A 71739-nucleotide genomic window follows, 5' to 3' on the forward strand; every position below is an offset into this window, starting at 1 on the left:
GCCAGCATTAAAATAAAGCTGTGATTACAATGCAAACCCTCGGCTACAGACGCCTCAGTTTATAAGTAATGAATTTTAGAGTTTATTCAGGATGAAAAAGCATCCATTAAAAATGGAAATCCAACACAAAGCAGCGAAGCAAATTGCTAGCAATATAGAGAAAAGATAAACAATAATAATAAATTACTTCAGCTTATAGATAAGGAAGCCATGGGAAAGTCAGAGAGACTATTCATCTGTAAACGGCACCGTGAAAGAAGATAATGGACCTAAATTCTGCTTCTGTATAACTCTCACTGACTTCTGATTATAACTCTGACCTCTCACTGATTAGGAAGGGGTTGTTTAAAAACCAGCAGAAAGGGTTCTGATTTGATCTGGAAAACGATGTGAAAGTCACCCAATGGACTCACCAGAAAAGCCTTTTGTTTTCGGCATTTATGAAATGGCAAAGGCTGCTGGTGCTGCTCTAGGAGGCTGCACCCACGGCAGCGGGGCCGGACTGAGCAGGATACGCCAGGAGCAGAGCTGCTTGCAATCTCGGGTAGCCCGATCTGCTTCGCTTCAAATCAGAAGAGGATTTGTCCCTCGTTTCCAAAGCTCAGCCTGAGATCAGAGCAAGAAGTGGTGCTCCTGGCTTATGTATCAGTGTCTGCAAAAAGGGATTTGACCATCAACTTGCCTTTGTCATTTGGGGTTTGTGCTTTTCCCTTGCACCTGGGCTTCCTCAGCTGCATTGCTTGCATTTTGCTGACAGCTTTAACTTTCGTTTGTGGTTTAGCTGTGCGTGGAGACTCAGAAGATGCACACGCATTGTAGTGCTGGCTTGATTTGTGGCCCTTCTGCAGGCACACAGGTGCTCCAGCGAGCAGTTCGGAGGTGCGGGGACCACAGAATGCAGCGGGCTCCAGGGGGACACGTGGCTGGCGATGGAGCGGCTCCAGCAGCTGCAGCGAGGAGACTTTAAATCGCCTTTCAGGTAGGATCTATCCTAATTCACCTTGGGATGTATTTTGAAGTTACATCAGGGTCACCTAAAGCGTGCAGGTAGTTTTGTACATCTGTCTGTCAGCGAGCACCTTTCTAGAAGAAGTGGCAGAGGAATTTATGGAGGGATCCTAATGTCATTCATTGCTGTGGCCGAGGCGCAACGTGACCCAGATTCCCACAGTCATAGAAGCGCGGAGTGCTCTGATCTGACACCTCCGATTCTGAGATGTTCTGCTTCAGCTCAAGCTGCCAGTTCCGCCTGCGAGCTGCTGGGTCTGGCGCCGCATCTGGGCCAGATCCGGGGCGCAACACAGGCGGCTTCTGACAGGGGACAGGTCCTTGTGGATGGGGGTCATTTGAAAGAGAGGAGCTGATCTCCCAGCACAAAAGTCTTCATAGTGCAGACTGAACACAAATGTGGGCATTCCCCCCATCCTGTTCAAAATCCCTTTAATTCTTCATCTCAGCTACACCGAAGGTGCATATATGGCAAACCGTGGGTAGCATTTAACAGCTCTGAAAAGGTGGAGGAGCAGAGCGTGTGTTCCAGCAGCTCTCACGACCATCTCCAGACACAAACCTCTGCTCTGACCTTGCACTAGAGGAGCAGCAACCGGTCCTGCCAAATCAATAACCTCCTTTTTGCTTATGCTTCGTTTTTGCCCATGGGCAGAGCTGGCCTGACCTCACTTCTCTTTGACCCACCAAATTGAATTGCTCTTCATCTTCTTCTAGACGGTCCCCAAAAGCACAGGATTGGTCCTTCACCGGTGCAAATGCAGAAGCAAGCGGATAATGCAGTTTGATCCGGTCACAGGCTGAGTTATCACTGCAGGCTACCTAGGAATCACTTTTAGTGTAAAAAATATATTCTCAAGAAATCCAACAGCTTCTAGCTGGTAATAACCTGAAATTCCGTGGGAAAACTTGTCCCAGGCAACGCGACATTTTCCTCCAACACTCAATTTACGGTTTAAAAATAATTTTCTTTGTGCATGTTCATTTCTGCGTATCGAGCACCCAATATTTTAGTGAACAACCGCTGGAACGAAGTCCATAGAAACAGCCGATAACTGGAATGGTTTCTGGAAAATGAATTTTGCAGTCATACATTCAGAACTAGCAGAGAGTTTGCTCTGTTAGGACGAGACAGGGACAGGAACAGGGACAGGGACAGGGACCATCTCCAGGTGCAGCTTGGCTGTGTTAAGGGGCCGGTGCAGTTGCTGCAATGAAGGGAGCAGGATGTCCCCTTGGATTCACAGGTGGATGCACAGACCGACCAGCAGTAACCAGGACACCCTTGGGCATCGCTCCCTTTAACGCCCCCATCGGACAGGTTCGTGTTCGGGTCAGCGCCCAAGGGCCCGGTCAGGCTGAAATCCCAGCTTCCCTCCTCCTACGCGTTTCTTGCTGTTGCTCGCATTGCAAACTCCTTCAGGCTTGTAGCTTGTACGGATGTCACGGGCTCTGCCCGGTCACGGCACCGATACCCAATATGCCCAATTCAAACAACGAGACCTATTTCTTTTTCATTATTTTTGAATCTGTGTGAATTTCCTTTGATGCTTAAATAACAGAAAAACAGCAAAACAAAACCAGGTGCTCCTCTGAATTACTCAGGAGAATACAGCAAACTATTCTAGGTTGTCATACACAGTTGCAATCAGGCGCTTTTAGTATATTATCTATTTTTATCTGTTATTTATTGTGCATCTTATATTTATTGTGTTGAACATGTTATGCCTGATATACTGGTACATCTCTTGGTACGTTGTTGTCTAGATGCTGCTGCTACACCCATTTTCGAAATCTGGAGACAAACCAATTGGATTCTGACGTTTATTTCTCTTCTTAGAGCGAATCGTTTTGTCTGGTAGGTATGTAGGGCTCCTGAGGAGATGTTACACCGCATCATGCTAATCCTCCTTAGTTCATGGATTACTGCCCTGATGCGCGGTGGCAGCCCTTTCGGAGCCTTCGTCTTGCTCTGCTTTAAGGCGCTGTCGCACGTGTGCCCGAGTGCACGACCCTGCACGCCAAACCCACCGTGAAACCCCAAAACCAAGCTGTTCTGAGCCGTTCTCAATGCCCTGTTACCCTCCAGAGCCACAAGGTCACCCCCTGGCTCCAGCCTCCCATCCCGCCCAATCACCCTGCCCGCACAGAAAACAAATACAAGGCGATCGCTCTTTGCCCTTCCCAAATATCTAGAAAATTAATATGAATCCACCACAGGTGGGTCTTGGAAAGTGAAAAAAAAGCCATGGGGTAACACGGAAATCATCCAAATTCATGGAGAGCTGTATTATCTGAGATGTTCTCTTGCCTTTGAATGCGGTGGGTATGAGAGCCATGGGAATTGGAAATGGGCTGTATAATAGAAAAAGACGTATATGAAGTGATAATACATCAGCCTAAGAAGTGAATGGGACTATGGAACAACACCTTCTCTCATTCATAATTTTAATATGTCGAAATGCCTACATTTTACTCTATCTGGCTACAAGCTTTTAAAGTATATGTTTATAAATCCCTGAGACAAAAGACCTAAAATGAAAGAAATGACAGCTTTGAATTACAGCTTTGTTGAACATTCTCCTAATAAATCCTCTCCTCGCCTAACGGAGCGATGAGGGATCCACTCCTTCTGTACCACCCCACGTTTTCCCAGGCCAAACCCGGCCGCTGGTTCCATTTGTGTTTGCTGTGGGCTGGCAGTCTGCACAGCGCAGGAACTCAGCTGGACATCGTTCAGTTACCTGCTTAAGAACGCCGTGTTTCTGGATCATTTAGGCTGGGACTTTCTGAGCTGTGCGAAGGCTTTTGCTGCCCAAGCCAGAGGAACCGATGTACAGATTCTCCGGGCAGTATGTCAAGCCATAACCTTTTAGAGGCGTTGCTCTACAGCTCGTTTCTATGCTCTAATTGCGAGACGAAGGGATGCTGAAACGCTAGTCAAAACAACGCTTTCCTAGGGAAGATCGGCCACTTTCAGCACCACGGTCATTATCAGAGTTTTAATTTACATTGATCACCAATTCCCTGCTTTAGCTGGGCTCGCTGATGCTACGAAAGGGGACGGCAATTGAAACAACTCCCTCCGAAACGCCTGGTTGGTGTGCACAGCTTTGCTCTGAGCAGCATTTCCAGTGAGAAATGAATCCATTTAGACACAATGGCTACACATTTTGCCATATCTTTATTGCACTTGTACCACGTTGCAAACAATTCCACAAAAATGCTGCAAAAGTAAGCCTAGAGCTGCCGAAAGCAGCTTCTTACCCATATATGTATATATTTACACAAAACTATCAAAAGCAAAGTTGAAAAGCAGCAGCTCAGCTATGATAGTCTAAAAAGATAAGAGCTGCCACCTCCTTCTGGACAAAGAGTACAACTCGTCATTTACATCACTTTGTAAAACCAACATTCAAGTATTCCCGTCAATGCACAATTAGTGAAATTCCCTTCCGGTAACCACTGTATTTATTATTATTATTATTATTATCATTATTATTTTTTGCCTTTAGAAGTTCGTAATGCCTCAACCCTTTAAATGCTGAGTAGCTGGGGGAAAAAAAGCATTCGATTGAAATAAGATACAGTGGATTAGAGCACTTCAAGGGTTAACACAGAATAGTAAGTGGACCGTCACCACAAATAAAGTGTGAGTCACAAAACCATGTCAACCCTCTCAGTGCAATTTGGTAGGTAGGTAGGTCTGGGGTTTCATAGATATACCATATATAAATACAAAATATTAAGTAAAGGCCTCCTTTCTATACAAAAAGGACAGGAGGTGGTTTGCTGTCAGACTGTTGTCTGTCAATGATCTGAGCATTTTCTGAGTCTTTTCATAATCTCTCTTTAGGAACTAATGAAAAGCATCACATTAGACTTATTTTTCTTAACGAACTAATCCTTTGCAGAGTCTATACTTTACCTACTTTGGGAACAATTACATCTCGTTTCTGAATTCACTGAATTCACAAAGTGGCAAACACAGTCTTTTGCAAGACTTATTTATTCCTTTGTCTTTGAGTCTTCTTTACTTGGCTGGTAAGAACGTAGTCTTGCGATTTCACTACCTCTCGGTCGTAACAGTGTTAACATCAGTGTTCAAGTCATTTTCGACCACATTGTCATAACCATCCTTTTCTATGCAGTCACCAACAGCCCTGAGGACGATCCGCAGCCGCCTGTCCATCGCCTCCAAGTGAGGCTGGTACAGAATGGGAGCTATTTTGTCCTTTAGTAAAGATTCCTTCATCAAGAGGCTGAGTTTGTACTCCTCCTTGGCTAACAGCTGTAAGCGCAGATAGGTAGACTTCCTTATTCTGAGAGGAAAAGGAGAGAAAAAACACAGATCAGTATTTGAATCGCTATTGATTTTGACAGGGCTAAAAGGCTTACGGTCAGCATGGCGAGACCAGCATAGAAACCTTATTATGTGAGCTGAAATGCTGCGAACCTGGCGCTGCCGTAGCCCTAAGGAGCAGCTGGCATTGTCACCTCTGGGAGCCCTTAGAGGGGAGAGGTTTGGAGCACAGCGCAGTCTTGGTGCTGCTGGGCTGGGTACGGCAAGGCTCAAACCCAAGATCACCCATCCTCTCGGAAACACTGCTCGTGGGCACCATGGGAAGCCATTGTGAAGCACTCGAACAAGCTACAAATTCTGCCACTTCCATGAAATGTGCATCTTCTCTTAATGAAGCTTCTCTCACAACAGCTCACAGCCACGCAGGTCCCGCTCTCAACAAAGCCCCAGCGCCAGCCTGGCTCCGGCACCCTGGGCAGGGCCATAACAGCTCCTGCTCTCCATAGGATGCAGTAAAAGATTCATTTCAACATTTCAGTCCTGTCAGGGAAACAACTGCATAACACGGAAAATGACCCCAAAGATGAAACATACCTGCAGCACTGGTTTAAAGGCACCAATATGGAAAGTTCGTCGTGGGAGTATTTTCCAAACCTATTTAAAGGAAAGACCAAGAACACGAAAAAAGGCCGTTGTAAAGACTTTTTTCTTTCTTTTTTCCCCCCAGAAAATATTATTAAAGGTATTTACCCTCTTCCATTATCCAAGTGAATAATAAACGTTTCATTCCCAAACTTCTCAAAGGTCTCGTAGTGATGTCGATCCATGTTACCTTGGGGATGAAGAGAAAAAAGACCATTCTGACTCTGAATTGCGGACTCTGAATTCTGACTCTGGGCCTGCAGGCCGGGACAGCACAAAAGCCACGATACAGAAGAAACCCCGCGCTCCCCAAACGCGACGGCTCTGCAAGGCAGAGATTCAACAAACGGGTCTGCTGGGCTCCATCACCTCTAGTGTGGAAACCCCAAGCTCCTGGAAGATGGACTGTTGTGCCTCTGAAGCTTTTCAAGGTCTTTGTAGCTTTTCCACCCATTCGACTTTGCTAATTTTCTATTAACTTTTTGAACTGCGACCAAACATTCTGGTTTTCCTCGATTAAGAACTTTGCCCAAATTTCTGGCTGCCTGGAAAGTCAAAAAGGTATTATGGCTCTAACATATGGATCAGATGCAGCTCAACAGCTCTCTTTGGGCACTCGTGGCAGGCAGACCTGTCATCTGCTTTTTAAGGTCAATGTGCACAATACTTGTGCCAAGCTATGAATTTTGTCTACATGGCGGGGACCTTGAGCCACTTATAGATGCCACGTATGGCTCCTGAGCTGTGATTTGGCCTCTCCTGCTGCAGACTCCTGCAGAAATCTCAGCGGTGCCAATGGCAGAGGATATGGCCGTGCTGGCATGTGTTTGAGGACCGAGTATGTATGGTGGCACCTTATAGGTGTATTAGCTGCAGCGGAACAGGTTTCATAGTCAGTGTAGACACTGAGTAGCTTTGGAATAGGTCGCTAATACCTGCTTGTTAATAATTATTTCATTCTGATCAGGTTACACATCTATGAGGAAGTTCTTCCTCTTTACCATAGCTTCCTTTGTGAAATTTCTATACCTCTCCCCCCTCTGACAGTTTCCAGGGCAAGCAGCACTGAATGCTACCGCAGGCTGAAAACAACGTGCCGGTAAGGAACAGTCCTTGCCAGCGTATGCAGCAGCCACACGTTACGATGGTAAAGCACTCACTAAGCAAACTGTGAAACCCTTAGCTGTTGTGAAGGAGACTGGCCCGACCTGTGCTCATCACCACTGCGCTTCTGAGCGCCTTTGTTCTTTTAATCGGCACTGATGGGAATACATAACCCTGGAAATCTGCATCTTCTCATAATCATCCAGAGCGGCACACACAGTAAATGCAGCTTCAACCTCGCTTTAGCAAAGTGCTGAGCTGTGCAGAGCGGTGCAGAAAGAAGTGGTTCTTATTCTAATTAAATGTTGCATTTAATGTTTGAAAGAGATGAAACATACCCATTAGGAAATCAAAAACTGTCATATCCATTATATCCAGAATTCTGGTCCCACTGTCATACGGGGGTGTTTGTTTAACCTCTTCACAGTAATCTGGATCAACTTCCCATCTGGAAAAGACAATATTTTGATATTTTATGTGACATACAAAGCTTACTGAGTATTAAAAAAAAAAAAAACACAGTTATTTTTCAAAGATCCAGTTGCATCCCATTCATTGAGGGCAGGGTCGGGTGGAAGGCAGCAAAGCCTTCAGGCTGCTTCCGGTAATGCAGGCAACGGATGAAGATTGTGATGGATGGAAAAGGAAGAAAATCACAAGGTTGAAAGCTATTTGGCTAATAGCTTCAAGGTTTAGGAGATCAGCTGCACCATCGCTCATACGATGAGAACATCTGAGACCTGTTTAGGGCTGCTGATAGCCGTGAGTCTTTCTCTCTCTGGTAGGACTTAGGTCTCGTTGCAGCCTGTGGTCCCATTACAGCCTGTCACAGCCACTGGGGAATCTGTCCCATGAGGGATCTATGCCATTGAAGGCCCTTTTGGGTTCAGCACCACAAGCTGGAGCTCCTTGCAAGTGTAAGTGCTCTGTCCCTTCCAGGAGCTGGACCCACTGAAGAGATGCGGATGCTCTCCTAAGCCTCGATGCTCTAGGTCAGGCAGGACCTGCAGCACTGTTTTATTGTCCTATCGCCCTTGGCAGCTGCTGAACCCTTTGCCCACCCACCACTACTCACTCTGCTTTCTTGCGCTTGTGGTAGGAACGTCGCCAGGGATTCCTCCACGTCTTCCTTTTAGCCAAAGACAAGTCAGGTAGGAAAGCAGCCAGGGACCCCTCGATCTGATCTGGTTTTCCACACAGGGCGTGCTCTGTCGAGCAGTAGTAGGAGCATTCCCCATAGAAGCAGATGTTGTTGGCTGGCAAATAAAGGAAAAGGGTTTTAAACCTACCCTTGAATTAGTGCCCAAGAATTCATTAAAATCCCTGATGTGTGTATGAGCAGAAATAAATCACAGACCCAAAATCCTGTTACCACGCATAGTTTTCTGCCACTGGAACCACTGGAAAGACACTCATTTCGGTGACTGGGATCATACCCTATGCTGAGCTCTCTGTGACTATTTCCAGTCTATTCATATTAAAAAAAAACCACAACAAATTTTAATTATTTTTAATCTTTTCCCTTCTACATTCACCTTCCCAGACCGATACATCCTTTGGGATATATTTGTTACCTCAGGCTGGAATCCAAAAATCCCATCGCTGAACAAGTGGCATGTGCCCAAAATTAAGTCACCTTTCAAAGTCTTGACTCATTTCTTTAAGAGCAGACAACAGCGTTTCATTCATTTACTTGCTGGCATGAGAAGACCCGGCAGTTTTACTAAGGAGAGTTATTTACCACAAGGACTTATGTGGGGATGTATGTGGAAGGTGGAAATAGCACAGATGCAAGTCTGCCAGCACACATCCCAAACACAGGTCTCTTCCTCCACACATCACATTACTCCAACAACCACACAAAACCCAAAACCCCCACCCTGCAGTAGGTTTTGGAGTGTGTGTTACCTTAAAACCTCCCCAAAGCTGCCACCAGGTATTTCTGCACCACCAAGAACTCCCACCTCTTTACAAGAATCCCCTTCCCACATGAATTCATGGGAGGTGGAAGAGAGCAGCTTGTCCCCAAATTCCCACCAACGCTGGACTACGAACAAGACCACGAACACACTGCTGACCTTGCTGGTGTGCTACACCTCCTTTGACATTGCTTTATGCACATAAAATGTCATTAGAGGAAGACCGTGCCCTTTCCTTATGGTAATGCATGAAGCCGAGAAGTCACATCGCATCCTAATTCCACACGAGGCCTCTAAATTCAAATATTGCTTCTGAGCTACTCTCCCCTTGGGCAGGCTCAGTGTAAATGAGGCAGGAAGGGTGGGGAGTAGAGGGGGGTGATTTTCTGCCTGCCACAGAAGACCCTGTGGCTCGGAAAGGTGAGCTGGTGGGTTTTCATGGCAGCGATGACCTGTAGGTCACCCTGACGTCCCCCCAGCCCACGGGGGGCAAAGCGGCCGGTGGAGATGGGGCAGCACTGGTGGGCAACGCAAGGGAGACGATGAGTCAAGAGGACGGGGCAATTCTGGCCCCGGTGCTACGGAGATTACAGGAGAGAAACCGAGCAAGGAGCTGCGACTGGAGGAGCAGGAGAACATGGAAAAGCAAACAAGTCTTGCCATGGTTTTGATTGCACTAATTAGCTGCGCTATCTGGGTCTGACAACTAACCATGGAATCACACCAAATAACTGGACTATGAGGTTATGTGTTACTACTTGACAGTCTGGCTCACCTCTTCATTTCCCAGCCTCCAGTGAGCCACCAGATCTCTCCATTAAGCTGTGATTACTGTACTCCGGAGGCAGACTTCTCACATCGCTCTGCTGTGACCGCTTCCTAAGGGCCACCCATCTATCTGTGCTCAGAACAGCTCCAGCCCAAACCGTGCATTTACATTCACAGCGCTGGCTCATACCCGTTAAATACATCTTGACATAGTCCAGAAACATTTACTCTGTGGTCAGAAACCTCGCTGATGATTACTGAAAGAAAAGTACTTAAGGGAAGAGAAAATAAATAATGGAAATTGAGAAAGGAAGGAAGGGAACACTCGGCATGTATGTACTTCTAGTTTTGTAATTTGCAGTGTTTTGCCAGGCAGGATATCCTTTCTTAAAGATAATTTCAAGAGCTTTTTCTTACCTGGAAGGCATACTTAGTCCCTCAACATTTTAATTAAAGGAACAGTAGTTTGAGACTCCCCGTGAGCTAAAGGTGACCACATCCCTGGCCAATAAGCCACTCAGCCTGGCTATTTCCCACGCTGAGAGTGAAGTTTTGAAACACCGTTTCACAAATTGCATGGGAAAAGAGCAATGACAGTTAGGGAAACTCAGGTTGGGACGGACTCCGGAGGGCTCCAGTCCAAGCTGCACCTTCAGGCAGCTTCTCCAGGTTAAAACAACCTGAAACCATCAGCTCCTCCTTGGACAGCAGCTCCAGGGCCATCTCAGTGGCCCTTCTTCAGACTCACTCATTTCATTAGCCTAAAACCAAGTGTAAAGTCACCATCCAGACAAACCCAGGCTAAGGCAGGCCCTGGGCGTGCTGCCCTGCGGTCTGTAACCTCTCAGCCATTTCTTTCTCAGAAGTGCTGCTGCATTACGGACTTGGCGCAGCCTTTGCGTGGCGAACACAGGTGCCTCCACTTTGCTTTTGATCATCTCGGCAAACCCAGGAGGGCTTCCTGCCTCCCTGTGAACCTCTTCCATAATTCAGGATGAAAGCGAAGAGTTGTCCAAGCCCCCATGGGCAGCGCTGCCAGCCGCAGATGGCCTGCGAATGGGGACATCATACTGGGCCGTTAGGAAGGTTGGGATACTCCCGGTCAACAGAAACTGGGGAGAAACATCTGTGATTTATACCCTTGAAAGAAACCATTGCAGACAAAATATTTCAAAGGGTTCCAGGCTGCCAACAGAGCTGATTTACAAGAAATCACATACAGATGCTGCTCGCTGCAGGTCAGCGCAGAAGAGTGAACAGACACCAAGAGGGTTTGCGTCTCACCGCGCTCCAACCCAGCTGCGGCAGCATCAGCTGCTCGGCTGGGGAGGGCGTGAATCCACGCACGTTCATCTTGATCGCCTGAGACAATTTCTCTTTGGAGGTTTCCAGGACCCGACTCCCAGTTATCTGCTCAGTTATCTGCCGTCCTAATGGCTTTGTGAGGAGCAAATGGCCCAGCAATGCCCCCACCTCGCTGCCGCTGCTGCTCACTATGTAAATCTGACCTTTCAGAAAGGAATCAAACCCAGCATTTTGCACAGCGGGAAGATAAATACGGCGTTTAACAGTTTGCTTCTGATTTTAACTTTGGGAACAATGAAACCCTTCTCCGTATTGTCAACGAAAGCAACTGGGACTGATCATTCGACAGTAATCGCACGTTTGTATCCAGATAAATCTCCAGGAAAGCTCGGGGGCTGTGCTGGCGATGGCCTTGGCTGCAGGGACACGGCTGGGACGCCGCTGTCTGTACCACATCCCTCTCCATCCTCCAGCTATTGATCTGCACACAGAGCCCCGCTGCCCGCAATGGGAGCCCAGCCCTCCCAGCCAGGGCAGGATGCATCCTGTCATTAAGACACCAAACTCGTGCTAAAACCACAAGTGTATTTCTCGGTGAGAAGTTACTTTCCGCGGCAAAGCTGCTTCTGCTGGCTCTTGTTGTCCCTGTGGGCTCAGACCTGTGGTACATAACCTCCACAGCTTCTGCCCGGATTCTGGGGTAGTGGAGGCGAAAGGATGCTGTATCTCAAGTTACCATTAAAGAAATTAACAGCTTTGATTGATACAGAATAGCCATCCTGATATGTCTACCCCAGTTCCTATATACAGGTGGTGAGACGAGGCAGCCTGAATTATCCGGGGAAACATTTTCTAAGGTTTCTTAAAAACGCAGGAAAAGAAAAAACCAACCCAAACATAGAAAAGCACCGTTCGCATTCAAGACTTCGAGGTGCAGCAAGCAAGATGCTTTGAAACCTAAGTAGGTGACCCACATTCTGCACAGCAGGCTGGGGTGAATTTCCAGCTAGAGACACGAGCCCAGTGCTTCAGCAGCAGCTCCACGCTAAGAGCAGCGTTCGGCCTTTCGAAGGCATAAATAAGAGGGATAGGGGGGCCAAGGTCTAACTGGAGTGTGGTCCTTCTCCCATTAAATTTCCCAGCCTGCATGTTCCTCTTTCACATGATACAGGTGTTTCCATATAGACCTCAATCCCCAAATACACCTCCAAAAGAAGCGACTGGCAGGAATTTGTGCTCCTGCAGAGTGGGCAGAACCAGCACCAGCGGCCGTGCTGGCAAAACAGAGGGGGAAGGATGCTCATACACTCGGAAATGTTCAAATGCTGCAGGTTTGCAACACGCAAGCTCTGGCCTTCATTAAAAACCAAAACAGTCCCCTCAAAGCACCAGAGGCAAGAGAACCCCGAGCGGTGTTGCCAATGTCTGATTGTCGTTATCTGAGGATGAATGGATACAATTCGTAATGAAATCCACCCAAAAATCATGGGCTGGTGATCGGAACTCCAACTAATTACAACAATTAAGAACCAGAGTGTCTGTGCGTCATCCTGAGAGCAGAACAACAATTCTCAAGAAGCAAAGGAACAAGCAGAGATACCCTAAAGCAAGTTGCTTGGCAGAGAAGTTCTTTAATGGAGATTTGCATGGCTGTTAATAGAGGACATTTAGCAAACTATACAGTTGGAGTACTGGAAAGAACCCTGAACATTTACTAAAGCAATGCATGAAAATATCTTTCACCTGCTCAAAATAATAGCTTATCCAGAATTGCTATTGTTTGCTGAGAGGGGAAAAAAGAATCCGTAATACCTTGGAATTGGTGAATATGAACAAAAACATAGTGCTTACTAGCTATGTAACATGGATTTCTTTAAGCTGCTGCCTCAATTACTTCCACAACGAAGGCTGACATCATTAATATGTCTCTTTTTTCCTAGCAAATTAACATTCATTTGTAAGAGGAGCAGGGCTACTGCAGCCTGCCCTGCTGCAAAGGATGTAAAATTGATTTAAATAATTACTGACCTAATTCCACTGCTCATGTGCAGTCCAAGGTGCCTGGTCGTGCACTTCTCCGCAATCTGCTTCCCTCCGCACGCCGCCCAGCGCACCAAGCGGCCCAAAGGGATGAGCCTACACCCGCCTGTGGCCTCCCGGCACCCACAGGCGCTGGGTTCCATCCCCACGGGACAAGGACGATGGCCCAGGTGTGGAAATGCAGTGAGGTTTCTTCCAACGCATCCCCACGCCGGTCCGGCAAATACTACAGTGTATTGATGAGCACCATCAGTATTTACCCTCAGCAGTCTCCCAGCCCGAGGGGAGATTTGTATAAAATCCATTACATTTAGTGCTTGTTTAATTGTAAGAGATGTATCTGGGTGCGTGGAGAGGGAAACATTGCCAGCAGACACGATGTGTCCCCAGGACCATTGTCGCTGGGCGCTGCTGGGGATGGAGACGCGGAGACACAGCCACCTCAACGGGACTCTCTGAGCGGCCTCAATAGCTTAATACAGGTGCACAGATGGCAAGTGTTGGTTCTTCCAAGTGGCTGCATGTCACACCACAATCTCGCAGCTTTTTGGCCAGTTCTCCCTCAAAACCAACTGAACGTGCTGCTCCCACTGCCAAAGGGACAAAGCAGTCCCCCTCCTCACCCCCAGACCACGCGGCTCAGCCCAGCGCCCTCCTCTTCTCCCTTTGCTACCTCCAGCTGCCGGCCAGGTTTGGGAATTTGTTTCCAAATACTTCATTTAGGACCTTTATTGCTTTTTCATAACGCATTAATTAACGCTTGCCTTTTAAGGTCAATATGAAATAAGACAGAGGTTGGGCATAGGTTAATGAGAATCCAACTAATTAAACTGGGGGCTTGTAGGGAAGAGCTCAAGTAACCAACATGATTTAAGCAAAGGGTATTGATTTAAGAAATGTAAAATTGAAAGAAAAATTAATTGCTTCAGCATTTTATTCTCCAGAAAAGCCTGATTCATAGTCATCAAACGTTTTAATTGAATTTATCTGAGGCGTCGAAATAAATTTGAATAAAGGATTATGCTTGGATCATCCCTTGGCCGTCTGGAATTTCACGGTGACAAGATAAAGATCTTGGCTCAAACCAGCAGCCTCAGCCACGCTCTGCCCGCTGTGAGCTGCCCGGTACCTGAGCGCATTCACTCTTAGGCCCCGATACATAACCCGGGAAGATTAAAAAGCAAGCAAACCTACTAATCTGTGTATTACTTGCTAAAATGGAATAAAATGGTTTGTATTTCTAAAGAGACGAAGTGCCTTGTGCACACAAACAGCCACACGATTTTTTGCCGCTTTTTGTGTGTGATTGTTTGTCTACAAAAAATCGAGCGAAATAATGTAGAGAGAGACAGAGGGAAGGGGAAAGAAAGTGAGTGAGGCACAAATGCCGAGCTGGAGCACACAGACATGTCTGCACATCAGGTTTGGTGAACACTGTCACCAGCTGCTGTCACCAGGTACTGTCACCACTGTCACCGCGACTGCACACGTAAAATTGGAGCGCTCGTAATAACACGGGGTAAGATGAAAGCCCTTGTAATTATGTAATGTATTTTACGAGTGAAGTGACGGGCATAAATAACTGTCTGCTCAACTGTGTCCTGCGGAGCTGAACATCAATACGAAGCTAAAAATGACAGCCGTAATAATGACTCCATTGCTGGTCACACAAGTGTGATAAACATTTGAAGAGAGAAAGCTCTGCAACGCCAATGCTCTGGTTTCTAGCTAACAGCAATAAATTAGTTACATCGGGAGAAACCGTAATTAAGTCTTTGGATCCTGACTTCGGGGACTGGGATAAACAGCTTCTGGCCAACGCACACAGAGCGAGGCCGAGATCTCGGGAGAGCTGTGCTCCAGATTGCCCGTTACACAAGGGTTCAGCACAGCGCATCTGCACGCAGCTCAAATAATACCCAGTAAGCTCCCTGGAACACAGCTACATGCTTTAAATCAAACGTTTCCCTATATATTCCTTCTCTAAGAACACGCTTAAGCATGGATTTTTGTGCCTTTACTCAGAGCCTGGATTTCTGCATCTCAGCATCCCAGACGCTGAACAGAGATGACGGCACCTTCTCCCACCCTTTGGACACCTTTAACTATTCCAGTTGTATATTCTGGTGAGCAGGGCAGGGTCTCACTCTGGTTTTATACCATTCACAGCTCCACACCAGATGTTGTGAAAGAGTGAAGAGTAATAGCAAGGAGAATCAGCCCTCAAAGCAAGAACAAGGGCTGGGGACAACTCGGGTCACTCTACTCCGGCCTCAGCCCACCAGAGAGCGGGAGCTGGAAGCCGGATACGTTACACATCTCTCGGATTGATTGCTTTCAAACTCCTGTTGTAATAAAAACTGAAGTACACGACTTTGAGAAAATTAGGTTTTGGTCCTCCAGTCAAAACGGAGAAATAAATGCATCAGACCAACCGAAGTGACAGATCACACCGCAGCAGAAAACAAAGCCTAAACAACTAATGGGCGAAGGAATAAGGTCTGGGGTAAAGTGAGAGCAACAGAAGAAATTGCTTTAGAAATTGCTCTACGTAAAACATTTGTTGAACGCATTGCTTTAGTGAACATAAAAGCCTGTCTCTGCGGATAATTTGTCAAGGGGAAAAGGCACTCAATTCAAAACAATAAAGTCTTCTTTGTAGGCTATGTCTCCACATTCATTTTTATTCAAAGGTCTTGAAGACAGTTCTATTATAAATATCTGAGCAATTAAGCAATCTACACGTCGTTCCCCTAAGCACGTGTTCGGCGGGACAGAAGTAATGCAGTGTTATTTCTGAGCCTACCTGGTGAGATGAAGAACGTTCTCCAGAGCTTCTTGTCCCGAGTGACGTCTCGGATTTCCCTCGTCATGTTCACCAGCCTGCCCGCCACCGGCGGCACGCGGCGGAAATCCAGGATCCTGGAGCAGGAAGAACGGAGCTCATGAGAGGGATTAAAATACAGTGATAGCGGTGGGTTTTAGGAAGGTTCATCACACTCTGAAGTTACATTTATCTGTGGTTTTTAAGGCGTAAAAAGCCCATCGACTTTAAACTGGATAATCCTTTGTATAATGTATTACAAAATATGTCCTGAATATGATCAGCTCTGACTTACATACATAGTATGGAACAGATGCAAAATACAGAAGCGTATGGGGACACATTTTTCCATAAAAAACCAAAGAGACATGCAATTCCAGAAAGAAGACGCAGCAGAAACTTAGTTTTGACCTTGTGCTACTTCAGGCTTATAACATGCATTATGTATATAGAACATGCATTTTGCTCACCAGCATTCAGGGGACTTGAGGAAGGGGATTGCAGCCTCTTTCCTCCATAAACATAATCTAACAGGTTTGCTTGCTTGTTTGTTTTTCTGACAATCTTAGTATCTGATGTATTTGCTTCTGCTTCTCGCTGTTCTAACACCCTTATACCAACCTGAACAATCTCCCTGAGACTAAAGAGCTTCCCATGGACAAGGGTGGGTAAAGAGCCTTTCTCTGCCCCAAACTCCACTGCCTTTGTAGATCATTAACAACTCCCTACGAACTATTGCCATTAGATACAGTAAAAGAGTGAAGTCCCCATACAGAGCCTCCCTATAGGTGGAATTTTTTGCCCACTACCTGCTGATATTTAACACACCTCCCTGCAGGAACTCCAGTGTAGTTTTTTCCTACAGCACCATCTGCTTCAAAGCGCATTATAAAATAGAAAGCAGACAGGATCGACACCAAGGTCAACGACAGCAAAACACAGAAGATCCTTGAAGGATCGATCAGGATGGCTCTTTAATGGCAAATCTACCCCACGCCACCAGCCGATAGGTTCCCTCATCCTAACCATCAACTACACGTACCCCAAATAATTTATGGCCCCAAAGCTTTGAGCTTTTGAAATGATGTTTCTTGGCACTTCAGGGTGTGCAAGATGCTTCGGTTCTAATTCAATCTATGAAATGCCCTGGTTTCTAGCCATACTGTTCATAATTCATCACTAGTTATCAATTCCTCATCCTAATCTGGGCAGGCTGAGAGGGCAGCCGTCCCTTCCCACTCTTGGGTATCCACCATACCCTGCACTGACTCTGCCTGGGGGCATTTCCAGCTCAGAGGAGCACGGGATGGCAACCAGCGTCCCCTCCTTCCCGCGGTTCAAATACGCTCCTGTTCTGGACAGCCTCAGCTTTTTGCTGTGGAACCAGAACCCCCTCCCCACGCCAGCGGCTCCTCCTCAATACTCGCTCGGGTTCGCACGTCCTGGAGCTGACTGGCGGAGCCAGACCCCCGTCACACGTCCGCGACACGTTCCCCGGCGATGGGTCCTCTCCATCTGCACTTCAAGATCGCAGGGGAAATTCATCCCTCAGCTTCCCTTTAATATAATTTCTCTTCCTTTTTGAGAATCAGTTATTGCCAGGTTTCCTATTCTCAGAGCGAGCCACATTTCCTAATTATTCATCTACCCTTTAATCATCTGCCATTTCATTTATTCACGGCACTTGCCCACCTTGTTCCATTTTCCCCATTTTTAAGGTAATTCAGCGGCAGGGCTGGCCCAGTGCAGAACCTTCGCACAATATTCCACTTTTCTCTCAATGCAAACCCGTTTTACTTGCCTGTCCAAATGAAACGCTGCTATTTCTGCGTTATGTCTTTCGTAGTCTGAGAAATAAAAGAAGTCAGGTGGGGTTTCTTGCTCTCTGGTTTGTCTGCAAAGCAAAATAAGGAAAGTGTTTAAATGAAGGGTTAGCATTTCCAAGCAGCACTACTCACTCATCAGCACGGTATTCAGGAGTTCAGTGTTGTTTGCTTAACGGAAGGCCTTTAAACACTTCACGTGGGCGTTCTTTGCCGTGTAGCCTTCATTTAACTTCTTTTTTTAACTACTGAATTCCAGACTTGTGCATGCGGCTGCTGCCGTGGAACTGTTCCGCTCACCTGCCGTGGAACTGTTCCGCCCACCTGCCGTGGAACTGTTCCGCCCACCTGCCGTGGAACTGTTCCGCTCACCTGCCGTGGAACTGTTCCGCTCACCTGCCGTGGAACTGTTCCGCCCACCTGCCGTGGAACTGTTCCGCTCACCTGCCGTGGAACTGTTCCGCCCACCCGCCGTGGAACTGTTCCGCTCACCTGCCGTGGAACTGTTCCACCCACCTGCCGTGAAACTGTTCCGCTCACCTGCCGTGGAACTGTTCCGCTCACCTGCCGTGGAACTGTTCCGCCCACCCGCCGTGGAACTGTTCCGCTCACCCGCCGTGGAACTGTTCCGCCCACCCGCCGTGGAACTGTTCCACTCACCTGCCGTGGAACTGTTCCGCCCACCCGCCGTGGAACTGTTCCGCCCACCTGCCGTGGAACTGTTCCGCTCACCTGCCGTGGAACTGTTCCGCTCACCCGCCGTGGAACTGTTCCGCCCACCCGCCGTGGAACTGTTCCGCCCACCCGCCGTGGAACTGTTCCGCCCACCCGCCGTGGAACTGTTCCGCTCACCCGCCGTGGAACTGTTCCGCTCACCGGCCGTGGAACTGTTCCACCCACCCGCCGTGGAACTGTTCCGCTCACCTGCCGTGGAACTGTTCCGCTCACCTGCCGTGGAACTGTTCCGCCCACCCGCCGTGGAACTGTTCCGCTCACCTGCCGTGGAACTGTTCCGCTCACCGGCCGTGGAACTGTTCCGCTCACCCGCCGTGGAACTGTTCCGCCCACCCGCCGTGGAACTGTTCCGCTCACCCGCCGTGGAACTGTTCCGCTCACCGGCCGTGGAACTGTTCCGCTCACCGGCCGTGGAACTGTTCCGCTCACCCGCCGTGGAACTGTTCCGCCCACCCGCCGTGGAACTGTTCCGCTCACCTGCCGTGGAACTGTTCCGCCCACCTGCCGTGGAACTGTTCCGCCCACCCGCCGTGGAACTGTTCCACCCACCTGCCGTGGAACTGTTCCACCCACCTGCCGTGGAACTGTTCCGCTCACCCGCCGTGGAACTGTTCCGCTCACCCGCCGTGGAACTGTTCCACTCACCGGCCGTGGAACTGTTCCGCCCACCCGCCGTGGAACTGTTCCGCCCACCTGCCGTGGAACTGTTCCACTCACCGGCCGTGGAACTGTTCCGCTCACCCGCCGTGGAACTGTTCCACTCACCGGCCGTGGAACTGTTCCGCCCACCCGCCGTGGAACTGTTCCGCCCACCTGCCGTGGAACTGTTCCACTCACCCGCCGTGGAACTGTTCCACTCACCACTCGCACTCTTTTATCACTCTCAAACATTTCACTAGCGATAGCGGTGAAGACAATGTCATTTCATTAAATTATCCTTAACTGTAATTTTGAAATTTCCAAAAGTAATAACGCTTTTCTCCCACCTTCGGCAGCCCTACGTTGCAGCTCCTACGTGCCGAGCCCTCCGCAGAAACGTACGCATCTGGGGGCCGTTAAATCAAAGCGATGGCCAGAGCTGCTCGGTGCCAGCGGCAGCGCCTCCCAGCACACACGTTCTGCACGGGCTGCAGACGGCGGGAGAGGATTTCTGGCGGCGGCTCTTGTTTTGCAAACAGTTGGAATGTGGTGAGTCCCTTTGGAGAAGGCTCTGGCAGGCACTGGCAAGGGCAGGCTGGGAGCGCTGGGCAGGGACAGATGGGGGGCTGCTGCTGCTGGTACTGCGCACACTTACAAATCACACAGCACACACTTACAAATCACACAGCGCACACTTACAAATCACACAGCACACACTTACAAATCACACAGCACACACTTACAAATCACACAGCGCACACTTACAAATCACACAGCGCACACTTACAAATCACACAGCAGCACCCGGCCAGCGACACCACGAGGAGAAGAAATCAGCACCGCAACACCAGCAGAGGAGAAATGAGAACCAAGGGGAAATCAAAGCCCAGGAAAAATTTCCCACCATGACATAAGTAGGAGAAAACGCAGGAAGAACGATTTAAACACGAAAGGGACGCGTTTGCATTGACACACGATGAGATGCAACTGTGATCTGATCTTGTGGCTAGAAAAGCAAATCACGCTTACAAATAGGAAAAATAAATCTGCTCTGATTAGCGAAGGGAGTCACGAATAAACCTGGTGAGTCAGCTCTACGGCAGTGGTTGGGACCTGTTGTGGTGTTCAGTAGTATTTGGATCAACCAACCTAGTGATTTGCGTGCAGAAATCATTGCAAAGCCTCAAGCTTTTCTTAAATCTTCCTGCAAGTATTTTTTTTGGCCAATTACTTGATCCCCAAACCCCAACGTTAGTGATTTCTTGCGGGTTTTTGCTGCCATTCTTTAACATCATCACGGCGCTCTGCAGGCTCTGCAGACTCCCTGGCATTTCAGGAACGTTACAGAAACTGAACCTTTACCATGGAAATCTATATTTAGTTTCCAAGATCCTTTACATACACCTGCCTAAACTGCCTGTATTAATACCCACCAGGGCCATGTTTTACTCGAAAGAACCCTGCCTCGATGCCAGATTTCTTCTGCCCTGGAGGGGTCCTGTTATCTGTAGAGCAGCCAAAAAGCCAGAAAACAAGGCAAAGAGCCCAATCTGAGTCGAGTGTTCTGCTGACAGGCACACGCTGTCCTGCGCGCAGCCCGGAGACGTCTCAGAGACACCTTCCGTGTCAAACCCGTGTGCTTGCCACTAATGAACGGACACGCCGCTGATTTGAAACCAGCTCCTTCTAAATGGGCTGCAGCCCTGTTCTGACACGCAATCAGGGGAATCAGCTGGAGGGATCGGGGTGATTATGGATCGCAACAACGAGCTTTGCACCGCAGGGAGGGGTTTGCCTGGGTTAGACCGTTTTGCAGACTGAGACCCTGACCCTCTCCTGCCAAGGGAAATCGGCAGCACCAAAATCCCTTGTAGACATAACAGGCCAAGGAGGCACGGTAATTGCAGGGGCAGGGCCATGAGAAACATTGATAAGAGAGTAATTCGGCTATCGGAACAGATTACCAGAGATTACCTGGGTCTACTCATAGCTATAGGTCACTATTCTTTCTCCATTGGAAAGCAGCTTGTCTCACTTCCAGTGGAGCTATTTAAGGTGTTTAAATACCTGCCCTGGAGCTGATTTGCAGGCTAATATACAGCGTTACCTAAATGATAAATATAGCTAATACAAGAAAAGGCTGCCACCCAGCAGTTTGCTGCTGTTTCCATCACTTTGTGGCCTGGGAGGGACTTGGGGACTTGTTGCATCTGCAAGCACCACAGTGGGGTCTTGCAGGCAGCCCCTGGATTCAGCAGCACCCGAAGCACAAATGCTCCATCACGTCCAGAGAGCTGTTCTTCCAACACAGACGGGCAAGAAACCTCCCCGCCCTCGCCTACGAACTTCTTCTTTGTACGGGTGGAAAAGTCAGACTGAAAGTCCAGCGTCTGCTTGCAAGATCCTCTCCCCCTCCTTGCAACCCTTATGTCAAACTGGATTGTGCAGCAGTGGGATCCTGAGTGCCCTGAGATAATCTACAGCTCATTATTCTAAGCGATGGAGGCAGCCTGTGGAAAAGAACGGTGTCTCTGAGCACCTGCAGCCCTTCGCAGGGTACTTGGATTTTGCATGCAGAGCCGGATCATCCAGGAGGGCTTTCTGTGCACTCGGCACCAGTTAGAACAGGTGGAAAAAATGCCACTTAATTTTATAACACATTTTAGTAGCTTAGTAAGTCCTTAGGAAGATGAATGATATTGCTAATGCAGCTACATCTACAGTAGCGAAGATATCTGGTGCTTATTTCTGACTCCTTATGGAGTCTTGGCAGCTGATGGCTCTGGCTTTAGCGAGGCTTTCTGCTGCAAAGAGCACTCCCAGGAACCATCCGAGCTGTTTACAAGAGCAGAACACGCTCCAGAAATGAGCGGCCAATCCAGGAATGAGAAGACATGCAATTGAAGTGGTACAGAAAGGATGTTTGGCCTGTTTCATCGCTATCATCCAAATGACAATATGGGCCTCTGCAGGATATTCAGGCTTCTCCTGCTTAACCAGCAGTTCTGCAGCTAAAAAAATAAGAGAATATTTGCTGTGGCAGAAAGACAGAAACACGCGCAGGGATGCGATAGCAATAGGAATAATGAGCAAACCGCCAAAAGGATAAATACCGAGACCGTGCCATTGCTTGCCAGCCCTGCAGCCCTTCCCTCCCGAGCAGACAGGACAGCTCGACACCAGCACACGCTCAGGGACCAGCCAGCTTCATACAAATCATCACCTTCTGATGCGGAGAATGACAGTGAACCGCCAAAAGAACATTTGTATACTTCAGTATCTCGTTACCTGGCACAGGAGGATAGCGAGGGGAAGAGGGAGAGAAAATCCACCTGGAAATAGTATATTAAGGTGGGTTTTCTTTCTGTTTCCAGTCGCACAGTCAAAGAAAAAGAGGCTCAGGAGGTCACCCAACCCATCCCCAGGCCCCAGGGCGAGACCAGCGAGACCTAAACCGTTCTTGACAGACGTCGCTAGAATGTGATCTTCAAAATGTCCTTTTGCAATCCTATGGCTACAACCCTCTCCTCCTTGCCCCCACGCCCCAGCCTTACTCTTCTGCTAATTTCCAGCCTCGCTTTTCGTCCTCACTGCACAACCAAAGCAAAACCACCACAATCAAAGCAAAACCACCACAGTAACACTGGACTGGGTCTCAGAAGGAACAGCTGTGACAAACGTGCCAGAAAAACTGGCTCCCATTCCTGAAAAGAAAGAGCATCCCCCAAGCCAAGACATGGGAACGAAGACTCAACACCTTGAGACTGCAGACTCCTTAGCTCAGAGGCCCCTTCTTTACTGAGCACAATTCATTTCTTTTAAATTCATCCAAAACCCAACCAACCCAAAGCCTTGGAATCCCACTTTAGGCTTTCCCCTTAAAACCAGCTCTGTTTCTACAAGACAATGAAGCAACCTCTGGGTGTCTGTGTCAAGGTTGTGGAAAACCAGTCCCTTGCTCAGAGCAGCACCAGTGGAAGGTTCCTGCTGGTGCATGCACAAGATGCAGCAACATATATATATATATATATAGATATATAGATATATAGATATATATATAGATATATATAGATATAGATATAGATATAGATATAGATATAGATATAGATATAGATATAGATATAGATATAGATATAGAAACGCAGATTTTCACCTGAGCAGAACATGAGTTACCACTCCTGACTACACAAGCAGATAGGATATGAAGGGATGAATAATCAGGGTAACTAATATGATCCAAGAATATGAAAGATTCATTTTATTCTCCGCTAAAACATAAAAATAATAATAAAAGCAGACGTTTTCCTCCTCTTTGGGGCTTTTCTGTTCCTTCTAGTGAGCTGGATTTGGTATTAATATCTCAGAATGCATCCTCTCCATACCGTCGCCTTCACTGACACCGTGCTGACAGTAAAGTCAAGGCATCATCTCGCCAATCATCATTTCATTGTCTATCAGGACAGAAGAATAGCTCTTTTCTTTTTCATTCATTCTTTTGTGCTTCCAGATACACAAGACACGAAGAGAATCTTTGATCAGCACAAAACGCATCAGAGTTTGATCAACTGGGAAAACTCCCTTCAGCAATTCAGAATATCACTTCCAGCTCTGCCTCGTAAGGAGCCGCCTGTCATCACGGGGAAAGCAAATGGGAAAGAAATATTAGCGTAAGCACATTTGTCGGGATGTCACCCGCGCTCTCCGGCACAATGGCCGCGGTGCCTCCTCGCTCCCTGGGGACAGATGGGCTCTGTGCGCTGGGCCGCCCTCCCCATATCTCAGACCCACAGCTTATGTTGGTTTATTATGACCAGCATTCAGCTGGCTGAAAAGAAGGCAAAGCGAGATGCTACAAACCATATATGCCCCCCAAAACCAGAGAGATGAGCTCCAGTGCTACCGAACTGTGGGGGACTACGGGGGGCTCGTGGATTCTCTGACGCATGGGAACAGAAATTAGCCTTGAAGATATGAAGGCCGACCCATGAGAAAGATGGGAGTAAAGGAGTATCCGGAGACGTTAAGGATGCGCCCATGAGAGAGAAGGGAATAGAAGAGCAACACTGATGACAGCAGAACAGCCAATGAGACGTTACTGCTGTAACTTGTAACCAACAGTGAAGAGACACATGAATTAGTAAAACTGTATAAAAATGCACTTGTGGCAATAAATGGCATCTACTGCTTGCATCCTGGAAGAACTTGGTCTATGTTGTTTGTCCGTCTCAACCACGACACCGAACTCTAGATGGACAGACGTATGTGCACTTAATGTAAAATCCACCACATACACCAACATCTAACCCCGCCTGCGGTGGTGGTGGGCATGATGTGACCAGACAAGTAGGATCATTCTTCATAATATTTGCCTGTATTTCCCCTGCACCCCGCAAACATCTCAAATCCAAGAGGCAGGCACCGTGTTGGAAAGCACGTGAGCTTAAAATACTTGGTGAGATGGGTTTTTCCAGCATGATGGGATGGGGGCTGAGCTCGGTAATGACCGGAGAGCAGCACCACTGGATGCCGGTGTACAAGAAATAAAGACGCTTTTCATGACTGCTTTAGTGAGCTGCGCACAGCGCCGCTCCCCTTGTAATGGCACACACGGCTGCTTTCTGGCCAGCAGTGGGGACTGAAAGGTGTGAAGGGTGCGATGCTGCGAATTCATCTTTGTCTCCCTCCTTTGGGATGCTGGTGGGAAGAGGGGATGTGGGACTGGCGCTAGATGGATGCTGATGCCACTGTGGCTACGGGGCAATGCCCGTTGGCTGGGAATTTTGTTCTACCATCCGGAAAAAGCAGGGCATGTGCAGGAAAACAAAGGCGTCACTGCAGAAGAGCAAGGCAAGGTCTGGGAAGGCCCTGTCACCAATTTACTTTGCAGACAAAAATATTCTTAGCCCAGAAATGAGGTTTGATTCATCTTTGAGATAGAAACCTGACCTGACAGAAAGGAATCGAAAGATTAAGAGGTACGTGACAGCGCAAGAAAGGAGTTCCCAGTGCCAACATTGACATGGTCGATGCTGTTGTCACAGCAGGGCGAAAAAAGCCTCGTAGCAATTAAAGAAGCAGAAGACATCATTAATGAGGTGCTACAATGATATTTTGTGCCTTTCTTTAAGGTATCTTCATTAAGAAACTATATCGCTACCATTATTTTCTGCCTCTCTCCGACTCGGATTCCTTTGTGCTCTTAAACAAGTGGCGTGAGCATTTTTGTCACACCAAGCCCGCGGTGCCTGTCCTCCTCCCCCTGGGTTCGTCCCTTCGAGGCTCTGTCGCACATCACCTGCTAACCATGAACTGCAAACGTGGATGCAGCTGCACAAACCGCCTCTGAAAAGCAGGTCGTGCCAACAGAGCTCAGTGTGAGCCGGGTACTTCAGCCTTTCTTCAGGAAAAAGACTCCAGAACGCCTTCCACAGAGATTTTTCAATATATAACATTTGTAGAGCTCTGAGAGTGCAGGAAGAAAAATACGGGTAAAATTAGAAGTCTGAAGCATTTATTCAGCCCTCAGAATGTTATTTAACGTGTCTGGGGTCATTAAGGGTAGGGATTTAACGGAACAATAACATTAAACATTAGAAGCACAGCAGAGCTCAAATTCCGTTCAGCTCGTTGGATTTTTTCTTGTTGCTGTACGTGATGTATGTGCCATTGAAATGGGAAGGTTCACAACAGGTTCCAGTTCAAAACAGGCTGGAAAAAGCAATTCCTGCGAATCTGATGTATTGATGCATGACGACTCCCTTTTTATTCATGAGTTTCCCTCCCATCACGACGAGAACCTCAACATCTCCCAGGAGCAGGAAAACATGAGCCCTGTTTTTCAGCAGAGGCTGCAAACCACGGAGCTGTTAAGGATTCAGCTCTGCCCTGAGCGAGCCACTCCAGCCGGCCTCATTAAGCACACGCTTAACTTTGGGCACACAGAGCCAGTGAACTATGTGTGTCCTTGAGAGACAAGCACAGATTTAATACTTCCTTGGAGCACTTTTGTGCTCAGCATTTTGCAAGAACAAGCCGGTGATAAGCAGCGGATCCCCATGGCAGCTCACCCCGTCCGCTTCCACGCTCACCCCGTCTGCTTCCACGCTCACCCCGTCCGCTTCCACGCTCACCCCGTCCGCTTCCACGCTCACCCCGTCCACTTCCACACTCACCCCGTCCGCTTCCACGCTCACCCCGTCCGCTTCCACACTCACCCTTCTTTGCTTTCTGCTTCTTCCACCCACAACAACTACTTGGGGGAAAAACTGTGTCATTCTGCCACCCGTACAAGTCAGGTTGGCCATGGGCGTGGGTAGATCCCAGATGTCACCCTCCAGGTTGACACTGAGGGCTGCAGGTCCTAGATGTGCTCAAGACTCCTCGTACCTGAATAACTGCAGCATGCAAAGCACGGCAACTCCTCTGGACTAAACAAATAACCACTTGTCTTACTTCTATTGCCAGACTAACCAGAAATAAGACTCAAATTCTGGCTTTCCCACAAAGGGAAACCATCACCAGGAGAAACACGAGTCTTGCTTTTCAAGCTCGTCTCGATCCCACATCCTAAGAATCTTCCATAACACGGCACTGAGGACGGCAGGCGCGTGGTCACTGCGAGACAAGTGCTCCCCAGGCTGGGTGTTTCCAGCTCCTCCGAGGGGCGATTGCCCAATAAAGCACTCGCCCCCGAACCCTCCTTACCGCTGCCATTAACAATCCTTAACCCGGCAAAGGGGGCTGTGCCTCTCCCAGCTGGGAAGAAGGCACCATTGCCTGTTCCGGGCTATTTTGTGGTTACAAAAGAAACGGGAATTGCTTTGATATGGTGTGGTCTTCCATTGCTCTAACAAAGCAAACTAAGTAACCTCTGTCCTTTTTTATTGTATTTTCACTCCTGTCCCATTACTACTCCTCCAGTCTAACCTATTCTCTGCCATAAGCTGGTTATGCAGTTTGAGGGTAAACTTCAATTTTTTAACGTGTTTTCTTCCCAACCAGAACTCTGCGTAAACCAGGAATGCAGAGCAGCCCTCGGTTGCTCACTGCTCCTGGGTGTGCACGGGCACCGGCCCCGGCCCGCTGCAAAAATCCCTGATTAACGCATCTCTGAGGCCGATTCTCCCCGACACACACGTGTCCCACCTGCGCTATTCCCACCCACAGAGCCTTCCATTCCCGGGAATGCTCTGACATCAGCACTTTGCCGTTTTGAACGTTCTCACGTAGTTACTTGGGGAGCGGCGGCTGCCAAGTGGAGTTACAAGCGCAGACACTCCAGGGCGCTCCCAAACCCCCCGAGTAGCCGGGAACAGCGTTTCTCGCCGTGCCCAGGGGATGCCCCAACTTTTCAAGAAGCAAGAAAATCCACAGATTGTCTTAGTATTAACCCTGAGGTTTCACTCCCTGGCTAAATTTGAACTAACCAACTGTATCCTTCTTAACCTTGGGTATTCATTTACTGCACGAGTGTACCGGGTTGGGAGCCCCTTTTTTGTAGCCATTTCACAGATTAATTCTGCTACCTTACGAAACTATAAAAAACTTTCTCTCTAAACTTCTCTTCCAGGCTGGAAACCCCCACCACTAATCCGCGCTTTATATTAAGGGAGCCGCATGAGTCACAAATTACATTGAAAATTACACATCAAGGTCCTTTTAGCTTGCAAGTGTGTGGATAAAGGGGGAGTTAATGCTCCACAGCCCACGGGGAGTCACTGTGCTGCTCCCAGGGAAAAATCAGGGTGAATTAGCATCTCTTCCCGCTTGTGCATCTCCACCGAGGAGGAGGATTTTAACCTCCTGGCCCCAGCACAGCCCCTGCTCTCCTTTAGTCCCGGTTATACGCACAGCACTGCAGGAAAAGGGAGCTGAGGTTTTGAGGAGCATCACTTCAAAGGACAGGACTCAGGATTGACCGGGCGTGCTCCTCTTAAGTAAGAAAAGGCCTATTGAAACCTCTGAAAAATATCCCATATGAAAAAACAAAGAGCAGAAGGACGCTGGGGGAGCTGCTCCGCAGCACTACAAGGGGAGAGACTCTCACTTGCTTGGCTGCTCAAGGCTGCTGCTGTTTTATAAAACCGCCTCCCATCAAGAGCAATGCGTTCAGTGAACTCCCACGTTGAAGGCGCAGAGAAATCTCCACGCTTGGTGGGTCACAAAAACGCATTCAGCCAAACTTGGAGAGAAGCTAAAGGAGGTAAATGAGTGTGTGCGCACGGGGATAACGAGGGGAAGGCTCCTCACCTGTGACACTCAGCATTCAATGAGAAACAGAAACAGGTGTGCTCCTCTGGACAAGACCTGGAAACGAGCTTCAGCTGGTTGCCACTGACAAGCCTGCCTATGGGGAGGTTGCTCGGTAAGGGGCGATTACAACAAAGTATGCGAGGGTTGATAATAAAAGCAGAGATTAGAAAACAAACCTCCAAAAAAATGAGGCGAGAGCAGAGGACACAAGAAAGGAGGACAAATCTGCAAAGGATGTGCAGTAAAACCTTTAGCAAGATGCCATTGTTGCTGATTTTCTTTATGGAGCTGATTTATGACACGCAGCTGCTTTTCTCCAACAGTGCATGCCTGGCTACTTCTCCTTCAATTTTTATCTGTGTTTAAATATCTACAAAGTATGAAGCTTATCTATTGCAGAGTGTGATAGAAATGTGTGTGCGTAGCCCAGGGGGGTTTGTGGGAGTCTGGTTTCAAAGACAGCACAATGTTTTTCCTAAAGCCAAGGACGCTTGTGCTTCGGTTTTGATCCCTGTTAATATGGGCGGTGAGGCCAAGTATATGGCAGAGCAAAGCGATCGCGTGATTTCACCGTTGAACTTCATCATCTCACTCCTCCAGCACTTCCTGTTCTCTGGGTCTGATCCAACTTTTCTCCTACTCAGCGAACAGTGTCCCGCTGACTTCAAGGTGAGCGGGATCAGGAAGGACATAAACTGGGACCTGACCTGCCCATACTCCATTTGAAGCCAGCAAAGCCATGGGAAAAGCCTCCCGCTGCCTTCAGTGCAGTGTGGAGCTGATGCAGATTAAAGCGGATAACTAAACGAGCCACCTGTGACAGCAAACACTCCACTGTTGTCCATGCCTGGATGTGGGGGACAGAAGACATAACCTCTCTTTTTAGTGTTTAAATACCTCCACAACGCCTTCCACCGCTCCTGCTAATATCAAGGTGGATATTGCAGGATTAAGCAAGAGTAGGAGTAGAAGGGTCTTAAATTAATACTGGAATTTCAACCCTGTCCAAAGCTCTGTGTGTCTGAGACTTCTAGGACTGAAGTCTTGGATGAAGGAGAATGCACAAGCCACCTCGTGTTTCATTACAGGTCCCTCAAGTTCCCTCCTCAGCAATCTCCAGTAGGCCACTGTTACCTGACTAAATTCCAATAAAGTTGAGTAAAGATCTTAATTTTATCACAAATATTGGTAAGAATGAAACCTCTTTGGTTTGGGGTTTTTGATGGTTTTGGTGGTTTGTTGGTTTGGTTTGGTTTTCCCTGGGTACTGCTTCCCACGCAGCTCACGAGCAGTGATTTATGGACAGAAATGCTCACCAGCAATATGAACGTCAGGAAAGCGTTACAGGATTAGTCACAGACAGCCAGGCTTTCTGACTGAACCGGCTTTTTGGGTCAAACAGGTAGAAGGGGGAAACAAAGTGAAGTGGGTTCATTGCTCGCCTACAGGAACACCTGGAAACGGTGCCCAATGGTCCAAAGCACGATTAAATCTGCCATTCCATTTTCTACACGTACGTAGATCTTTTTAGTCGCATGTTTAAAAACATTAGCTTGACGGTATGGTTTCCAGCATTGCATATATTGATGCCATACCATGGCGTGAATCCCATTCTTTAGATGAGGGATTTCACGTCCATAAAGTGTACAGACTGGACCAGACTCAGGCGGCGCCAGGCAGGGCTGGAACACACGCTTCCCAGGGCTCTGAGCTGGACAGGACGGGGAGCGATGGAGCGAGTCAGCACCGTGCTCATCCTCACTAAAATCCCAGCTGGTGCCCACTAAACACTCTTTGTTGGACACCACTGGTGAAGCCTTTTAGGACACATTTCCAGATACACCTTTTCCCCCACAACATACAGTACGCCTTTAAACTACACCCTAAATCCAATTGCCTTCCTAGCAGGCCAGTAAGCACCGTGGCCAAATAGCAGATCTTTTTCTCGATATGACCTTAATATTTAAATCCTGCCATTAGGTACATGCACACAGCTCCCGGGAGCGCAGCCAGACCTCTCTCGCCTCTTGCAGCGCTGGTTTCGCTAATGATTAATATTTAGTTTTGTAAGTTTAATGAAAACATTGTTTCCACTTATCTCCAGGTCAGATGGCAATTGCAAAACAACTTGCTTGTTAGATGGCTGCGGATTCCCTGCTGATGCGTCTGATTATTTACGCACAATGTGCATTTCCAAATAGATGACCGCATTAAATTATATGCTCTGCCTTATTATTTCATGAGTTTTAATGGTTTTCCATTCCTTTTTTTATCAGAAAGAAGGAGTAGTCACTCATGCTAATGATGTGCTGTAGCTGTAATTTACATCTGCATCTCTATTGAAACTTCTTTCTAAAGGCATATCAAAGAGGAACTGCCTGAAACTGTTGATTTTTATCATGAAAATAAAGACGAGAAAGGAGATTGGTTGTCACCAAGAGCCCGGCTCCATCCTCCTGACACTGCCCCTTTCCATATTGATCCCCAGGAATGAGTCCCCCCTCAGTCTCCTCTTCTCCAGCTCCAGAGCCCCAGCTCCCTCAGCCTTTCCTCACACGGGAGATGCTCCACTCCCTCCAGCATCTTGGTGCCTGCGCTGGACTCTCTCCAGCAGTTCCCTGTCCTTCTGGAACTGAGGGGCCACAACTGGACACAATATTCCAGGTGTGGTCTCCCCAGGGCAGAGCAGAGGGGCAGGAGAACCTCTCTGACCTACTGACCACCCCCTTCTAACCCACCCCAGGTACCATTGGCTTCCTGGCCACAAGGGCCCAGTGCTGGCTCATGGCCACCCTGCTGTCCCCAGGACCCCCAGCTCCCTTTCCCCAACTTATACTGGAACCTGGGGTTGAAGACAAAAAGCACAAAGACACACAGAGCTGCCTTGTTGGAGTTTGTAGTCTTGTCCCTGACCCACCATGAGATGGGCGGCCCCACGGCATTCGGGATCCAGCTTCTCCTCCAGGGACACTGAGCTTGGGGACACCAATGTTTGAAATGAAACCCAGCACAAAAGGTCTGTGAATTGCAGGATAATTTTCTTGCTTCTTTACAAATGCAACTGCTACTGTAATGTTATTTCACTAAAAATAACCAAGTCGGTTCTAGCTCAAAATGTGATCAGCCCTTAAATAGTTAGATAGACTCCTTCCAGGCACATCATGTACTTGATTTCCACTTGCAACACGTACTAAGGCTCTGCTAATGCATTAGCAATGCCTACGAACGGTGGATGGTAAATTTTCCCCCTTGAACACACAAAACACTCCTGCCTTGCTAAAAAAAGGGACACGACTGTGCATTTATACCCTGGATAATCTTTGCTGCTTAAACACAGCCAGAGCAACCACTATTTTTGCAGAGGAGACATTTGACCATCTGAACTGCAGATTTCAAACAGCGACATGGGCTCTCGAACAAAACCAAGCCCGTGAGGACCTTTTGTTTCCAAAACTGCTCAAACGCGGTTTTATTTTGATGCCGCTTATCGACCGTGGCCAGGGAGGCTCCAGAGCTCTTTGTTCCACGTCGCCTCATCTCGCACGTCCAAGCCCCGACCCCAGGTTACAAACTCAGAGCCCACTTTGTCGGAACAGGGTTTGACCGCCATGGTGTTCAGTTAAACAGCAACCTCATTCGCACCATAATTACTGCAAACAATTTCGGCGTCTGAGGTGTGCTTTGCAGCTTTAATGTATTAGCTGATGCTGCTTCTGTCACTGCTCATCACATGAATATTCCCTTTACCTGCTGCGTCTGTGTGTGCCTGCAAGAACAGTCGCATTTTTAATGGCATAATTTCCTGGGATGAACTGAAAAGCAGCACAGCATGGTCTGCATTATTTATATGCTGAGCCCTACAACTGGCAGGGAGAATACTGTAGATTTCCTGGAAATAAATATATTCATTATACTGAAGCCTTGTGCATAATGGACTGTCACTGAAAGAATGTAATTGCTACCTCATTTTGCTAGATTTGTAACCAAAAAAAGAGTGTCTAGACACATTTTAATTCAAAGACAAATGACTCCTTAACCTATCCAAAAATATCTAATGTTGATAAATCTAGAAACGAGCCCTACTGTTGCTGCTAATCAGGAGAAAATTCTTCGCACTTTTACAGCATGAAATAAATTGTAGATTGAGCCGACTGGGAATACTAATGACAGAAGCCATAAAACATTTTGTGACATCAATTACGACTAAAGGAAAAGGACTTGCACCATAGATCAGCGGAATATTTTGCAACCGTGCTTCGTTTAAGACTGTGGTTCCTTAAACTTGATCTGGGAGTTGATTTGCCAAGAAGGATGTTCAGGAACAGGTGATGGTTGGATTCCTGCGGCTGTGCCGGGGCAGCCGAGCGAGCTCGGCCGGGAGGATGCGCGTGTAGAGAACCTCCCGGCAACCTCCGCACACCAGCGCAGCCCTCCAGTCGGATTGGAATCAATAATAAATAACCCGATTCGGGACGTGGCCTCACAAGGTTCAGTCCAGACCTAAAAAGCCATCTGAGAACCAACAAGATCCTCTTTATAAAGCTCAGATTTGTTTTCCTGCGGTCCTTATTGTCACGCACAGACCGCCTCCCCGACCACACTCAGTAATCGGGCTCCAGGGAAATGATTATTTCTGCTTTCTGACATGCAGGATTCACCAGAGCAGGCCACTATTTCCTGCTTTACTCGCTATCATATGCAGTACAATTAATTTCAAGCCATCATTGTAATTTCGCCAGCTTGTTTTTAAAAATCTACTCATGAAGGTCCTTCCATCCAGATGAAATGGACATTTTAAAACCAGAGAGGATAACAAGAGGAATAAATTGGAATCGGGGCTGTCACAAGCAGAAAAGCGACAGGGGAAAAAAGCAAGAGCCAGGTTTAAATTTCCTTCCCGCTTCCCCACCACACAAAAACGACCTCCTTGCCCCAAAATAAACAAGTCAGTGGATCCTGAAATAGCGCATTTGGAAAAGCCTCTTTCCACGCTGATGTAGAATCCACTTGCAATATCTACACACCACGGGAAAACGATTTCCCACCCAGATGCAGCCGGGACTGCTCACACCGGCCCCACTGCAGCCCCACGCTCCGGACGGGCAAGATTCGGTCGCAAGGTGGTTGAACCAAATCTCTCCCAGCACAGAGGAGTTGCCACATCCAGCCTCCAACGTTCCAGCCAAGCAGTGCTTTGCTAACGCCGTCTGCAGTTGGATGACAGACCAGGCTATTTCAATTGCTCCGGCGCATCCATCCTTTCCGCGCGGGGTATCCAGGTAACCGTTCAGCACCGCTCCGGGGTGGGAGGGAGAAAGCAAGAGCTCATTTCTCCAGCTAGGTGGAAAATTAATCCTGAAGAGACGTGTCTGCTTTGCTATGGTCAATTGGAAGAAAAACAATTTAAAAATAATTATTTGAAGATGTATTTTAAACTGTGTAGCTACGCGGGAAAGGACGAAATAATTGTCCTTCAAAAACACAATAATGGCCAGGTTTATTTCTGAAAATAATGGAAAGTATTTTAAAGCCTTCACTGGGGCGGTTTTCTGTACTTTAGTACGTGTAGGTATCAAAATGCTTCAGACTACATGAAAAATACCACTTCAGCATTCCAGGTGCTGCTGCCAATCACCTTTTTGTAAGTTTAATGCTGACTAAAATATCAAATGCTAAGACTGGCTGGTTTTTCCTGCCTAAAACAAGCTCAATAATGATTTTAACAGCTGGTTAAACAAATGTTATTGCTGACCAGTATTAGATGCTATTAAGGCTTGCTAATGGCCTTGAGAGCCTCTAGAAAGGTTCAGCTACATCAGTGATGCTGCTTTGGGTGGAGATGGGGGACAAGGCACCTCTTTGCTGCCAAGGGAAGGGAAGGGAAGGGAAGGGAAGGGAAGGGAAGGGAAGGGAAGGGAAGGGAAGGGAAGGGAAGGGAAGGGAAGGGAAGGGAAGGGAAGGGAAGGGAAGGGAAGGGAAGGGAAGGGAAGGGAAGGGAAGGGAAGGGAAGGGAAGGGAAGGGAAGGGAAGGGAAGGGAAGGGAAGGGAAGGGAAGGGAAGGGAAGGGAAGGGAAGGGATCACCCCAACCTGTTCCATCCCCAGGGCTCAGCAATGCACGCTCCCTTGCTACACACCATTTAAAGCCATTCGCCAAGGCAATGGAAATATTGACCCTCTGGTGCTGTCTCTCTCACGACGCAGACCGTTTTTAAGTGTTCACCAGATCTATTAAACAGGAAAATACAAACACCTTCTGATATCCCTTTCCTTGAAAGCTATTCTGGAAAATATGGCTCATTTACTCCTCTTCTGAAGAGGAGAAGTAATACTTTCCAGCACTCCCTGAGGATGCGTTTAACCAGAAGCTAAGCCAGATGTAGAGAGGTCTGCAGAGGTTTCCGTTCCTCTCACAAACAGAAGAGAAAAAAAGGAAAAGAAAACTATAAAGCAACAGTCAAGGCATTATTGGGTTTTAAAGCACTGCTGGCCTTTTGATCACCCTTAAAATCAGATCACATCCCAGAGAAAACACAGCACACGGCCGGCTAGCGAAGGTCACCTTGCGAAAGAATGCAGGTGCTCTCATTTTTTAGCAGCTAAGGTAACGGGAGCACAAATCCTCCCGCCAGCAAAGAGCCGCTCCTGCTCTGGCCACTGCCACGGGCGCTATCTGATGAACTCCCATGTCCCACTGCCTAAGGATGAAATCCCAGCAGGCAGGGGCTGACGGGACCGGCTACACCGTCAGAGGGAGAAAATCTTGTATTATTATAGCAGCCACTTCTTTTATTCGCCAGCATCAAAACCTCTTCACAGATAAAAGAGGGGATTTTTTTTCACCCCACAAAGCAATTTTAGATTTCTATAGAATCATTCAAAAGCAATTAAAATCCTGCTTCTGTTGACGGATTTGTATTCGTTGCTTGCAGTGATGTCAGGCTTTGAAATTCGGGGCTGTTGAGTGTAATTCTTTGGGGCTTCGGAGTCATTGGTGAGTGCCAGAAAATACCTTCCATAAGTTCACCGATATTAAATGTCTTTGGTAACACCAGAATAGTTTCAAGGCCTGTCGCTATTAAATCTAGAAGATATTGCAATAAAGAACCAGTGCAACATCAGGCAATTCAATACACTGCAATTTCACCCTTTTAGTGAGGGAATTTTTAGGGGAAGGGAGAGGAGAGAGAATCCAATAATCTACGAACAGTACAGTTAGACAAGAAGGACCAGGGAGCTCTTCCAACCTGTCCCGCTGCCTCGAGACTGACAGAGCAGGGAAAGCCACACAGAGAAGAGGAAAACCCTTCACAAACAAGCCAGCAACCCACAACCAGTATCTACACCAAAATCACCCGCAGCCCTCACCCCTTTAGAGGTCCGTGTTGTTTAAACCAGAAAGTGAAGCCTCCAATCCCAGGGTTTGGTTTGGCTTCGTTTGATAGAACAAAGGAAATTGTTGTTAAAAATGTAATTTGGATGTCAGCAGCGTGAGGCCGTTCCCAACGGCGGGGATGTAAATGGCAGGATTAATACCGCTGTGCCTGAAATCGCACGGGAGGGATGAACTCTGATACACGGCACTGAACAGAAGGAACAAGCCAAGCCAAACATAATGGGTTTTAGGCACCTCCTGCAATATAGGTACCATTTTATCCCTCCGAAGGTCTTTCGCCTGCCAAAAGATGTAGCACATAATAGGAAAAGAGTAGGGTCAACAATATTGGACACAAAACCTTGCAGAAACATCGGCAAAACACCGATCAGTGATTATGACTATTGGCTTATCGGTGCCACCGATGTTTTATCGAGATGGGCATCACCCCAAGAATCTGACGTTTGTGGAGAAACAGGACAATCTATTTTCTTAGTTCACATTTAGTCTACCGAACGGCCGCTTTGTTGCTCCATGAAAGGCAAACGCAGACCAAGTTAGTTAAATAAAGCTCTAACCATGCTGCTGCCTGACAAACGAGATTTTTAGAGGCCACCAGGCAGAACTGGCGGAAGATAAGGGCTGGTTCCAAACGATGAGAGCAGAACGAAGCCCTCAAGGACAGCAGCAAAGCCCAGCTGAAGGGAGGCCGGGGAGAACCTGCCCGCTCTGCTGCTGCGGTGCAGCTCAGCACCGGCACGGGCTGCGCAGCGCGCTGGGGAGGCCACCGCGCTGCAGCCTAAGCCGAGAGGAGAGGAGAGGAGAGGAGAGGAGAGGAGAGGAGAGGAGAGGAGAGGAGAGGAGAGGAGAGGAGAGGAGAGGAGAGGAGAGGAGAGGAGAGGAGAGGAGAGGAGAGGAGAGGAGAGGAGAGGAGAGGAGAGGAGAGGAGAGGAGAGGAGAGGAGAGGAGAGGAGAGGAGAGGAGAGGAGAGGAGAGGAGAGGAGAGGAGAGGATGCTTTCCTGGCCTAACTTGGAGCTTTCACTGCATGGCCAGCCTGAAAGGAGGTATGTGACCATCCACATGCAGAGCCAGCATATTGTATATATATACATGCATATACACATATTATTATATTACAGACAGATCCCGTATCCTTCACAGCATCACGTCCCACACAGCAGGGAACAAGGGGAGGCTGAAAGGCAACATTTTTCTTCCATGTTTCTCTTCCTCTAAACTCAGCCTAATAGAGACAAAGTCTTGCTCCTGCAAACCATGTTCGAACCGTGGCTGTCAGGAAATGAAGGTGGTTGATGGGGCTCTGTAAAAGGCTGCTCAGTAGTCCTGCCTTCCTCATGAGCTTCTTTGGTCCCAAAGACAGATGGGTTGGGGAGCGCAGGAGAACAGGGGGCGCGTGTGTTCAAAGAAATGATGGGATACAGGCCTGCGAGGAATTCCTCGCCTATCCCTTCAGATTATGGGGTTAATTAATAACAGTTAATTAATGATGTGTCAATCATCATGCGATGCACGCCTGTGTGAGGAAAGCTGCCCCTTGGGGCAACAAGCATTAAGGCCTTCGCTGGAGTTGCGTTTTAAAGAAAGCCCTCGTGACAATTTCTGCGAAGCCTCAAACAGGATTTTTTAATCCTTTTATCTCAGGATTCAGTTGTGGCAAGAGCCAGCGCCCACAGGAAACCACCTGCACGCGTCGGCAAAAATCACTGCTGTGCTGTCTCCTCCAAGGGGAGTTATCTGGAGGACACAGGACAGTGCCAGGTGCTGCTTGTCCCCAACAAAATGGGGATCTTAGGCTGAAAGCACCTCAGAAACGACCTGGTCCATGGTGATGGGGCAGCAGGAAGCAGGGGGAGAACGCGAGGGGTATCATGCCTGCTGTGCAATGCCTTGTGCCCAAACCAGACGCCCATCGCCATGCCCGCTCTTCCCATGGTGACTTCAGGAGGACGAGCCTTTGGCCACGAGCACCGAGGAGCTCTGCTCGCGCTGCCCCTGCCAGATGAGCATCCCGGGCTCTTGGCTGCCAGGACGCTCATGCCCATCTGCTCGCGTGGCACGCTGCCTGCTCACAAGTTGTCAGACAATTTCGCAGGTGCCAAAAGAGCCTGGATTTCAATAGGTGGCCTGGATATGCTGCAAAAACATCTCTTCCGCATGGCCTGACTGATGGCTAACGGAGCAGGACCCGGCCGCGTTCACACCGCCCGGAGCTGCGGACTCACTCCGGATTGGCACTGCCCCCAGTACCGCAGCACAAAAGCGGAGTCTTCACCACTGCTTCAGGCAAAGCGTCAGCGCCCTGAGTGCTCCAGAAGTGCATAAAAAGCAGCTTTTATACCAAAATACCCAGCGCACGCCAAGATAACTTCAAGACAACGTGACGCGATCAGCAGCACAAAAGCCCAACTCTCCAAAGCAAAGGCACGGGAGGAGCAGAAACCCCCCCTGATTCCCATGGGCAACCACAAGTGGGTCAGGCAGAGGAACAAAGGGCTTGTTTTGGGCTAAATTCTCCATTACCCAGCCCTTGTACCTGGGGTCAGGAGGCTGCAAAAATAGAGGGTTTCAACTCGGAGCTGGCTCTGGGAATCAGAAAACGAGGCGGGCAATGGGGGAAGGAGGCTCTGCCTCCCCGGGCACTCTGCTTGGCTGGTGTCAGAGCCCGGAGGTGTCAGCTTGGCCGCTGCTGCGGACGGGGCAGACACGGAGGCGCGCGGTGCCATGGGTCCGTGCCAAAGGGGACAGCTGCCGTCCCCAACCTGCCCAGGGCTGGCTCAAACCCTCCTCGCTGCAGCTCATCCTAATGCCAGGAACAACTCCCGGCCCCACATCTCAATCTTACGGAGAAAACCAGGATTATGCTCTAAGCTGCCTCTGCCCCTGTCAGCCCCGGGCGGCAGAGCTGGCGCTGAGCCACACAGCGCCCGCCCCTCCTGGCTCAGGCTCACTCAGGGCCCCGACGCAAAACCTGGGCTTGCAACATGAAAGGCTGAAAAACCTCTGGGGTTTATGCCCCCGGAATCAGATTTTCAGCTTAATAAACCCCTAAAGAATCAGATGCAAAGAGGTTGGTTTGAAAATTTTGGCCAGGTTATCATATTGCAGTGATTCAAACGGGCACAAAATACGGGAAAGCACAAATACGCCAGGTCAAAATTCTCTTCTTGGGCATCATGAGACCGAATCAAACAAAATACAAGTTAGACATACTGAAAACTAAAGAAAATAATCTCAGTCATTGCTAGATTTCCCCTTAAACCTATAGGTTTTTTAAACATCTTCATTTCTTTCGCCGCTTCATGCCAGCTAATCAAAGCAGTTTAAAATCCATACACAGACTGTGTGTGTCTGAAGTCTCTGTGCAATATTTCTGGTAGCTGCTACCGGTCACCGTGCTCAGCCACGCTGTCCCTTGTCCTGTGGCCGGGTGACGACCCCGCCATCAAGAATTCAGACCGTCCATTAGCAAGGTTTGCAAAAGGGGCTTGAAGTGCTAACAGGATCAGCCGGATGCTGCTGCTGAGAACAGTATCTGGCTTATGTGCTGGCTCGGCGTGTTTTATTATCCATAGCGCATAATCCAGCATTTTAAACCACTTCTATTTACAACCGTTTTGCTGTTCCCCCCTACTCTCCAGCTCCCACACATTTGCAGATGCTATTTACTCCGGGTTTCTGCTACTTCTTGAAATGCAAATGAGTCTTTCAGGCTTTCTCAGTTTTATTTGCCCACATGCATAGCGTTACAGCAGGGTGGAAAACAGCAAGTTAACAAGTACTAACACTATCGCACCAGACACTGACAATGAAAAACCCGTAAGTCAGAGATGTCCAGCGTGTCCTGGAGCTGTGTTATTAAGAGCCATTACAGCTATTTTAAACACGGTGTTTGTTTGTTCGCAGCAGTGAGTCACCCGCTGCCCCCGGCCAAGGGCGGATTTGGACGTGCACTCTGTGCTCCCGCCTAAGCCTCCCAGCTTTGCCAAAACCTTCCTGTCCCGACCTGCAAGACACTGTCACTCCAGTTGGCCTCTCCCAGTGGCCACCCAGCTTTCCCATCACTGACCACGGGCCTGTGGCGCCTGAACCGGTGACGTCTGGCAAAGCCGGACCTGGGTCCTCGGCCACTACACGAGCGGTTCCATCGCATCCGTTCCTCTGCTGCTTATCTCATCTCCTGCCCCTTCCAGCAGCCAGCAGCCCTCATTCAAGAAAGCTGTGGAAATACTGAGGGCTCGAACAAGCTGGATGTCATAAGGGCCAACAAACTTCAAACAAATATTGGCGTGAGTGGCCAAATCCCCACCTGCACCCTCCAGAGCGCTGGGATTCCCTGTGTGAGATAAGGTCCAGAGGCAGAGAGGGAGCATTTCAGCTCCGTATAACATCCAAAAATAACTCTTCCCAAGGGGAGAGACGAGCACGGTGCAGCTCGTCTCCAGGATTAAGCTGTGTTTGTTCCTTCAGAGAGAAAACAGCGTCAGCCCCTCTCTGGTTTACGCCACAAGTCTTGCACAAATCATTCTCCCTCCCTGGATTCCAGCCTCTTGAGCCTAGTTTAAGGACTATAAATCGTAGAGAAACGGAGACAAATCCCCATGAAATGTTTTAAGGGAGCGGTATCTGCATATCCCATTGAAAACATTCTGGACACATTTTTTTGCTTAGATTTACTAAGGACACCTCACCTCACTGCACCAAGGAGTCCCCCGTGTGCCCAGCCCTGCCACCCAGCAGTAAATCACAGGTTGTGCATTTCATGCCAGCTCTTCCCCAGTGACGTTTGCTGCTCTTCTGCACTGCTGATACGGGGTAAAATGCAGGAAATAAGAAACTGAAAGCGGGTCTCTGATTAAAGGACAGAGCCACAGGACTGCATTCCTTGCTATGTATAAAATTAAAATGAAGAAGTAGCCTGATTAAATCAGACACTGAAGATGCTTCTTTCCTAATACACTGTGGTAATGTAAAAAAAGGTGTTAGCTGCTGCAGTAACTGGCTTTTAAAGAAATAATAAACACCAGCATGTCTTTGTTCCCAAAGACTAATTAGCAAGATTCTATAAGGACCTAGAAGGCAGCTAATCAAGCAGAGACACTTCAGTACTGTAAAATCCGACTGCCCACTCAGCTCTTCCTTCAAACGGTGCTGAGAGGCAGGTACAGTCAGTACCTGGGGCCATTTCTGTCTAAGACATGAACAAAAATAGATATTGAGCATCGTGTTATAATTTGCTTGAAAAAAACCCAACAAATCAGTTGAAGAAAAATGGAAAGCTTGAATTGCTGGTGCAAAAAGCCCCAGTCACAGAGACTTCAAGGGTGAAGGTTCCTGTGAGCTGCAGAGCCAAGCCTTCCCCTGCCAGGAGCCAAACGTGCCAAGGGAAGCCAGGGGAGAGGGATCTGGGGAGGATTCACCAGCAGTGGTGGATGGGGCTGAACCCCATGGACATGGCAATACCCCCCAGCACAGCCCTGGTTTGCTGGAGGAAGGTTCGCTCCCTCCCACCACCGGGGCTTATTCCACAGAATCTCAGAGTGTCAGGGGTTGAAGGGCCCTGGAAAGCTCATCCAGTGCAATCCCCCCATGGAGCAGGAACACCCAGCTGAGGTTCCACAGGAAGGGGTCCAGGCGGGTTTGAATGTCTGCAGAGAAGGAGACTCCATAACCTCCCTGGGCAGCCTGGGCCAGGCTCTGCCACCCTCACCAGGAACAAGTTTCTTCTCAGATTTAAGTGGAACCTCCTGTGTTCCAGTTTGCACCCATTACCCCTTGTCCTGTCACTGGTTGTCACCGAGAAGAGCCTGGCTCCATCCTCCTGACACTGCCCCTTTCCATATTGATCCCCAGGAATGAGTCCTCCCTCAGTCTCCTCTTCTCCAGCTCCAGAGCCCCAGCTCCCTCAGCCTTTCCTCACACGGGAGATGCTCCACTCCCTCCAGCATCTTGGTGGCTGCGCTGGACTCTCTGCAGCAGTTCCCTGTCCTTATCATCTCAGCTCCAAGCAGCTCGTGCCCAGCTCCAGGAGGGGATGATCCAGGGCAGCTCGGCTTGGGACAGCACAACAGAGCTGGCTCAGAGAGGGAAAGAGGTTTGCTTCCCCTTCCCGGCAGCCGGCACGGTGAAATGCCGCTGTCACGGATCCCTGCAGATCCTAATCTAAACGGAGAACCTTTGAGCTCCCTGGACTTTGCAGACTTTGACTCTGGGGTCATTTCATAAACATGCTTGCAGAATTTGAGCCCGAATTTCTCCTGGGCTGGATGGAATGGATCAATATCCAGGCAGCAGCTGCTGAGCTGTGGCACAGGGAAATGCAGCCCAGTGACAGCCACAAGACCGGATTTCACTGCTGTCCAGGGGCGTCAATCGGCCTCCATCCTCATCCAGCTCCCCTTGAAGTCACTGAACATTTTCCAGTCTGCATAAATGAGATTTGGGCCAGAAGCACCGCTGAGTCCTAAACCACCATTTGCACTGAAATACTGAAGAAGTCTGATCTGATGAACGGGATTAGCTATAAAAGAGAAAAACAGTTCCTGCGTAATATACTAAAAGTTAAAGAACTAAAATACTACACAGCAACCTCTACTGTCCTTATTTAGGACCACATTCGGATCTCATGTGCTTTAAATATCAAGGGATATAATTCATCCAGTTTACTGGAGATTTATTCCCGATGGAAGTACAAGCCAACCTGCCTGCCAGCCTCACTCATTACACACTGCAGCAAGGCTTGGTACGTAAAGATTTGAACGCCCTTAAAAAGCCCAAAATCTCATTGATGAGGCCCACACAATATCTGATTACCGATTATTACTTCCAGCAGCAAAGAAAACATTTCTTCTTCACAATGAAACGCACCTATATAAACCGAACCCCGGGACGACCAGCTTCAACCTTCCCAACCAGTTCAGCCAACCTTAGGGCTCCAGCAACACACCTTGTGCAGACCCAGCCTTCCCCAGTGAGCGGTACAGTAACGCAGCTTGAGCCCAGCGACAAAAGAGCAGCTGGGTTTGTACTCTGACCCGCGAGTGCTCAGCCGGGTTTCACACAGCACATTCCAGGGTGCCCAAGTGTTAATCCTGGAAGGCTTTAGCGCAGCAGCTACTGTGTGCACATCTCACTTCTCTGGCTGCTCAGAGAAAACATTGCAATTTGATTTAATTGCCATGTTGACTTATAACAGTATGTTTATACTGGCTGCCTGCCAGCTGAAATGCAACAGGTTCGCAAAATGTATTTCCTCAAAACAGCATGATGTGCAATGTAATACGGAAAGCAATCTTCCAGTGGCCCCCGTTCTGAACTTCATTTCAACTCCTCCGACTTGGAAGGAATGCTACCAATTTGGAAGAATTACACCAGCCTAATTGATATGATAATCAGGCCTGAAGGCTGCATTTCACAGGTACAACAGTCACACTGCAGCTTCCGAGAGGGAGGATAAATGTAGGAAATTAAAGCAATTAACAGTTGTTTGCATTATGGGGATTTTTTGGCCTATTTAATATCCCTATCAAAAGATGCATGATTTGTTCAGCAATCCTACAAGAAAATAAAAGAGAAACTTCAAGAACACTGTTAATCCTTTGTCACTATAAGTACGGCATCTAAAAGCCAGTAATAAGCCAAGCTTTGCAGATCAAACCGAAAGCACCACCATGCCCACGACCTTGGCTGCTACCTTCCAGCCCAGCTACCAGCGCCTACGGCTTTGAGGCGAGAGATACGCTGGAGGACCACGACAGAAGCTGAAAGGCGAGTGTGCTTGTCTTAGATCTGTAGTCACCAGCTTTGCACCAGACTGTGACCACCAGCTTGTTTTGTGACCACCGGCTTGTTTTGTGACCTGGCCCTGGGGACAGGTCCCGTCTCTGGAGGCTGCGGGAACCAGGGGATGCTCCCAGGGGCCAGTGTGATTTCTATTGCAGTTCCAGGGGCAAAGTCACCGCTGTGAGCAGCAGTGTTTGACCAGGCCATGAGACGATCACCTGTGGTTCAAGGAGACTGGGTTCCATGACCGCAGAAGTCCCTGCTGGCCTGCTGTCGCCCTGCTGCTAAGTGCTTCTGCTTTAAGACTTCAGCCGCAAACTTCAGCTACTGAAAGAGCCGTGTGGCTCCTACTGCTCCTGTACCATGGCTTGTAAGAACAAAAGAAAAGGAAAAAGGTGTTAAAAAGATTGGGCAGAACCTAAAGTTGGAAGAGAAATGGCTTTTGTCCCAGTTTCAGTCAAAAGAGAGTTCACTAGGTACAGTAGCATTTCTTCAAATGGAAAAATAAACCTCAAAGATTTGATAATGAATCCCCTTTCTACACGTTTCTACAAAGCAGCCTATAGAACCAGGAATGAGAGATGTCATACTCGAACGCATACCACCGGACGCTTTTCTCACAACCCCTATGGCAAGATAGCATTTTGTACTCGATCCTATTTGTTTTTTCCAAAAGGAACTGTAAAAACCTCTCTTAAAATCCCGGCACCAGCGTGTGCTGTAGGAATCCCGACGCTAATTCTGCTGGAGCAGAATCTCCCCCTTCAAGAATAAAGCCTCGCGAGGAAAAAAGGGTGTTGGTTTTGCTGCTGAGCCAGCTCTTTAACTGCCCCAGCCAGCAGAAACAAAGGGAAGCCAAACAACACCATAACGTGCGTGTTCCTTCGAACGGAAAAGCCAAAACCCTTTGAACTGTACGGTTCTCCGCCATCCCTACCTGATCAGCCATTCAGAAAGCTGCGGCTGCAGACAGCAGCAATCACACGAATACGTTTCACTGTGCTGTGCCATACGAGGACAGCCAGAGACACCAATCACGGCAGAACGGGAGGCTGCTATTTCCTCCTGTCCCATATGGTAATAATTTTCTATGATTGAACTGTTATGAGCTAAATAAAACTACACATTAACTGTAAGATACATCGCAAATACATTAAACCTCCCCTGGAATTTTAGCAAATACTCACTTTTTCTATGATGTATTTGGAATTAGCAAAGGAATTGACACCAGGCTATAGGATTTATAAATAGATTTGGCTTCCTCTGTAATACTTTACAGGCAATTATTTCAGAAATGGAGACGCAGTGCCACAAATAAATAAAATAATTGCAGCTGATGAGGTTTTATTTACCACTCTCACATCTCCCTGGCTGCTGAGCTTCCCTCCTCTCATCTGCTCCACTAGCCTGGATCCATGACCGGATGAAGAGCTGTCAGTTAATGTCAAACACTGAGCACAAGCGCTGCCAAAGGCGGACTCTGGTTTCCCCATTTCCCAGCCCCGCTTTCCGGAGCTGGCTCGCTCCCTGGATCCGCGCAACGTGGAGCTGGGAGGCTGGGAAACAGCGGAGCGAGTCGGACGAGCTCTGGTTTCCACCATTGCCAGGGAGCACATTCTGCGGGGAGTCCCCTGCAGAAGTCACTGCCAGGTCTGGAGATGCCCCCCTTCACCAGCAGGGGCCCGGCTGGGGCAGGAGGGGTTGCACGGTCCCCAGTATCTGCCGTGATCCTGCTCAAACAGCTATCAGTTCAGTTCGGAAGATGCTGAGAGCAACTGTGCACAGCAAACCAGCTTTGCAGGTAGCTCACGTGAATTGACGCCCAGGTGGAGACTGGCCTGGCACCTGCTCATCATCCTGCACGCGCCTCGCACCACTTCAGTCCTTCGGATCTCAGAGAGCATGAGAAACTCAGGTTTATCAATTTTCCTTGGTATTAGGCCTGAAATCCTATTGATGCCAACTCTGTTCTCTAAAGAGCAGTGGCTCAGTTCAGTTTAAAGCAGAGATGCAACTCATACTGTCCCCTCCAGAACCGCAGGGATGAACTGAGGCCGTGGGCACTCAGTGCTATTTAATGGCTGTGTGACCTGGGAGTCATGAAGAAGGTTGCTTGTATGAAGAGGCTTATCAACTCAGAGAAAAGCATAATCTCTGCTGTTTTGAAAAGCCATGGAGCTGATAACACAGTAACAACTGGAACACGTAGGATACCCCACATGGAGATGGCCTCACTATCCTCCAAGGGCTTCCTTCAACAAGCAGAAAACACAGAGCACCAGAAAAAGCCTGGAAGGAGTTTAGGACCTGAAGAAGGTCCTACAAGAAGTCTCCTCACTTTAAAGGCTGATGTGGGTTTTTTTCGTAGTCTAGGCTGCTTATTCCTGTATGAAGAAATGATGCTGCACACCCGTCTGAGAATATCATCCACAGTCCATAAGCTGGTGAGAGGCCAACGGGACCAGATGCCAAAGGAGCCGGGATGATTTATGCTCGCCAAGCATCTGGCTCCCTGTTCCCTGTTACCAGAATGAAGACAAATGCTTGCAAACATCCTTATTCAAAACCAGCAATGTGTTGAGGAACGCTCAGCACAAACGCAGCAGCATTGCTGCCGCAAGGTGTGGTGCCTGGGAACACAGCTGCCGAATGCTCTGATGCTGCTTTTTCCAGCGGTGTATGGAACGCAAAGAGCGGTGAGAAAATAGGGTGTTGCTGCCCTTCAAATCAAGCAAAGGGAATGATTAAGACATCATCATTTTCTGTTATTATTCTAGTGGATGGCAGTAATTGCTTCTACACAGGATCGTGGCTGTGCCTCTATTGTCATCCATCATCTTGCCAAGGCTGTGTATAGTACAGTAGAAATCCTAAACTTTTGATTTGACCTCATTAGCATTCCCAGAATTACAATGTCACACCAATGATAAAGATTGAGATTATCTGCATCTGCGCAAATGGGCCAGAGACAAGGCACACGCTGAGTAAAAAGCCAACAGCACAACCACAGTTCTGCCAGACACTTAAAGGCTGCTTGAACCTGCCTAGCTCTTGATTTCACGCGGGGGACAGGACACAATTAGGAATTGTGCTAATAGGCATCAAATCTGCAGATGTAGGGGGATGGACCCACGCACGGATGATCTGAGGATTCCGAAAGAGGATGGGAAGATGTTGGAGAAGATGCTCCCTGACACCACCTTCCTTCTGACTCGTCAGTATTATTGGTGCTTCCTCTGAGCTCTCCCAGGTCTAGCAGAACCACGGAGAAATCTGCGTGCAGTTTGGGAAATCACACAGAGTCCTTTGGCCTTTGCGCAAGCGCCACGTGCTGCCTGGAAGTGCACAGATCTCCTTGTGATCCCTGCCATAAACGCACGTAAGGAGGCTCCCTACTCAAACTCGGGTTGAAGGGAAGTGGGGTCAGTTACTTGGCCCTTCTGGCAGCCCAAGAAGCTGAGGTGAAACGCGTGCGTGTGAGGTCAGCCTACAGCAGCACCCACAGCGCGGCAGGGATTGCTGAGCCTGCAGGCCGCAGCTCACCCCCGAGCTGCTCCCTGCCACAGCTGTAACACAATGCCAGCACATACTCCAAACCACTCATTTTCAGCTATTTTAGTCTTTTATGGACCATCCTAGAGGAAATTAACTGAACTTCCCTACAGTGGAAACAAAAGAAAGAAATGAATTTATTATTCCAGTAGTACCCTTGATACAGATACTGAGTAGCTTCATTAAACATTTTGCAGCCCCAAGTGCCTTTGCTAAACCCTCTACAATAAGCACAGAGTCATTTTCCTTATTACAACACAAACATATGGGTCGGGATTCAGAACTCATTTACATCTGCTTTGTATCTGAACAACTTCCCCCATCTCAATGGGATCTGGGCAGGTGCAAAGCAAGGCTGCATCGTCCCAGTCCCTTCCTTTCTCTCTAGATTCATCACCTTGCAGCACCGCTCTCAGATAAACTCATTTTCACAGTGTCAGCAGAGCCACAGCCAAGTGACTAATACAACCCTTTAATGCAAACAACAATAAATCAACGGATTAAATTACAATTTATCAGACAAATACTATTTAGCTCTTCCCAGAGCTGTTCTGAACTCTCTGGTCATATTCCAGAGGAGCGCTGACACCAGAGAAAGCTCAGACCTGCAGGGTAAGTTTACATAAGGACGAAACGCTGAAAACATCCTGTATTTATGATGGCAGATTTCACAGAGGCCAGAGTGAATAACATTCCTGAGAAGACTGCAATGTATCTGAAGTCTCCTCAGTGTCTCTTGCACAGACCAGTCCAGCACGGCCAGGTTGCGGCTGCCCCTGCGGCTCCGCACTCAGCAGCGAGCGCAGGGAACCAGGCACCACAGCTCTGAGAGACAGCACAGCAAGACCTCAGCTGCTTAGAGAACGGCAACAGGCTATTCCACCACAATTTCGCTTTGTAACATCGACTTTTTGAACTTACTTCATTGGTTTGAACAACGCTTGTCCGTAGTTCTGGAATGTCATGATCAGCTTCAGCTGGGTGCCTCCTGATTTCATCGCTGTGGGAAAACAGAACAAAAACTGCTTTAAAATGCTCCATGTGGATGTACTCACATTCAGCACTGAAACAAAATCCTGCATCTTTTGCTCTGTATTAGACTCAGCGCTGTGGTATCTGAGCACCAAGCAGGGTAATCCTAAATGGACAACAGATTATTCAGCGGGTGCAGAGCAGGGGAGGGCTCTGAGCTGCCAACCAGAGCTAAAAATGGATTGTACTCCCTCATATGTCTTTGTCTTCTTCAAATGGCCACGATGGGCTCCATAAGCACCCTGACTGAACAGCATGTATAGGAACAGACCATTGGAGTCTTGTTTTCTCCACCTCCAGTCGCTTTTTTAGTTTCTTTTGACAAGGAACACACATTGGGAAAGGAGGTGGAGAGGACAACTGCGGCTGGGATGTGCAGCCACCCTTAATTAAAACTGCGAACAGATACCGCAGCAATCTCTGATCTCTGCTGCGATGCGAATAGCTGTTGCTGAGCAGTAGAGATCTGTACATCCACCCCCTCTGTGCACCACGGAGATGTACCCAGGCCCAACCTCTAACCTGGGGGGACCCTGCAGCGGCCCACACCGGGAGCAGAGCTTTGCAGGGGCTGCTGGCTCAGGGACTGTGGGCATCTCTGCCCCAACACCAAATGCACTCCCTTCCCAGTTGAGAGCCCATGCGAATTTAAGACTGACATTTATTCATACCAACACAGTATCACGTTTAAAAGTCAGATTATGGTGTTTCTAAAGTCAGAGTGATTTACATACATACATACATACATATATATATATATATATATAAGAATTTATAAAAATGCATTTTACTTGATGATAAGGTTGCTTAAGAAAGATAAACACATACTTGGGCAAACCATCTTGATCAAACCAGCTCTGAATAAATGAAATGACCCATACCCTGACTTGTAATTCATTCCTGTTTGGAAAGGCAGGCCACGGCCATCGTGTCGGTGCGGATGAGTCAGTCCTTTAGAAATGCTTCCTACAAAGGATCGGATAATCAATCCTTCTTCACAGTTCTGACAAAACCTGTGCCAACTGGAAATCTGCACCAATGGCAAGTTACCTTGCTCTGCAAATTTTGGCTTAGAGCTGCCCTTGTTCCACCTATATAGCTTGTACCTTTTTTCTCTCTAACTAACGCCATTAGCTACACATCTTTTTAATTACTCATCTCTATGCCTTATTACTGGCAGGTCATCAGCTCTCTTTCAGCACTTGTAATCTATATTTTTGCAACAAAACGCTACGCAAATCTGGTCAGTGTAATCATACTTCTGGAACAAAATCCCTCTCGCCTTGCTGTTTTGCTGATCCCAGCCTCCTCTTCCATTTGCAGTTTATCCCAAAGGAACAAACAAATAATTAGAAATCAAAGGGCATTAAATAACTTGCACTGAACAGGTAAAGCAGAAGCACGTGGCTTTCGCACATTAAACTCGCTCTCTTGTGCGGAACAGGTCTGCTGATCTGCACCTGCGGGAAGAAGGAGCAGGGGACCTTCTCATACCCAGCCCAGAGCCCGCAGGCAATGACAAGCGGCTTAGAGATGGGCTCCGTCTGCTCTGTGAGACACATATGTCCAAAATACAGCAGAGATGCTGTAAACCCATCAGTGAAAAGGGAAGGATAGAACCTATTTTGAAGTACGGCTGGGAAGCCAAATGTTTGGGAAATCACAGCAATGCAAAGAAGAAGAAAACAGGATGATCCAGCACGCCCTTCTCTAAGCTCAGTTTCAGATAGACTAAGAGGACTGGCTTCTCAGCAAATTGAAGCCACTCAGCGGATAATGATTTTGTTCGCAGCCGAGCTCAACAATGACTGTGTCATCATCAAGCAGGGAAATGTATGAAGAAGATTAACAATTTGGAATAATTCTTCCATGAGGCACAAAGGCCTGGTTTTCTGTCAGAAGGAATTGAGCTGAAGTAAGACAAAAGCATCTCCGTGGTCTTTCTAGATCCATCTTATTGTATTGCCTTAATTAGTTGCAATAGTAGCCTCGACCAAACACAAGTTTCGCTGGCGTGTTGTCCCTCCACTGCTGCCAGGAGTAAACTTCGGACGTCCCCAGAGCAGAGTGACACTGGTGGGAACGGTGTCCCCTCCTGCTTACGGCAGGGCACGCTGCAAGCCACGCGCGCTGTGGACAACAACCCGTGCCAGAGCTCCTCGCTGCCTTCGCCCCACGTCATCCGGACCCTCATGCACACATTCCCAGTCCGTTCGTTCAGTGACACGGATCTGCTGGCCGGGCTGGAGGTGATTTAAAGCCACCCTCCAAGTCCAGACTAGTTAGAGTCTAACATTGTAACCCCTGTAGAGAGGGAAACACCTGAGCTTAGATTGTCCTATTGAACCCAACGTGACCCTTCATGCACCTCTAAACGGACTTGGGAGCAGTCCAGGATGCCCAAATCCTGGGAGTGGCAATGCCAGGAACAAGCGGATCTCATTGGAGATGGTTCACGCAGACCTCTAGGCCACGTTACATCCCTTGTCCTAACTCAGTGCTACATCCGCTTACTGGCTTCCCTCACATTTCTGAGCTGTATTCCTCCAGGATCTCCGGTTCCCACTCACGCCTCAGTTGAACACGTCCCTCTGGCCATTATGGCCAAGCAGTGGGAGCCCCATCATCTTCCAGGAGCTTATGCCAAACTTCGTTTGCTTATGTGGAGATGCCCTTGTCCCTTTACCTACTGCCCACAGGAACATTGCTGAAGGATTTATAATACCCAGAAGCAACATATACAGTTTACAAAGAAACTGGAGGATGCCACATCATTGCAACCTGTCACATCTACAAGCAGCAGGCTTAGGTATTTTCAAGAAGGCAGCAACGTAAGGCAGCACTGACTCCAAAGGAACCACCAGGCACTCTCTGAATTCACCTTTCCTTTTAAGGTTTCTGAATATACTCTAATATAACAGGCCATGAACAGCTCTGTAAAAGACTTCATAAATCTGGTAGCTCCCAGCAGGTACCTCAAATCAAATCTCATACAGCTCCTGGACATGCTGGCACAGTCTTAAAAACAAATCCCGATACAATCATTACTTTTTCTCTCCAGGCAACTCGAAGCCTCTCTTTTCCCCCAGAGCAGAAGGAAATGGAAAGCAGCATTAACCTTCCCTGTTAACCCAGTGCAAGGGCTCCTGGGTGTGATCAGAAATCTTCCGAGCTTCAGGAGGCCTTGCAAAGAATTCCCTGAGATATCTCTTGTTTGAGTGCCTGTGCGAGCAGAGGCTTTTCCAAAGACCAGTGAAACTGGTGCGATTCCTTCTGGTTTCTCTGATAGACTTCGGATCAAGCCTCCAAGAATCCCCACTCCATTGACATCTCTGAGCCTGTTGTCACGGCCACATGCCCTGTGTGCTACTTCCCCACTTTGTCCTCTCCCCAATACGAGAACTGAATTCCCCTCCTGATCCCGGCACCGTCCAACACGAAACACACACACCTATCCTCTCCCAGTTATCTTTTTATAACTGTGTGCTACAAGCTTTCTCTCTCTTCTAAAGCATCTGGTGCTACCCCTGATAAAGACCAAATGCTCCCCAAAGGGACTGGACCCAAAAGGATCTGGAATTTGAACTGATCTGGCTTTCCAGCTCCTCCGTTTGCTGCACAGCAGCCCTCATCCCACCAGCCTGTCTGGACCCTGTGGTCCCCTGATGGAGAGCAACGGTCCCAACGGGATCTCTGAACCCGGCTTTTGGTCAGAATCCAACAAGTATTTGAAATGCATTTAATTGTGCAATGCTAATGCCCGAGAAGTGAGATCCAGTCAAAGCCTGGGATGCAGTAACATCTGAAACAGAGGACATCCAGATCCATTTTGGATTCCTATTTATAGATCAAGCTTAAATCTAACATAAACATGTTGATTTGCTTTAGCAAGTAATAGCCTGCCCCAGGCTAGAGACACGGCTCTGCTGAAGCTGTAAAGAACACATTTCAAAACAAATTCAAGCCCCCATCGTCTCTTAATTTGTTCTTGTTCAGCCCATTCTGCTCACTTGTTTTTAGAGGCCTTTCTTGGTTTAGTCGAGACGGTAAAAGACTTCTGGAGGGGAAGGGAGCTGCGAAATCATTCAGAGGCTTTGTTGTACATCTTGCATCGCCCCCTTTCATCTGGAATTGTACATTCAATCAATCTGTTGACTTTTGGCAGAGCCATTGTTTTCTTGGACAGTAACTCAGTGGTGCTACATTGCAGTATGTTTTTCACATGTTCTCAATTGCACTTTTTCCCTTCCTTTGGAGGAGGTGTTGATAATTTCCTTTAGCACCACAATCTAGGTTCAATCTTTAGCGTCTTGTCTTTTTCTTCCCCCCTCCCCGACTTGCAGCAGAGTCCACCTTAGTTAATTGCAGCATCCATCCACTGCCTGAGTAGTCTTGCGTGCTTGCTTTCTAATTAGTGCCTGTACGAACTGAAGGCGTCGCAGGTTCAGAAATGAACTCGGTCAGGAAATGTTTCCAAACCTTCCCAAAGGGAGAATGTGAAGAATAAACAAATAAACCCCAGGCAAAGAGAGGAATTCCAAAAGCCCCTTGTGCTCACGGGCAGCCCCGCGACAGCTCGAGCAAGACCAAGACCCCCCTGCCTCTGAATGGCACCGTGCCACACTTGCTGCTGAACTGCTGACGGTGCTGCCGCAATCACGCACAGACTTCTTGTGAGTATGCAAGAAAATAGCTAACGAGGGTTATTTATGCACGCAATAAACAGTTATGAAAGGCAAAGGAAATATGCAATCGCCTGTGCTTGTGCTTCTTCTGAAAACTGGGTTTCAGCGCTCAGTGGAAAAACCATTCTCCCTGGGCTCCTATTTATGGCAGGAGGAAATTTTCAGTGAATTAAATCAAATTAAGAGCTATCCCTTTATGCTGAACAAAATGAATAGGAAACACATATATCGATGCAGGGCACAGAACACATCCTCAGCTTGAAAGCTCTGGTAACCCTGTCCTTTTTGGGGCCAGCTCTAGGTGTCACTGTGGGAGCTGAATGTGACGCTCCTTCCCACCCGTGGATTTGTTCCATTTAAACTTTCACATCAAGAAAATGTCACCTTGGTGCTCCCTGCTCTTGGGAATTGCTTCTGTCACCGCTTTCACTTTACAACACCACCGCACAGAGGCGTGTGAGCAGTTCTGATGGATGGAGGGGATCAATCTGGTCACCGGGCTCCTCCATAAATAATGCAAGCTGAGCAGAGAAATCACAGCGTGGCTATGAAAGCTCTTTGGCTGCACTTTGGATCTCATTTCTGCAGATATCAAGAACCCACACAGCAAATCACCTAATTCTGTTAGAGCCAAAGCAAATCTCAGTATTGCGAAGAAACTGGATAAAGCAGTATCCCATTTCATCTAATGCATGTAAGCCCGTATATTTAATTGTCCTGCTTGCAAAAAGAAGCCTGGACATTGGGCATTATGAAGATTCCCATTTATTTTATACTTCTAACCTCACATCTTTGCAGCTGCCTTAAAAAAAACCAAACAAAAACCAGGGAAACTAGAAAATACGCAGGAATATGCAAAATAATATAGCAGCCGTACCTATAAATGTCCTTTGGTCAAATATATTACCCTTCATTAACCAGCTTACATGCTTTTGAATCCCTGCTGCTGCTCTGCAGTAAAGCTGAAAACTGGCAGGTATTATTTTAAAAGACATAGTTTTAAACATCCAAGGAATCTGCGACAGAAGAGATGCTGCACCATGTAAAAAAATACTTTATAGATAGATAGATAGATATAGATATAGATATATATAAACAATATGCTCTTTCTTGCTTTCTAAGCCGACTGAAGGCTCCTGAACCTCCACAGAGGAAGGCAGACGATGCTACCAGCAAAATTCAGACCCTGGCATCTTTATATTGGCAAAAGTCCCCTTTCATTTCCATAGGCTTGATTTTAGACTGGGATTTACGTGCAGGAATCATTCGCTGTCAGTTCCCACAGCGAGCAATCCCAATACCAAAGGTAGCTCACGGTTTAGTTTATGGGAATTACACCGAATCACTGACAGCAACCATGGCTCTGTGTTTTTCTTAGGGGCACAAGAGGCCCCACCGTGCTCTGAAGAGCCTTGTTCAAACATTAACAGAGAGACAATCCCATAGGAAATCGCTAATAACAACCATAAATCTTCCTCTGTGGCCCTTTCCCCCCGTTGATCTGAAAGCTCTATCAAAACCATAATTAATGGAAAGCTCATGACACATCTATATGACACATGAGGTGAAATCACGGCCCCAGGGAAGTAAATGGCAAAACTTCCCCTTACATCACGCCGGGCAGCATTTCACTCCTGGTTGTTCTGATACCCATTTTGCTGCTGGGGTAACTGAAGCATCGAGAGGTTAAGCAACATTCCCAGAAGCACAAGTGAAGATCAAGCCCAGAAGATCAAGCGGAGAGAGAGCACTAAACTGCGTTTCTCATTGCTACCTCCCTTCTTCTCCCATCAGCTTCTGCATCCCTGTATCGGCCCTCACCACCTCCCTGCTCTGACAAGTGACAAACTTCACAGCTCCAACGCCACCACGTTTGCTGCAAACGCTGCTCTCCCGCACAGACAACACCGCTGAGCTCCGAAGTGTTGAAGAGGTAAATAGAAATCGATACACAGCAGCCGTGCAGCACAAAACACCATCACGGCCAATGCGTTTTGTGTAAACCTCAGTAGATGAGCCAGGAGATGGTTGGTTTGAGCATCATCTCTGCACAGAGCTGGGGACGGTCTGGTCGCTGCCGGGGGCACTGCTGCTCTCTGCGGGGCACAGGGAAGGGCACAGCCCGCATCTTTCCCTCCTCGATGGATGTGCTCAAAACCCGGCGTTAACACACGTGTCACTACGTTCCAGGAATCATTTGGTTTTGAGGGGAGAGGTGGTGTCAGGGGAGGGCTATGCCAAGGACAAAATCACCCGGTCGTGTCCATACGGTGCCCTCGCTGCCCCCAGCACAGACCGGAGTGCGGGCAGAGCCGGCTGCTGTCCACCCGTCACACCTGAGCTGGAGAAGGGGCACACGTGAGCTCCTTAATGAACCACTCCGACCCAGTTTTGGAAACAGAAAACCCATCACAGGTTAATAAACGAGCCTACTCTGTTCTTTTTCATGAGCTTGGTGTCCAGGGGACTTTTGGATACAACACGTGGGATGGCACCTGGGTGCTGCAAACTGCTTTACCCAAACCAGAGCTCAGTGCAGAGCTGTGTGCTGGGCACAGCTCACCAAGGAGGCGAAGTTCTCCTCTGCCATTCTGCATCCACACCTACTCCATCCGCATCAGCTCCATCAGCCCACTCTTGATGACCAAGGATCCCCCCTATTCCTGCTCAGCAGCCCCTGTGACTCACACATGGGAACTGCAAACCTGGGGCTGCTCACGCTGTTCCCGCACAGTTTCCTGCTGAAGCCAGGGGAGTTTTTGCCTTGCAGGGTTAAAGCCCTGCTGACCTCACCCGGCAGCGCCAGCACCGCATCAGCACTTTCACAGAGCTCCTGCTATTTCATCCCTCTGCAGCAGCCTTAGCAACCTTGTGGTCAGCGTAAGTAACTCAATTTTCTGCGTGGCCGGCAGAAAGCGCTGGCTGTGCTGCAGCTTCCTACCTCTGGAAACCACGGGGTGTGCGTTTGTTTAGCATCCCAGGGCTTTCATTTGGGGTTGTGCTTTTTTTTACCCCTCTGCGTTGACACAGCTGAATTCAAGGAGACACACATTGCCATTAAACAGAGAAAACCCCCAAACTGCGTCACCTTGTTTAACCAGAGCCAAAGGCTGACATGGGCACATCCCTGTTGTGGATTTACAAGCAGGACAAGCAGAGCCAGACTCTGGGCTGCAAGTCAGAGCTTTTAAATAATAACCACCAAATAATACAAATCTAGCCCGTGCAAGATGCTATCTGCTTTCTGCCTTCTTGTTTTTGTTATTGTATTTATTTTAAATGACCAAACAGGGCACTTTCAGGCTGATTGTGACTCAAAGATCTCTGAAATGAATGGGGTTTGCCTTGCTGGCAGACTTTTCGATGATTCAGGTGATACAGAGCTGGCGATACCTCTTTGTGTTTAACCGGGAAAATGAGCGCACAGGTCAGGACGATGCGGTGGGCACAGCAGGGAGCAGCCACGCGAAACATCAGCACTCACACAGCAACGAGATCCCGAACAACGAGCAAATAATCATAACAAATCACATATAGCCAAACATACCAACACTGGTTATCTTTTGGGAGACCAGGTCTTGTAGTAAAGCTTCAATTGCAGGATTATGTCTGGAATACAACTCGTACCGATTAATGCCAATGTGGAATTTTAACCAGTTTGGGTAGGAGTCTATGGAGGTTTCTCCAGTTGGTAAAAATTCTTCATTATCTTCATTTTGCCTACCACCAAAAGAAAAAATAAAAATAAAAATAAAGAAACAACATAACAAAAACCCAAAAATTAGGAGAAAGAAACAAAGTTACAGTTTGTAACAGTCATCAGGAAACAGGGCTTCACAATGTGACAACCTGGAAGGCACAGACCTACAGACCTGGGGAATGGCCCCGCTTTGTCCCTCCTACCCGGGGCAAAGGGGGGGCAGATTTTCACCTCCACTCTTCACGCCTGATTTACAGCCCATGGGAGTCGGGAGCAAAATTCTGAGTGACATCAGTGAGCATCAGCAGAGGCCCTTCCGCAGCAGAAACACAGAGCCGCGAGTATTGTACCGGGTTCAGGTTGTGTTATGTTGCACACACCTTCTACAAGTACGACTGAAACAACAGCACCATCCTGCACGCTCGGTAACAGGGAGCTGGGCGTGGAGCCCGGGGGTGCAGCAGTAACCTGACCTGCTGTACCAAACGCTCCCACTCTCTCCTCTATTTTAAATGGCAAGAATGGGAAGAAACTGGATCACTCTGAACTGGTTGCTAAAGCATAACCCCGGATGGTTTTGCCCTTCCCCAGCAGTAGGATAGTATTACAGAAAGACTTGCTAAAATGACTTTTAACTCCTAAATTTCATGTTAGTTCTGTGAACTTTGGCTGCAGCCATTAAGGAAAACACGTACAACAGGCAGCTGCATGTGGACATCAATAATTTCTCTCCTCACCTACTGCATATGCTATCACACAGCTTCAATCCAGGAGTCCTCTGCTTTTTTTAGTCATCTCCAGATGTTCAAAATTTGTGACTCTTTTTCTTCTTTTATTTTTTCCTTTCAGAGAAACCAGAACTTTTTTAGTTCATTTGGCTCCACAGTCAGTTTTGATTATTAGATGGCAAGGGCCTGCACAATTCACATGCTCGTGGGGCGGAAATCAGAACCATTTATCCCCTTTTTCCAAAGGTTTCGATCGCGCTGGCTGCTCTATGGCCTGAGAGAGCTCTTTGCGCGGCACAACGCAGCTGTTTGAACACCCCAGTGTCAGTGCGTTTGGAAGAGGGTGCTGTTGTATTAGACAAGCCTTTTGATTTTTCAGTCATTGAATTTCTCAGCATTTCTTACAAGCCAACGGGGCACACGATTCACAGAGGCAACAAACTGCTCTGAAGGCTGGAGAGCAGCAGCGGTGCTAGGACTGGGAATTAATTGAGGATGAAAAATGTAGCCCAGATCAGACCCAGGAGGCAGAGATACCCTCTAGCATGAACGCCTTTGGGATATTAGGCCTCGCTTTTGAGTAAAGTTAATGTATTACTGCCTGGCCTCACTGCTTAGCCCCTCCACCCCTGCCTGGGAGCAGAGGAAGGCGCTGGGGAGGGCTCACTGTGTGCTTGCCCTCTTTCTTACAGTTTTTCCGGCAGCATCTGCCTCTGGCTACAGCTGGAGCTGGGATAGGGGCGCACGGACCCCTGGGCTGCAGCACTCCAGCCTCCTCATGCTCCTGCGTTTATTCGGTATTCCACCGCATTTATTTTTGGAGGAACACAACCGGCCAAGCCTGTGTACGATTTCTCCTTTTCCTGGTGACACCGGATCGCTCTGTTTTAACCCTCTGCCTACTCCAAACCAGCCAACACAGCAATTCTCACGAACCCCCCGGCTAAAAAGCTACACGTTAAACGGAAGGTAGCGACCCGACCCCGGGAAGCGCAGTGCCACGTTTCCACATCGGCGCCCAGCACCCCGCCGGGCCTCCCCCGCCCCCCGGGGGCACCGCTGCCCGGGGCAAACCGCACGCTTGGTACCGAGCCGAGCCAAAGCGGGCCGCCCCCCGTCCCCCTCCCCGGTACTCACCACTCGGGCTGCTCGGCCGCCCGGGGGTTGAACCTGATGTCGCTGTTGACATTGAAGAGGAGGTCGCCCTCGGCGAGCGGGGGCAGGGCGGCGCGGTACAGCGGGTGCTGGAACAGCGCGGCCAGCGGGGCGGCGGCGGCGGGGGGCGGCGGGCGCGGCGCCCCGGGGTTCATCAGCCGCCGCGGCCGCGCCGCCGCCGCCTCCCCCCCGCCGGCCGCGCCGCCGCCGCCGCCGCCGCCCGCCGCCCGCTCCGCCGCTTCCCGCGACTGCGAGGAGAGGTTGGAGCCCGGCTCGGCGCTGAAGTCCTGCAGGATCCGCAGCGTGTGCTTGCCGGGCCAGCGCGGGGCGGCGCGGGGCGGCGCGGCCGCGGGCGGCGGGCAGGAGCAGCCGGGCCGGCCCTCGGTCCCCCGGCGCTCCAGCCGCGGCAGCAGGTCGATCATGATGTGCATGGTGCAGGCGACGAGGAACACCATGAGGATCAGCACCCGGAACTTGCGGACCAGGAGCATTTTCATGGCCGGGGCGGCTAATAAATTACCGGGGGAGGGGGAGGGAGGGAGCGCTTTCGCGGAAAAAAGCCCGGGCGGGCGTGGGTCTTGCAGCCCCCCCCCGGGGCTTTGGCTTTCTCCTTTCGGATCGGGAATCGAGCGATCAAGTCAATAAAGTTATCTCCATAGGCGCCGAGAAATAAACGGGCTAAAAACAATAGGTCCTCATTTCTCAGTATCATCAAGAACTTAGGAGGGGGAAGGAAAAAAAATATAAAAAAGGAAAAAAATAGCTATATAAAAAAGAAGCACCGGAGCGAGCCTTTAAAATCAGCAGGAAAACAAAGCCAGCGGCATTGCAATATATAAAGCCATCTGTTCACGATTTCTCTCTCTTTTTATCACAGGGATCACAACAAATAGGGAAAACCGGTTCTTGAAGAGAAACCGGCATCCGACGCTAGCTTAGATTAAATAATTTTTTAAAAAATGAAGAGGAGGAGGAGGAAGGGGGGAAGAATAATATTAAGAAAACCTGTACGGAAAGGCGACAGAAGCAAAAAAATCATCCATAATATTTGGCTGTGCTGGAAACGCTGCCTCCCTTCCTGCGAACTGACCGGTGATGCAGCAGAAGCGCCCTCCGCTCCTCTCGCTCCCTCTCTTCTCTGAGACTGCTTAAGAACATTGGCTGGAAAATGATTTTCTTAGAGTGGTTCCTGTTTCTTCATCCATCGCGTCCAGTGCTGGAGAGAGATTCGTGTGTTCAGCTGAGACCGAGCCTGGGTGGCTGCTGTATCCGAGCTGCGCTTTTGCTTTGGCTTGGGTCGGTTTTTTTTGGCTGCAAAACTGTCTGATGGCACAACTGCAACATAAAGGTTAAATATGGCACAGGAGGGAAAAAAAAACACAGAGGGGGAGGATTAGAGGCAAGAAACTAATATAAATCAGCAGAGGTTCTTTTCAGCAAAGAGGTCCCGTCTTTGATCTCTGCTGGGTCTTACAGAGCTGCCTTTTAGAGACAGAGAGAAAGGAAGAGAGAAGGGGGTGAGAGAAGGGAGAAGGGGAGAGAGATCTTTGGCAGGTGCAGAGTGAAACCTCTTTCAGCTCCACTGAATTCTGGAGACTGGTTGGACTAGTAGCTCTGCAGCTCCAGCTTCCAGTGGGTGTGTTAAATATTATGAGCGAGCCATGATTCCTGCCTTCCTCGCGTCATAGTTAGGAGATTGGCTAAATAAACGCTACAGTGATAGTAACAGGAAAACCTCAACCAAAAGCGGGTTTTTTTTTCGCTTTCCTCTCCTCCCTCCTTCCCACCCCCCTTTTCATTCTACTGCAGCTCCAGCTGGGGCAAGGAGAGGGCGTCTGTTCCACAACGGTTCGCAAAATGAAAAAAAAAAATAAATAAAAAGAAAAAAGAAAATAGTAATAAAGCGTTAGCGGAGAGAGGAATGGGGGATGGGGAATGTGCGCTGGGAGGCTGCGGAGCGGGAGCGCGGCCCGTGTGCCCGCGCTGGGAGCGATTCTGCTCCGTCATTGTCTGCGCTGGAGCGCCCGCAGCCCCTCGCAAGGTCAGCGCGGGGAGCCCTGTGCGCCGCGTCCTTAGAGGAACGGGCTTTGTTCTTAATCCCAGGTCCTGCGGGCTGTGATAATCCGTGGGCGCCCTGCGGGGTTATCCGCCCTCCCTTCTGCTGCCGTTAGCTGCGCAGGCGACGCTGTGACTGGGTGGCCTGGTGGCTAATGGAGCCGGTGGCCCCGGGGCCGGGGCGGCTCCGGAGCCCGGAGGGTGCTGCTGGTGCTTTCCTGAGGTTGGGGGCAGGCTGGAGTACAGGACGAGCCACTCCAGTGGTCTCCAGGTGATCAGACAGGGATGCTCTGGGCTGCTGATTTTATCTCTGAGAGGGGGCTTCCGTGTTTTCCATAGTCCTTGCCAGGGCTTACACACTCATCGAGTGGGGCTGCAGGAGGAATGAGAAAAGTAATGTGATTCTGCCTACAGAAGCAGATTTCTACAGTCATCTCAATGCTGACCACGCTGGCCCATTTTTCCTTGGATTAAGCAACATTATTTATTTCCACCAAAAATATTTTCCCCCCAGGCTCCATCTAGTACTGATCCCTCAGTGGGAGCTTCTGCAGAGCCGTGTGCTCCGCACTGCCCTGGAGCACATCCCTGCGCTGCTGGAGTGTCACCCTGTGTTGGACAAGGGAACTCACTGCTTTCCCAACAGGAAAAAAGACTGAGAAAATTAAAAGAGCTGACAGGGCTAAGGTCCTGTGGACCTTCATGGAGGAGCAAGACTTGTGGTCCGGAGGGACCTCTAGGTACCACGGTTCAGACGTGCAGCTCACTGGAGATGCAGCACTTTGATTTCCGGGGAAGCCATCGTGTCACCATGGATCCTCCAGGTACAGGTGTGCTTATTCACAGCAAAACATTTTGCTGTGGAGCCAGAAGCAAAGCTTTCCATCTTTTTCCACCAGGGTCATCTCAGTCACAGGACATGTCAGCCGGCTGTGGGGACAGTGACACGGGTTCCTCATGTGCCATTCCCTCCCACCGTTGCTCAATAGCAGATCTGCACGGTTCTGCTTGGTAAGCTGGATTTGATGCATAAGTTAACTGCACCTCTATGCAGTGAGCTGAAGTTCAGCTTATTTTAAGCTAGTTTAGCACGTTGGCATTTTAGGTCCATTGGGAAGAGCCTGCAGTTTTGTTTCAACTGAGGAATCCACCGCTGCTGGAAGGGAACACGTGATGTGATATGTGACGGAGGTACAGCAGGAACGCCATGTGAAGACAACGTCTTTGGTTTGGGGTTTTATTGCCTGCCTATGGCCGCAGCTTCTCTGCTGAGCTTCTGGTGCTCTGAGGGAAGCCAGCTGAGCTGCATTATCAATCAAGCCCAAGGAGACAAAGGGAGGCAGGTGGACGGCAAAGCCTGGGCACATGGAGGAGAGCAGCCAAGGCTCCAGGATGGGTGAGTGCAGGGTTCTCTGTGTATCACTGGTGATTGCTTTGGCTTTTTAATGGGATTCTGGATGAGCTACTTGTACCACTTCATGTGAGGGTGGATAATATGATACATTATCTATTTTAGCATTGCACAATAGGGTTTGTAGGTTACAGGTTGTAGCTACAGGGATATGTTTTTTTGTGGTGTCTGACCTACTAAAGCTGAAGGCCATGGTGTTAGATGGGAGTGAGCCTTAAAGAGGTGTGGTGGAAGGTTGAAAACTATTTAAATGTGTTCTTTAAGTTAAAAGTTGTTTGAATATATCTGTTGTCTGCAGTAACAGAACATTGTGTCAAAAATGCAGTGAATCTGTATGTGAGAGCTATACAATGAAAGTGAGGTTGGGTTTGAACTGTAACATGAACAACTAAATGTAATTAACTCCATGATTATCAAGAGGTGAAACAGCAGTGTCATGGAGAAATAACTGAGTTCTTGAAACTGCATTTTTGTCGTTCCCATCAGTATGACCTTTGGTGCATATTGGCTATCTGGTTACGTATGGTTTAATCTACATTGTCTGCCTGTGAACTGAATCTCTCTGACTCTTCCATGAGCCTTTTGTTCCTGGAGTTTTATCCAAAGATGGGAGGCTGGTGGATTTGTGGACAAGTTTTGCCAGGACCAAAGTTCCTTAGAGACGTTAATGTAGGAGAGCTGTCTTAACTCTCTAGTTCTTCACTCACCTTCCTTCTTTTTTGTGAGATTCAGAAGAACTGAGTCTCACTTTTGAGAGACTGTACTTACTACTTTAGGGGGGCTTTTCTGCAGTGTGAGTAGCACCCATATGGTACTGAAGTCGTGATGTTGAAGGAGCGTCACCAGCTGAAGAATCTCCTGTGGTGGTCGATGGTGGAGTTAAGGCTCTGTTAGCCCGTAGCAAACAGCTTTACAGTGCCCATGAAGGGCAAGAGATGGCTCGGCCCAGTCTGTTAAATACGCAGTTACACCTGGTTTTAGCAAGTTTGTCTGAATGAAGACCTATGTGGTCTTTCAATGCTCTCAAGTGGCCCTCGTTCTCTGGTGATTTGGGATGAAGGGCGCTGGTAACCGGCTCTGGGCAGCAGGGGTGGGTCCTCCCGTGGGTCCTCCCGTGGGTCCTCCCGTGGGTCCTCCCGTGGGTCCTCCCGTGGGTCCTCCCGTGGGTCCTCCCGTGGGTCCTCCCGTGGGTCCTCCCGTGGGTCCTCCCGTGGGTCACTTGGCCGGTGCCGTTCTCACACGGGCAAGAGGATGATGGGCAAACACAAGTTTTTGGAGCTGCTGACTGTTCAACTTTCTCTTCGCACAAGCTTTTAAAGACAGACCCAGTGTGTATAGAGCCATAGGGTCGTTGTAATAACGCCTGATTTGGGTACTTTCAGGAGTTAGTTGTTTATTATTTTACTTTCCAAGGTCTTGGGCTCACTAAGAAAAATGTAAATATTTCTCCTTATCTAAACTCTGTCTTCATATGGAATTCCAGTACATGGGCAACAGCTTTTCATTTCTGCTGTGCTGCATGTGGTACCGGAGTTCCCACTGTAATTGCTAGCATTATGTAAACAAGGAAATAATTAGTTCTTAATGGAATATTATGACATTAATAAGTTATTGCATAAAACTCATTTCAATAATTTCAATGAAATCAAGTCCCTTACATCAACTCCTTATGTTCTCTTTTGGCCATGGAATTAAACTATCTTTCCTCTTTTCTTGGAAGTATTTGAATGTTATGGGAAATTTTATATTGAGTTACTACGGTCACAAGCCAAGATTGCTTTGGATCTAACAGGCTTTTTAATTTGATATTCCAAATTAACACCAAGCACTTTGTTTGCGTGCTCTACCTTGGCTTGTATTGAATAATACAATCAGGAATTCAGGAGCGGTTATTGCCGTATATCCTGGCATTTCTGCATTGTTCTGTGCATGAATTAATAGGTTATCTGCTGATGAAATCTGTGTAGCTGTTTATTTTCCCCATTTTTGTCTGCTTGCCTCGCTGAGCAGCAACAATGGTCAGTGTATGTGATAATGTATTCAGGTAAATAAATCTAGCATGGTTTTGGGTGAGTAAACATACCCAGCTATTATTTTCGGTTATAACAGTTCAGAGCCCTCTGATGTGGAGCCTGAATGCAGCAGGGCAAGCTGGAAGCCAGGCCTGATCGCACGCTTTCAACCAACGTGGTGTTTTTATTGTTACTTCTAACGGAGAAATGGGTTTTCCCTTCTGCAAAGCTCTGCTGCTGGGGGTCCTGGGGGCATCACGTGCTGTGCTGGCCCTGGTGGGGCCGCCCGGGCTGCTCTGGTCTCCCTCTGAAGATTCGTGTGCTGACCCGGTTTATCGGTGCTCTGTCTTACACACACAGCTCACGCTGGTGATCGGATGGGTGCTGCGTGTTAACCTCCCACACTGGGAAAATCACATTTATAGCTAAGGAATACGCTTGATACCCAGCAGAAGGCAACTCCATAAGCTTGACTTCATAGTCAACTTCTTATTGGTGTCTGGAGGATCAGTGATACCTGTTTGAAGTGGTGTGTTTGTATACATTTTTTAAAAATGAGCAAACTGATGTTATCTTGGTTGCCTTCCAGTCCAGAATTTTGTTAGCTATGTTATATTTTTTGAACAAATTTTGGCCAAATGTCTTCCTCCAAATCAAGCAGATAGCAAAAGCATTCCAGGAAGGAATGGCTGCCCACACTGAGGTTGACTGGAGAGGCATTGAGCTGCAAGCTTGAGCTAAATAGTGATGGAAGGAGGGGACATGTCACTGGCTTCGCCTGTACTGTCACATCATTGGGGTGGGCAAAGGAAATGAATTACCAGCCTAAACTGACTTAGAAAGCCAAGACTTCCAGCTTCAGCCTTTTGTTTTGAGTGTTCCCATTTTATCATTTGGGGTACAGTATTCTGGGGCGTCCAAAGACCCTGGGATTGCTTGAGTAACCTGTTAAAAGCAGAGAACTCATGATTATATGAAGGCAATGAAACAGGCGGCTCTTCCTTGCCTGTTTATTGCTCCTCAGCTGTTGCTGCTGTGCATCAAGGGTTAGCTCCTCAGCTGGTATCAGCTGGCTTTGATTTCAATGAAATGCCATCTAATTATATCAGCTGAGGATCTGGTCCACAATGCTTCATTCTTCCATTGGCTGGAACAAAGGGCTGCCTGGCAATGCAAGAACAAAACCGGTTTTTGTTGTTGCTGGAGCAGCGCGATTGGCCTGCGGAGGGGTCGCATTTGTTCTGGTCATTCAAGAGAGGCAGAAACCTCGCATTATAGCAACATTGCAGAGGGGCTGCAAAGTTACCTTCTGAAGTGTAGGATGTCATAAAGGAAATTAACTGGTAGGAGCTTGTCTTCTTATCTATAAAATGATTATTTAAACCAAGTTGAAACAAATTATCTTGATGTGCATGCCATAAGAGCATGCGCTACTTGAGTTATTATCAATTCATTTTCCTATAATAAGTGATTCCTTTAAGAAGAGTTGTCATCAAATCACCTGTATTCCTTGCGGACTGAGTTCAGGTAGTAATGCATGGATCTTTTTTTAAGTGTATAAAACATGGCTTGCTAAATTACACATAAAATCATTGTGCGGATTCATTGAAATCGATGGAGCTACATGATGTACGCCTGGAGAAAACGTGTCCTGATGCGAGAACAAGATGTAGCTACACGTGCACACGGGAGGCTCGTGCACGCTGCGGTGTGCAGACGCACACTTGAGCGCATCCTGAGTGCGTGTGCACATGAACAGTTTAATTGTATCCTGAGGAAGCTCTCCTGGGGATTCTTTTTTTGTTGCTGTCTGATTTTGTGTTGTATGGATGTTTTGGCTTCTCAACTTGAGCTTTTTTTCCTCTTGGCTGGCTGAATTTTCAATCAGATAATTTAAAAAACAAACCTGAGGAAGTGAGAGAGCAAACCACGAAGCCGTTTTAAGCGTGCCACAGCCTGAAATAGGAATCAAAATACTCATAAAAAACCCTCCTGGGAGAGCCTCGCAAGTAGGCAGTGCAACCCAACAGGCTGCAAATTACTGTGCCCCAGGGGCTCTGCCCAGCCCGGGTGCTCCCTGGCTACGTGAGGCTGGAAAGGTGCTTCAGCTCTGCTCCCCCATCTGATAGGAAGGATAATCTAGAGCCTTTTGAGATCTATTAATGTACTACAGGAGAGAGAGAAAATTATATTGTAGGTCTCAGCTCCTTGGAGGATAATTCGTACTCCTGACTTTAATTCTACAAGAAACTCAGACTCTTAAGAATATTCTGTATAGAATGGTCTGAAGGACTGAGACTTCGGGTGAGTCCTCAGACTAAGAAGTTAGTCCTTAGACTAAGAAGTTTCCTTACATGTATAATGGCAGTGCAGTGCGACTGAAGTGCAGTAAATCTCTGCAAAGAGAGAGGGGCTGTGAAAGCCCCTCGCACCTCCTCTCTTCCCCTGTCCCCTCTGCTTTCATTCTCTTCCGTGGTTTTTCTTTCATCCTGTCCTTAGTGTGTTTTCCTGAGCACTGCTTGGACACGGTTGCAGATCCACTTCTGGTGAATTGATATCAAAGACATTTAAAACTTTGACCGCAGAGGATTCCTGTGCTAATAGATATCACTTAAAAAATGCCTCTGTTCTGACAGTTGGTGGCATTTCTGTCTACCAAGCCACGACACAAAACTTCCTGCAAGCTTGGAGAGAAGGACGTGGAAGGCAGGTGCGTGCAAAGGGTGCTCAGTCCTCCAGCAGCGCTTTTTGTTTCCCACCTTATGAATTGCTGCTCAGTAGGTCAGAGCGAAAACGTAATTAGGTAAAAAATTAACTTAAAATGTACCCTCTCAGTGTTCCTAGTTCCTAATATTTTTTAAAAAATATTTGTTAGCTTGTAGTGAGATTCCTTTCTAACAAATTGCCCCTTGCCATGTGGTTTGGGCTCCTCCTTGCCCGATTGTACCAAGGCAGCAGCTCTCAGCCCAGCCTGCACAGTTCCTGCTGAACACCCTTGCTGTCTGGATTAAACCATTCTGAGTTAAGCTGGGCCCAAGGCTGGCTTGGCCTTTCCCTTGATGAAGCCAAGGAGAGTCTGTTGTTGCCTTGCCAAGAGAGGTTGTGAGCACCTCTTTCCTCCCTTCCCATTGGCAAGATGGGGCTTGCAGGAGTAGTTTTGGTGTCAGTGGTTTCCGCTCTTTTGGTCCTCAGGTTGTCTTTGTTTCCCTAAGGGGTTTTTCACACTGTCTCACTTTCCTGGGTTGTTCTATTGATGTGTTGCAAGCTACAGCAATTAAATGGAGTTATTCTGCGTTTGCTGTTGGAGGTGGGAGGGTGTGTGCAGCCCTCATGGTAAAGCAACCGTGCTGTTATGAGAGGGGGGTGATCTACAAGTATGGAAGTGTGTCAGGGTGCTGGGGACATGTTTGCTTTCTGGCTCTTTTATTTCTTGTCAGCTCTTGGGCTTCTCCAAGGGATGGGCTCAAACATTTGAGGCAGCTTAGGTGCCTGAGCTGGAAGCATAATTGCCATAGACCCCCTTGTAAGTCAGATGAAATTGCCTTTGGGGTTGTCACTTAGCTGAGAGAGACCGGCACAGATTTCCATATATAGGTTGGAGTAATAAGGCTTGATTTATCTGCTCTGTCTCTTCAGAGGGAGAACACTTTTTCTGTTTGTACAATGCCTACAGCGAGAGCGCAGGGTCCTCGGGTGGAATGCAGGTTGGGAGAAGGATGGGGTGATTTATATGTGCAGAGCCTGTAATCCAGTGGTGAGAGCAGTTGCTCACTCACCTTCTCTGCTGGAAGATGCAAACTCGGGGCAGTTGCCGGGAGATGTGTCGAGGTTCGAACCCTCGGGTGGGCTGCGAACATGAACGTCGGACGTGCAGAGTGAGAGTGGTTTCAAGTGCAGCCTTTTTCCGTCCCTGGTTCTTTGAAGACTGAGGTGACTTCAAAAGAAGAAAGGAAAAAAAGAAGGTTTCCATGGAAATTTTAGAAGCCAAAGGAGTGCACATTAGCATGTGCTTTGTTCTTTGCTCTTCACAGCTGATAGAAGTTGGGTGTAAATGGACCTAACTGCTGAGTGACCTTTGACAAAACCAAATAGGAAGTCTCTGTTGTTGTTGTCAGTGACAGTGGCTTCTTTTTCCAAGGTAACAAGTCTCTTTCAGTGAAGTGACTCACTGGTTTTAACTGAAACTTGGAGGCAGGGACATGATGACAAGATAGAGATTGCAGCGAGTAACAAGGCTCAGTCAATTATTGACCAGCCCATCGCAGCGCCTCTGTTTTCTTTGCTGACAAAATATCCCGACCTTTGTATACCGAGCTGAGCCTGCAGGAACCAAGCGTTGACCATTGCGGTGTCACTGTGAGAAATGAACCGTTTCTGGTTATAAAGTGAATTGAATTCTCTCCTTGCAACGCTCTTGCTATTATCTTTTAGATTAGTGCTCTGCACATGGCTGTCTGCTGTGATTTCTGTCCTTGCTCATAGGAAAACATGCAGAATGGGTACAAGGCAGTGCAGTAGCTGTTGTCTTGCAGCTATTTCAGAAGCTCAAGTGAATTGGCTGGAGCAGGGCTGGGGTGACCCCGATTTCAGCTGGGACCCTGCAGATGGCCGCCATACATACAGGCGCTAATATGGGGACTTGCATAAATATGGATCCTTCTTCAAATGGAAGATCCACTATTTCTACTGGAGCAAATGGTTTTAAGAGTGCAAGAAGTTTGTAGCAGCAGCAGCATCTGCAAAGCTCTGCTGTGCTCGTGCTTTGCTGTATGAAATTATGCATCTCTCTCTCCTTTCCAGCTGTCTTCAAATACAGGTCGTGCCCTTCTGGCAGGTTCGGCAGGCACAGGCCCTGGGTTCTCCTGCGCCTGTTGCGTAGGTGTTAGTCCTTTCAGCTCTAGTGTAGCCAGAAACCTCTGACAAAGGGCTAATGCAGTAAGGTTCCTGGTATCTGATTGCTTCTGTGCTACAGGTAACAAATAAACCAGCAAGAGAAATAAAATCGGCATGAAAAGCGAAGTGGTAGCAAATCCAAAAAATGCTTCGAAGACAGCACTGAAACTCGGAGCGTTTCTGGTGTGGTGGTGGTGTGTGGTTTTTTGTTTTAAAGCTTTTGGGAAGAAACGTTAAAAGGATAAACATCAAAGGAAGAACAAAAGGAAATAGGGACAAATAAATTAAAAAACAAAGTTGCGAAGCAAAAGAACAAAATGTCTTATACAGGGCTGAAAATGAAGGATGTGAAGTGATGAAACAAGGGGGTGACGGAATGAGATGAAGCTGTGAGTATCACTTCTGTAGGTGCTCGCAGCCCAATGTGAACACTTGCTTTATACTTCCTACTTTATTATCTTTCGTTTGTTTTCTTGTTCCTCAACCCAGAGAAGGTAATTGTAGGTTTCTCCTGTAATAATTACAGGTAGGCTGTGCCTTCTATCTGTAGCCTCTAGGGATAACACAGAACTAGCACTGGGTGATCACGAACTGCTGGGGTGTTTTGCTTGGTACCACAGTGGCGGGGGGTGCGGAGCGGTGGGACGCGCTTGGCTTCGGGTGGGACTTGGTGGGTGAAGGCTGAGTGAGGATGGGCAGAGACTCCCCAGGGGGTCTTAGGTGTGGGTCTGGCTGGAGGTGGCAGGTGGGACACACACTGGGAGGTGCAGAAGAACGTACGAAGTACCACTGCCAATGAAGTCTATAGGACTACTTCATGCACTAAGGAAGATGCGTTTCCCAGCCTCTGGCACATCGCTGTAACTTGAAATCTTGGTGCGGAGATCAGCATATAAATTAGGGCCGAAAGGTCCTGCTGCGCAGCTGCTCCGACCGCGCTCCCTGCCCCGGCGCTCAGGGCGCAGTGCGGGCCGAGGCGGCCGCGCTGGGTGGTTGTAGCAGATGCCCAAGCACGCTCCAGGGTGAGCCCATTACAGAGGCAGCACAAAAGTCACGGAGCTCAATTGCTCTATTTCCCACCTGTTTTTGTATTACAAACCTCTGGCACAACGCGAGTGAAATGGCCAATGGATCTCATGAGTCCAGCCAGGCCCAAACTGTTTCCCTCAGAAGGGACTTCAAAGAAACCAGCTGAGCCCCCCTATACTTGCTCTAGCATTTTATTTTCAGAAAGGAGACACTGGTGTTGCTGCAAAACAGTTCAGGGGGAGTGAGGATGCTGGAAGGCACTGAAATGAAAACAGCTTTACCCCAGAGGGAACTGTTGGCAGTTTGTATGCCCCTGTAGCCTCTTTTCTTCCATTAAATTTATAGAGGCTGTGTTTCGATGCAGCAGCGCTTTCTCATCTGCTCCTTCATTGCAGTGGCAGCAAGAAATGGGTGAAGACTGCAAACACGCTCCTGTTCGTACCCCACAGTAAGTGCCATCTAAAGCAATTTAGTTCTTTTGCTTACTGGCACCTGACAGCCAGCGGAGCTGAGAAACAAACAGCACAAAAGGGGAGTGAGGAGGAAAAGGACTGAGGCTTGCAGGGGTGACACACAGCGGTGGCAATCGCTTCTGATGTCCTTCAATAGAAAGGTCTGTGGGAAATTGTTTTCTGCTGTTGTTTGCTCTGCAGAGCCCTGCGTTCAAAGGGCAGGTGGTGACTCTGATTGCTGCTCTTCTCCGGTCTCGGGGGGGCTAATGCCAGCAGTGGGAAAACTTGCCCTGGGTGCTGAATGTGCACATTTGCATTCTTGAAACCCCAGCTGAACGTCTATTTAGTCTTTGAGTCATGATTCTTGAGGAAAAAAAATAAGTAGGGCTCATAGTTGTGGAGAGAAGCAGCAGAAAGAGCGTTCTGGCAACTCCATATGCAAGCCATATTTCTCCAGCAGTCGTTTCCCATGGAAGTTTAACCTCCGAAGAGCACTGAAGTTCAATTGAACTTTAGGTTTTGTAACATAAGATGGTATTGCCAGTCTGGCAATCACGGAGTGGTAACACAATATGAAATAAATGGTACACCCACATTTAGAACAAAAACCCAAGGAGCCGTACCCGGAGTCGGCATTAATGCTGCTGTCCCTGTGTGACTATGGCCATGTCGTTTAATTTCTTTGCGTCATCTGAAAATGGGGGTGAAATTAGTACCATATGCAGCCAGCGTATAAAGGCCAGGAGAATAAATCACAGTGAGAGAAGATCATATTGTCCTCAAAGGGGCCAAATTTGAGACTGTGCACATCTGGATCAACTGTGCTTTCTCATCTGCCCCGTGGGTGCGTGGGCAGACGGTGCTTGTGTTGCATGGGTGAGGGAACCCACTGGCATCGGTGTCGTGGTCATCATCGAGGTAGATGAGCCTCGTCCCGCACTCTGAGGGCTGTGCCCTCCTGCAATGGGCTGGGACCCACACGTGCTGGGGGCTGGGGTGGCCTGGCCAGCCAGATGTGCCTTTGCTAATAATAACAGGAATTGCCTTTTGAGCAAAGCTCCAGCTGGGTTGCTTGCGTAAGCCGCGGGGTTCGGCTCGTCTTCTCCTGGGCAGGTTATGTAATCGCATCAGAAATCAAATGGATCATTTGGATTTTACCTTTTCTGAACATCTGGCTGTTTGTGGCTTAGGCCGGCTGGTTTGATAAGATTCCCAGTTAGGAAGAGGTCGATGCGGATGCAGGCATGGAAAACAAGTGCTGAAAGTTTGCCAAGCCTGTGACCTTGGAGCTAATTTTCAAATTCGTGTGAATATCTTTGTTTTCTCCATCCAGCTCGAGGAGCTGGAGCGGTGTTGTGGTGTTGTGGCGTGCTGACCTCTCTCGCCCTAATTCGGGTCTTGTTGAAGAGGGTCCCTCTTTCCTCTGGTCCTGCATTGTCACCTTTGAAGCGGGCAGAGAGGAGAGCACTGGAGCCCTGCCGGGGGGCAAGGGGTGACAT

At 48.4% G+C, this 71739-nt stretch overlaps 1 protein-coding gene across 1 annotated transcript; it reads right to left on the minus strand.

The window, feature by feature from the left end:
• Nucleotides 1–4173: 4173 nt before the first annotated feature.
• FAM20C (FAM20C golgi associated secretory pathway kinase) lies at nucleotides 4174–60010 on the minus strand. Its single transcript, XM_065850731.2, has 10 exons — nucleotides 58371–60010; nucleotides 56353–56525; nucleotides 48010–48088; nucleotides 17715–17807; nucleotides 15896–16011; nucleotides 8133–8313; nucleotides 7396–7505; nucleotides 6062–6143; nucleotides 5906–5965; nucleotides 4174–5330 (listed from the first exon to the last, which is right to left on the minus strand). Exons 1-10 carry the CDS (start codon nucleotides 58883–58885, stop codon nucleotides 5078–5080), a joined length of 1662 nt encoding a protein of 553 aa, XP_065706803.2. The 5' UTR covers nucleotides 58886–60010; the 3' UTR covers nucleotides 4174–5077.
• Between the last annotated feature and the right edge of the window lie 11729 nt (nucleotides 60011–71739).

This window comes from Patagioenas fasciata, chromosome 15, assembly GCF_037038585.1.
Source record: "Patagioenas fasciata isolate bPatFas1 chromosome 15, bPatFas1.hap1, whole genome shotgun sequence".
Classification (NCBI taxonomy): Eukaryota; Metazoa; Chordata; class Aves; order Columbiformes; family Columbidae; genus Patagioenas; species Patagioenas fasciata.

What these genes read in the sequence shown, in the direction of transcription:
- FAM20C (XM_065850731.2), bottom strand. Translation starts at nt 58,885, where the DNA reads ATGAAAATGCTCCTGGTCCGCAAGTTCCGGGTGCTGATCCTCATGGTG. An exon ending in CACTTGGATAATGGAAGAGG is followed by an intron (nt 5,966 to 6,061) that starts GTAAATACCTTT and finishes TCCTTTAAATAG; the next exon opens with GTTTGGAAAATACTCCCACG. An exon ending in CCTTTAAACCAGTGCTGCAG is followed by an intron (nt 5,331 to 5,905) that starts GTATGTTTCATC and finishes TTTTCCTCTCAG; the next exon opens with AATAAGGAAGTCTACCTATC.